This window comes from Mobula hypostoma, unplaced genomic scaffold (genome assembly GCF_963921235.1).
Source record: "Mobula hypostoma unplaced genomic scaffold, sMobHyp1.1 scaffold_69, whole genome shotgun sequence".
Lineage (NCBI taxonomy): Eukaryota > Metazoa > Chordata > Chondrichthyes > Myliobatiformes > Myliobatidae > Mobula > Mobula hypostoma.
In genome coordinates, this window is record NW_026948182.1 from 218627 (window position 1) to 290715 (window position 72089).

Genomic DNA, 72089 nt, shown 5'->3' on the forward strand with positions numbered 1-72089 from the left:
CCACTTTGCAGGAGTCTGCGAGATTAGCAGATGAGTTTGCTTTAACCCACAAGGTTATGTTTACCCTGAGTAAGAGTTTCCAAAAGAGTAGCAGGGATAACCAGGGTACACTAGAAATTAAAGCTGGGACTAGTGATAAGGGTAAGGATGAAGGGAAGCAGTTGAAGGAGAAATATTCTGGTCTCTCTTGTTACTATTGTAAGAAAGCTGGTCATATGATGGCTAATTGTTCTGTCCTGAAGAAGAAAAAGGAAAAGGAGGCAGTCCCAAATACCCCTGATTTGTATGTTCAAGCACCTATAAACCCACATGGTTCTGAACATTCTGTTGCGGCTCAGTTAAGGACTGAGAGGTCTGACCAAGTGAAAAAGGGATTTGATCATTTTATGTCAGATGGGTTTGTATTAGTAATGGAAGGGTCAACCCCAGTACCAGTGAAAATTCTTCGAGATACTGGGGCTTCTCAATGACTTATATTAGACAGCATTCTAAAGTTTGGTGATGAGACTGAGATAGGTGAGGTAAATCTTATTAAAGGCATTGGGGGCAGCATTGTTTCTGTTCCATTGCACAAGGTAACTTTACAGTCAGGGTTGGTTTCGGGACCTGTTAAGATTGGATTATGCTCCAGTTTACAGGTGGAAGATGTTACTTTGCTGTTAGGGAATGACCTGGCAGATGGTAAAGTTGTTCCTGCAGTGCAGTTGACAACTAAGCCAACCACTGATGACCCACAGATGGATTTTAACATTTATCGCAATAACTCGAAGTATGGCTAAAAAGTCTGCCAATGCAGACGGTTCTGTGCAGCGTGATTCTGATACCCAAGATAGCCAAAATCAGGATTCAGGTTATGATGACTTGTCGGGGACTTTTCTGCCTTCATTGTTTCAACAGGATTCAGGTAGTAAGTCTGATGAGAAAGATTTATCCCTGTCTAGGAAGGAGTTTATAGCAGAACAGAACTGAGACCCTGAGATTGAAGCTTTATAAGAAACATCTTTCTCAGATGATGAGATTAAGAAAATGACAGTAGGGTATTATCTCAAGGATGGAGTGTTAATGAGGAAGTGGAGGCCACCTGCTATACCTGTGAGTGAGAAATGGGCAATTGTTCCTAAAGTTTATGGGACTGAAATTTTAACTTTGGCCCACAGTATGCCCGTAGGTGGCCATTTTGGCATGAATAAAACTGTAAACAAGATTATGAAAGAATTTTACTGGCCGAATTTGAGGAAAGATATTGTGACCTTTTGCAGAACCTGTCACACTTGTCAAGCTGTGGGTAAACCTAATCAGGTCAGCCCAGTGGCCCCACTCCAGCCTATACCCGCATTCGGTGAACCCTTTTCCAAATTTATAGTGGATTGTGTTGGCCCATTGCCAAAGACTAAAGCTGTCCATCAGTATTTGCTAACTATTATGTGTACTGCATCCAGATTCCCAGAGGCAATACCTCTCAGAAACATTAAATCTAAAACTGTGGCGGAGGCTCTTAACAAGTTTTTTTTAACTTTATTTGGTTTGCCTAAAGAAAACCAATGTGATCAAGGAAGTAATTTTACATTTGGATTATTCCAGCAGGTAGTTTATGAACTGGGAGCTAAACAAATTACATCGTCTGCGTACCATCCGGAATCACAAGGGGCTTTAGAAAGATTTCATTCTACCCTCAAAACAATGATTGAAACATATTGTGCTGAAAATGGAAACGACTGGGATGAAGGAATACATTTGCTTTTGTTCACTGTAAAGGCTGATTTATACTTGTGCTTTCGGGATACGCCATATCCTACACCGTAGGCCCAATTTAATTTTTGCGTAGCCCTACGCCGTAGCGAGCATGCGTAGTTGTGTCTGCATCGCTCTGCACTTCACCACCAAAACGCAAGTTGGCGGTGGGGTTTCTCTGACACTGTTGAGCTTCTCCGCGAGAGACATGGACGAGGAAATGCATTTCAAATATTTTCCCATGTCGGCAGGTAGATTTGACGATTTGGTTCATTGTCTCCAACAATTTATTTTGCATCAGTGTACAGACATGGCGGAGTAAAGCAACCAGAAATGCGATGCTACCAAGCGGACCAATCACAGTTGTTGCGGTCTGCGTCACCGCGACGCATGAGTTACTTTTTAGAGGAGGTGCACGTCACCCTACGGCGTAGGGTACGTGGTGCCTACGGTGTACACTTGACGCACAAGTATAAATCAGGCTTAAGAGAGTTGGTACAGGAGTCACTGGGCTTTAGTCCATCTGAACTTGTATTTGGTCATAGAGTGAGGGGACCTTTGACCTTGTTAAAGGAGCAGTGGATTGATGGGGATGTACATGTTAACTTGTTAGACTATGTTTTGAAGTTCAAAAATAAACTATACCAAGCCTGTAGTCTAGCCAGACAAATCTTAAAGATTTCTCAAAACAAAATGAAGTGTTGGTATGATAAGCGGACCAAAACAAAAGAAAATACTAGGTGGGGGATAATGTGCTTGCCTATCTCCAATGTTGACAAATCCACTTCAAGCGAAATTCAATGGACCGTATGAAATAGTCTCTCAAATTAATGAGGTAAATTATGGTATTAAAACACACGACTGATGTAAACTAACACGGGTGGTACACATCAATATGATAAAGCCTTATTCTGACAAGCAGGCACCATCGGTGAGCGTTGTCAAACATATCAATCTGGCAACCCTGAGAATGAAACAATTGACTCATCTGAAACTTTTCACAAGCCAAACATGGTCCCAGTTAGGCTAATGAACTCGGTTGTTCTCGAAAACATTGACAACAAGTTGGCTCATCTGCAGCCAAAGCAACAACAACAGCTGAAGGAATTAATTCTGAAGTTTAAAGATTTATTTCCCGATGTTCCCAAGTAAACCACGGTTGCAGTACATGACGTAGATATTGGTCAAGCCAAACCGATTAAACAACACCCATATCACATGAATGTAGAGAAGTGTAAATTGGCCGAGCAAGAAATTGAATATATGCTGAAAATGGTATTATTAGGCCTTCAACATCAGATTGGAGCTCACCTTGCGTCATTGTGCCCAAACCTGATGGTAGTGTTAGATTTTGCACTGATTATAGGAAGGTAAATGCAGTAACAAAAACAGATGCCTATTCTATTCCTAGGGTGGTTGATTGCATCGATAAGGTTGGAAAAGGTAATTTCTTACAAAGATTGATCTGTTGAAAGGGTATTGGTGTGTTCCATTGACGGACTGAGGTAGAGAAATTTCTGCATTTGTTACACCTTCTGGGTTGTATGAATACAATGTTTCACCATTTGGAATGAAATATGCTTCAGGAACATTCCAGAGAATGATTGATTCTGTAATTTGAGGGTTAGGACACACAGATGCCTATAATGATGACTTAGTCACAGGGAGTGACACTTGGGAAGAGCATATCTCTGTAGTAGAAAAGCTGTTTGACAGGCTTTCCAGGGCCAACCTTACAGTTGACTTAGCTAAGAGTGAATTTGGCCATGCCTCTGTGATCTATCTTGGCTGTGTTGTAGGTCAAGGCAAGTTGGCTCCTGTGCAGGCAAAATCCAGGCAATTTCTGAAGTTCCTATTCCGACTGTGTGACGAAGGCCCGTCACTGATTACAGACGTCTCATGGCACACTCGGTAAAACACTCAAAGGGTAATCCACACACATTATTCCCCTCTGTTATTGTGGTGAGTGAACGCATCTCAATAAATCAACAGTCACGATTTTACACTCAACCCCAGCAATAATAGGTATGAAAAAAAGAAACACACTGTCACAGTTTTATTATCTCAGGTCAATTTATTCATATTCATCTTTCCAATAAGTGTTTTGCCGAAATGTCATGATAATCTGACGTCTCTCTCCTCCACAGTCACTGGGTCTGAAACAGAGCTGCTGCATAGAGCTGTCTTATATAGAGGCAGCAGCAACCTGCACAGGTGTGCCGATGGTGGAGGATACCATCTTTACCTGGGACAAGGGATATGTTACCTAATTATTCATCTTGTGGTAAAGTTTTGGGGTTTATACAAGTTATTTAACCAGGAAGTGGTGAATCCTGTGATGAAGTATATGTGTTTATTGTGAGAACTGGCTGTAGAGTTTCAGATTGTGTGAAATGGAAGATAATTGAGTTAATTAGCTTTTGGTTGGTCTAGGGGGATTGGCTTAGCAGTTATAAGCCTCGGGTTACCAAGGCTTTGGGTTGTTTTTTTTTTTGTTTAGTCTGAGGGTGGCTGTTAACCAGACAGGTGACAATTGCAAGCTGAATATATATAAAAAAAATCTTCTTGTTTTGATGTGGACATCCAAGTTTTTGTTTCTCCACTATATTTGTAAATAAAAGCACCTCAATCTATTTACGCCACTCAAGCCATCTTGTTATTTTTCTTAGACAGATGACCCACAGTTTTTGTGACAGACTGGTAAGAAGGCTCTTAGAAGGTTTCTGGGAATGGTTGGATATTATCGTAAGTTCTGTAAGAACTTTGCTGATATCGTTTTTCCTGTGACTAATCTCCTGAAGAAGGGTGAAAAGTTTGTTTGGACCGAGCCTTGTCAGGAAGCATTTGATCGATTGATAGTTATTATTTGGGATGAGGCCAATCAATGTAGTGTCATCAGCAATTTTAATTAACAGATTGGAGCTGTGGGTGGCGACACAGTCATGGGTGCACAGAGAGTAAAGGAGGGGGCCAAGGAGACAACCCTGTGGGGCCTGTGTGCTGAGGGTCAGAGAGACAGAGGTGATGGAGCCCACTCTTACCACCTGCCAGCCTGACAGCAAGTCCAGGATCCAGCTGCACAAGGCACGGTGAAGGCCGAGGTCTCTGAGCTTCTTGTCGATACTTCACGCCTTCGTATGGCTAAAGCTCTGCCCATGACTGCAAGGAACTGCAGAAAACTTTGGTCTCATCTGGAAACATCAAAGAAAGAAGCCTCCCCTCTGTGGACTCTTCCTACACTTCCCCTGCCTCGGGAAAGCAGGCCGTGTACTCAAAGATGCCCACAACTTTGGACATTATTGCCGCAAACCCAATCCCCCATCAGGGAAGAGATACAAAAGCCTTAAACAGCATACCACCAGGCTTATGGACAACTTCCTGTCTGTGGTTGTAAGCCAAATTAATGGTCTCCAGTCCAAGAAAATGGAATCGACCTCACAATGTAACTTGACGTGACCCTGCCCCATATGTCTATCTGCACTGCACTTTCTCTGCAGCCATAATGCTTTGTTACAGTTATTGTTTTGTCGTATATCAGCTCAATGTACTGTTGTAATGTATTGATCTGTGTGGATGGTAGGTCGGGCAAGAATTTCACTGCAGCTCAGTACGTGATAAGAATAAACAAATTCCCCATTTTAATTGTGTGGAAATATTAGACAGACTGAGCTTCTGCTTTGGAACCACAGAGGGCAACTTAACTGTTGTCATTTCTGAGGAATGCAAATAAATAGAAAAGGCTTCAGTCTCGCATTACGATCTGCGGTAACTGGGATCAGGTGACCGGTGGTGGGTCTCCCAGACCAATTATCAGAATCAGGTTTAATAGCACCGGCAGATGTCATGTAATTCGTTGTCTCTGCAGCAGCAATAGAACCTAATTTGTAACAATAGATTTTAACCATTGTGGTTTAAAATAAGAATATACATATTAAATAGTTAAATTATGTAAGTAGTAAAACATAAACATTTTAAAAATGTAAGACTGTAAACTATTTTAATTGTGTGGAGCTATTTGACTGACTGGGTTGTTGCTTTGGAAATTCTGGAGTGAAGCTGAACTAAACCTACACATTTACGAGAAGCTCAGATAAGTAGAAAAGACTAATTCTCACATAAATGGGTCAGACATTCAGAAATATTGGCTGCACTTCAGCTGGTAAAAACATTGGAATGAGGCCCAGTCCCGGGCCTCAGCCCAGTGGTTATGATCTGAGGCCTGGGACGAGGTGAGAGTAAGCATTCGGCACGGACTAGAAGGGCCGAGATGGCCTGTTTCCATGCTGTAATTGTTATGTGGTTATATGGAAACAGGCTGAAAATATTGCAGAAAAAACAGTGTCCACCCACAACGAGAGGACATGACAGATCCGGATCTCAGTGCCTTGTCTGAATGGGCGAACGATGAAGCTACACATACACATAGAGAAGTGACCGGCAGATGCTGCAGATCTGCGGGAAAATGTGAACAGGACATGGGATCGCGTGACGGGCAGAGGGTCTGCCACCTGAACCGGTCACTCTGCTCCTCGACCCTCACACGCTGCCCGACCCATCTGCTGCATTTCCCACATTATTCCATATTTACACCAGATACATTTTTACTTTTTCCCTCCAGATCATCCCTGTCCCTTTCCCTCCACCCCCAGGTCACAGAGTCACAGGCTTGATTCCCATCCCGGTCCAACACACAATTCAGACCCAAAACAGAAATGTGCAGGTTTCATTTAAATCCGTCCATGTGTATAAACACTAATTTCTATTCACATTTCTCCAGCCTCACTGGACAGGAACACTGAAACATCAAGTGAGAAACAGCAGGAGGTGGCCATTCAGCCCCTCTAACCATCAACAAGATGATGGCTGTTCTCCCATCTCAGCCACATGTTTCTGCCCAATCCTCATTTCCTCGATTCCTTCGGTCTCCACACATCTGCCGGCCTCTGTTTTATGTGAGGACGATCACTGAGTCTTCACCGCCCTCTGTGGTGGGGATTTACAGAGAGTCACCACCCTCGGAGTGGAGACATTTCCCCTCATCTCAGTCCCGGACAGTCCACCCCCTTTTTCAGAGACTGGGATCTCTGGTTCAACCGGTAATGATGTTGTGCATTTCAATGTGTTCACCTCTCAGTCCTCGATTCTCCAAATGAAAGGGTTATCGCATTTGATCTTTCTTCATGTGATGACCCCACCACTCCAGGGATCAGTCTGGTGAATCTTCATTGCACTCTCCATAACAAATACTCTCTAACCTCTTTGTTAATCCTCTATGGAATTAATTTCCATCTTCTGCAGCCCCATGTTGCCCCAACCACTCACCTCCCACCCCCGTCACTATTTCCACCTTCCCACCTCCCCCTCACCTGGATCCACCTCTCACTCCCCAGCTCTTGCCCCATCCCCACCCCTCACCTCTTTTCTCTGACTATTTCCCGTCCACTCTCAGTCCAGAGGGAGGGTCTCGGCCCGAAATGTTGACGGTCCATTTCCCTCCACAGATGCTGCCCGACCCACTGAGTTCCTCCGGCAGTTTGTTCTTTGGTCTGTATGACCCGTGTTAGTGTGGGGAGCGGGATTTTACACCATATTCCAGGTACAGTCTCAACAAAACACAAATAATTGTCACTTTGCCCGGACCATTGGCCCCGCTTGCAGGGCAACAGTCTGCCGGTGTTTGCCCCCCAATGTGGTGAATCCCTCTGCTCGCCACCACCGTGGGCTCAGACATTTCCACAGATGAGCCCCTCCTGTCCCCACCGGGACAAACATCCTGTCCGCCCCCTCTCTCACCGTCTTCATCCTTTCAATAAAATCCCCCTCTCCCTCCCCGGGGAACCGGCATCAAACCGACGGGCCGAGCGGTCTCCTCCTACCTCTCAGCGACACATCAGACTCCGGCCGCAGGAGACGCTTCACAAACGTCCCAACTTCCCTCGGAGGGAAATGGAAATAAATCAGAAAGCGGACATTTACTTTGACGGTTGTCCCGCCGTGACGGAAAGTTCGGGAGACGGTGTCAGCGGGGTAACGCCCTCTCGGCTGGTCCGCCTCCGCTATTGGTTGGAAGCAATGATTGACATCGCTGCGCACCAATGGGAGTACCGCAGCTCTTGGATCCTCTGTTGACAGCGGTGGGGTGGGGCTGGTCACGTGATTAGTAGCCCAGCCGTTAAACCGACAAAGCTCGAGCTCTCCAGCGCGTGGGTGACGTAACACACCGCGCACGTGAGGGCAGATCCCGGTGTGTGGGACCCCTGTGTGACGTCAGGCGCGTGGGTGCGCCTGTGTGACGTCACCTGTGGGGGAGCGCTGGTATTTAAAAACACCTGAATGGACGTTTCTGATGATTTCAGTGGGACAACAACATTAATCCCGGGTTTCATCACTGAATCCAGTGTTGTGAGATGTAAAGTCCCCTGTTATGTGTCCGGCTGTGCCGTGTTGTTGGTGGAGTGGGCAGCGTGGTGTTTGTCTCCATTCGGGTCACAACACCAGAATTGCCAGCGGGGTCCACACACAGTGTATTAGTCAACAGAAAACCTCCCGTCCCTGCAGTCTCTGTCTCCTGGTAAACTCAACACCCCGACAATGTGGATCATAGACACCCCTTCCTCTCAGAGTCAGGGAATCACTCAGACAGCTGATCGCTGAGAGGAATTATATTTATTGGTCATTAAAGTTCACCCAGATTCGTGTGGACGGATTTGATGTGGAGTTCGGGGTGTCACAGTGAAAGGGCCGGACGGCCGAACTCTCTCCGTTGTCCAAACATCCTTCCAGGTGAGGCGACACTTCACCTGTGAATCTTCCGGGGTCGCCCGTTGTGTCCGCTGCTCCCGATGCGGCCACCTCGACACTGGTGACACCAGATCCTCCGCAGTTGTGCGGGGTAGGGTTGTTTTTATTTGGGGGGGTCGATGTTATTGTTCCCTTTTGTGCGGGAGGGGTGGGTTTTGGGGGTTGATGATCGGGATGCCGTTCTTTTTGATGCGGGGGGTGGGGTGGGAGTTTGATTTTTCTCTCTGGACGTCTTTCATGTTCTTTCTTTGTTTCGTGACTCTGTGGAGGAGAATTAAAACTCAGTTGTTCATAAATACCTGCTTTGATAGTAAATTAACCTTTGAACTATCCACTCCGAGCGGTACTTCCGGTGTTCAAACATTTTCATTCCGATTCCTATTCCCGTTCCGACGTGTCAACTCATCGCCTCCTCTTGTGCTAAAATGAGGCCACGCTCAGAGTCCAGGATCAGCACCTTGTATTCCGTCCGAGTACCCCCCCCCCCTCCTCCAACCTGATGACATGAATATCGATTTCTCCTTCCGGTGAACAAATCTCCCCCTCACCCCTTCCTCCCACTCCCTCTCTTCCTCTCTGACATTTCACATCCTCTCACTTCAGCATGTCAGGCAGCATCTATGGATGGGAATCAACATTTCGGACCAAGACCCTTCATCGGGACTCTTGATACCCACATATCTGGAATATCAGCAAGCAAAGAAAATAGAAAGTAGTGCGAAATAGGGAAAACCTTTGACAAAATTTAGTTCAAGCCTTAAAAAATCCTGCTAAACAGAGCTCAATAGTTAACAAATACAACAAAACAATACACTTTCGTCAATACTGACATTGACTTTTTATGAATATATCTTTCTTCCATTTCAATCAGTAAAATACACAAAGATAAATAAGAACTGAAATGACAACTTTAGAAAAGTCTATTTACACTCAGACCCACTTAGATTAATACTACTGCGTTGCCCTTAAGGCATTTATTTGACTTTGTTGGAGCTGCGCTTTAAATGATTTGTTTGTAACTATTTTCTAGTTAAAGTTAAAGGTTGATAATGAAGTTACAGTATAACAAAGGTAAATTCATTGTCTATGGTATATCGCGGCGTGTGATGACGTCACCTCCGGTTTCGCCGGGTCGTGTGTAACTTCCGGTCCGGAGGAGGTGTGAAGGTGGGCGCCATGCGTGCAGCGTGATGGTGAACAGCTCCGTGTCCACCCACACAGAAACATTACAGAAGCAACGCCGTAAGTCCCTGTGAAAGTGTTGCAAGTAAAAATATTCACGCCGTTTCTGTCAAGGAAGCGGCGGTTCGGATGGCGCGCGTGTAGGCTTTTCAATTTCAAACGCGGGGTGGGCTCGGTCCCGGCGGCGGTTTGACGCGACCCCCCGTCGCTCCCCGACCCGGGGCGGCCGGAGACCCTCGCTAAAAGGAGAGAGCGCGGGTGGTCTCCAGAATGAAACAGACGCTGTGTATGTTTGTATTTTTTATCATCAGTTTTCACCATCCGACGTTACTGTGGAAGAGTGAACAGTAAATGGTTAACCTTACTACGACTCTGTCTTCATTGGCTCCGGTTTAACTTGGTGTTTAGTCGGAGTTTTAACACACTGCAGGAGAACACTACAGTGAAAAGGCGGAATCATTAGATGTTTCGACAAGTGGTACGATGGCTTCGCGATCAGGCACCGAGTCGCTTGCACTCAGCGCCGAGAGCAGTCGGACGTGGACAAGTGTGGCTGCCCTCGCAGGAGCTGAAGCAGAAGCCGCCAAGGTGCGAGCGTCATACACTAACCAAGAAGCAAAACTGAAAATGGAAAAAGCTGCCGGAGAAGCGGAGAACCAGTTGGAAAAGGCAAGGATAGATACAGAGTTAGAAGTGCGGACGCTACAACGAGAAGCTGATGCGGTGAAATGCACGTTCTAGACGAAGCAGGAAAATCTGTGTCAGAAAGGGCCGAATTGTAAAGCACCAGCGAATATGTCCAATCTCAAATTGACCTGCAGATTCATTCTCCCTCTCCATACTTGCCTGTTGGCGTCCCATCTCGTGTGGAATCACAGGGAAGCTTCGTTGCATTGCGTCCACCTGGGGAAGACAACTCACAGTATGAAAGGGCTGACTACGAATTCTTCCCGACACCAAACTTACCAGATCCACCGAGATCAGAGAGAAAGGCTGAAGTCAGAACATCAAATCCCATCATGAACGTCCACGCTCAGTCATATGTCCCCCAACATATTCCCCCGGCTAGCACACCACCTGCAGCAGGACCCTTGGCACAGTATTTAGCGCGACGAGACCTCGTCAATTCAGGACAGTACCAGTTTGACGATAAGGCTGAAAATTACCGTGCGTGGTACTCCTCATTCACCAGTGCCAGCGGTGGAGTCCAGCTCACAGCAACCCAAGAGTTGGACCTTATGACTAAATGGCTGGGAAAGGAATCAGGTGAACAGGTGAAACGCATACGCTCAGTGTCCGTCAGCAACCCAAAGCTAGCCTTACACAAAGCATGGGAGAGACTGCGGGAGGGCTATGCGGCTCCTGAAAATATTGAGAGGGCGTTATTTCAACGGCTGGACAATTTTGCTAGGGTATCAGCCAAGGACCACACTAAATTACGAGAACTCGGAGATTTACTCGTGGAGATTCAAGGTGCTGAGGAAGACCGGTATTTAACTGGGTGTCGCATCTGGATACCTCACGCGGAGTTGGACCAATTGTGGACAAGCTCCCATTTGGGCTGCAGGAAAGATTGGTGTCTATGAGCTCAGAGTACAAGGAAGAGAACGGTGGTCGATTCCCTCCCTTTCAGTATTTTAGTCGGTTTGTGTGCAGGGAGGCGAAGAGGCGAAACAACCCGAGCTTCATTAATCAAGGCAGCGCCACAACTCATACCAACCCAGTCAAACCCATTTCGAACAATTTTGTCATCAATAAACCCGTCTCAGTGCATAAAACCGAAGTCTCCGCAATCAAGAATGACCCTAGCAAGAATTGTCCATTGCAGAACAAACCCCACCCCCTCAGAAATGGTACATTGTTAATGATCTCTGAAGTGAGTGAAGCTGAGTGGACAGAACAGACCGCTAGATGGCGCTGGAACCACGGCCGCCGCTCTCCCCGGGCAGTACTTTGTTTTCAGTTTCTGACAGCAAATGGCAACAAACCGATCGGAGGTGAAAGTGACGGTGAACCAGACGGAACAGTTCACTACAACGCGGGACAGGACACGGAGAACAGTGCACACAGAGGTGACGTTCAGGAAACAAACGGGAAAATAATGATTATTGAGTTGATACAAAACGACCTCAGTGATAATGACCAGTAGATCCGCCGCTGCCATTCCCACCGGGTACCGTGTGGTGCAGAAGGAGAGACCGCACTTTCCCCGGGTCAGGATGACAATCGCCACTAAATTCACTGGAGAAAGAGAACGGAATAACATAAAAATTATGATTCGCAATCAGGCACCCCCAACTTAATCGCCCTCCACTATACATCAAGGCTACGGTTGAGTTACTGTTAACCTCAGATTCACAGCTGTCGGAATCCAATGATTCACCAATCACGAGCATTAAAGAATTTCGTCTGATATCCGTCGTGAGCAGTGTATTTATTCTTCTGAAATTTTGCCTCATCGGCCTCGACTGCACGGTGCAGGATACATATTCCCTGCACCCAGACAGTCAATCATGGAGTCCTAGAAATCTACAGCGCATTACAGAACCTTCGGCCCGCAATGTTGTTCCGACCATGTAAATTCAGATGGAGATTATCTGCAATATTTGCAAATCTTTTATCTTGCTCAGTGTGAATGAATGCACAGCTCATTGTTTGAATGGAGCAGCTTGGTGACAGAGCGTTCAGTCGACTTAATCCAATCCCCGTCACAGTCAGAAGCCAAGATGGTGAACATTCCTCTATTGCGAGTAGGCATTTCTTAAGCAAGGAGCGCAAGTTGCACGTGATACAGCAATTTTTGCCTCATAACGTCGTGCGAAGTTGGAGTAGCAAAACATTACTTTGACAGTGGGATAAATGTTACTTGCTAAGAATATCAACTGACCATCTCTGACTTTAACGGTTGCCCAATTTACACCTGAACAGTGAACAGTGTTCCAGATGACCTGAGAATTGGCACACGAGGAATTTCCAATATATTATGCAAATCGCTATTTTGGTAGCACTTCGTTTTTAGTTTTCCCCATGCACTGCATTTATCCACGTTATTTTTTTAATTGCCATGAATTTTCGCACACATCGCGATTCACTAAATTGCACTGGATCATCCTGGCGTCCTCATAATATCCAAATCGCCCAATTTCACCTCGCCTGGAACGTCAGAAAAAAACGTCCACGTAATTCCCCACATCGCCCAATTTCACCTCACCGGGAACGCCAGAAAAAAATAATCGACATAATCGATACAGTCTGTATCATGACAGACGGGTTTCCATTCTGTGCGGCACCACACATCTACCCTAAAAAAGGAATAATTTATTGCCAATATCTGTATTTTTTGTCTGACAACGATTGCTCAACGCAAACTCGCACATCTCTGTCTGTTCCACGGGGGAATTTATCGGAGATAATACTTATTATTTCATACTTTATAGGGGATTGGATAATCTTTCCTGTTATTGCTGGTGGACTAGACAGTTCATTTTGCCCTTGACAGTTTCTTTAAGTACGCTGTGTTCACCAGCACTTGATATATTTGAAATGTTTTGCTAATTAAAACTTCTGAGACTTTGCGAAGATGACAAACATCTCGTACAACGTCCACACGACAGCATTGCCCACTCAAGGTACATTTTATCCAGCTCCCGGCGGTGTAACTGTTTTCACTTTACCTGCTTCAGCATTTTAATTAATGTACTTTCCCCATTTATTCCTGGTTTTCTTCGGCACCTTCATTCCAGATCATTACTGGTAATTTGTTGCGTTCTCTTTCTTTAAATCGGAACCAGAAGTACTTGCGTTGCTGTTGTTTAATTATTCTGTCTTTTATTTGTTGCCATTACAAATTCAGACAAAGTTTCACACAACTGGAAGTGCTGCGCTCACTCACCAGAAACTCCAGTGACGGCGATGATCACGTACAATATCCTCTCCACACCGAAACACACTGTCCACATCTTCCACCAGGAGTGAACTTTCCCCTAATGATGCGAGCAGCCTCTCGGAATAAACTGCGGAGTCAACGCATTCCATTTGTTTTATAGCCAGTACGATCCCCATAGCAATACAATGGTTTATTCACAGTTAAAAACAGAGAAGGAAAAATAGGAATAAACAGCCAAGGAAATTACTCCCTGGGACCCATTAAGTTCATGGCGAAACTACAAAGAACAGAACAGCTGATTCGCCTGCTGGGTGAACATGGAGAAATGCGTTCTACTGGATATTGTATTAGACTTAACACTGCATCAGATATTGTTTTGTAATTTCTGATACTCTTCAACCTGACGTGTTCAATAGTTAAACTCCGAACTACAGAGGACCATTTAAGGCAATATATGGGGACAGGCACTGCGCCATGGTTCTCTCAAGAATGAGAAAGGTAAAATCATAAATATATGAACAAGACGTTAGAATCAGAAGAGCAGCCGGAACGCTGCCATCTAATGGCCGAAGGAAGAACTGCATGTAACCTTCTGTGCCTTTGAACAGTCCCGATTCCTCTACAAGCAGTACGAACTTTCCCCAGAATTGCATAATGAAACATTAAGAGGTAAATTTGACGCAAGTTAACGATTAAATGAAGCTGTGACGTCGGACAACATCAATCTGGAGTCCACACCACGACTGTAGGAGGAAGACCGTGCATACAGACCCTAGTGGATATAGTCAAAGACAAAGGCAAAGTCAATGCATCATCAAAGTACCAATGTCACCACACACTAACTTGAGATTGATTTTCATGCAGGCATTTACAGGAAAGTAAAGCAATAAGTCTGAATTGATGAAAGCTATATGTACGCACAGTCAGGGTAACACCCAATATGCAAAAAGAGACTAGCGGTGAAAATTAAACAATAAGAATAAGAATATGAATATGTTGTGGAACCTAAATCTCCTGTACCTCCTGTCTGATTGAGGTGGCGAGAAGAGTGCGTGGATTGTACGGTGGGGGTCCTTGATGAATATTTATTTCCTGTGGCAGCACTCCGTGTAAATGTTCTCAGTGGAGGTGTGAGATTTCCCGCTGATTCTCCGGGCTGCATCCACCACAGTCTATAGACTTCTCCCTTCCTTGGCATTGGTTTTCCGTATCAGGTCGTAATGTGGAAATCATCCCGCTCGGAGACTCGGCCTGTCCCGTGACAGACAGACAGACAGACAGACACACACACACACACACATACACACACACACACACACACACACAAACACACACACGGACACACACACACACACACACACACACAGTCGAAACTCCCTCCTCTTCCAGCTTCCACCTCCCCGCACTCGCCTCCGAGCTCATGGAGACTGCTAGGGATTTCCAGCCGCGGCTGGAATCACACCGGGGTCGAGATCGCGAGTCGGGAGCGTGAAAACCAACAGATAAGTGACGGGATTTTTCCCCGGACACTCAAGGGCACAGGGTGTGACAGCGAGTTTGCGTGAGAACCGGAGAGAACGTTCTCCACGGTACATCTGTCGAAGAATTGCCGGAGTTTTCGGTGTCATGTCCAGTCTCCTCAATCTCCTCAGGAGATATATAGCCGCTGTCGTGCGTTTGATGTTGTGGGCACAGGGTAGATCTTCAGAGCTGTCGGCGGTCATGTCCCTTAATCTTCCCTCCTCTCCCTTCCCTCCACCCCTCACCCATTTTCTGACCACCAGCTCCCCTCTCACTGTCCTCCTCACCCTCCCCATTCCCTCACCTCATCTCACTCAAATCCCACCTCCTCCCTCTTCCCTCCACTTCTTACTCATTTCTCACTCTACCCTCCCTCTCTCTCAACCCCCTCATCCTCCCTATCCCTCTCACCCCATCTCCCTCAAATCCCGCCTCCTCCCTCTTCCCTCCACCTCTTACTCATTTCTCACTCTCCCCTCTCTCTCTCCGAACCCCTTTTCCTCCCTATCTTCGTCACTCTGTTGAAGTAAAGCGTGAGGAATTTCAGAATTAAATAAAATTAACAGTACAAAAAAAAACGTGAGGCTCAGTTCATGGGTTCAGTGTCCATTCAGAAATCGGATGGCGGAAGGGAAGCAGCTGCTCCTGAATCGTTAAGTGTGTGCCATCAGGCTGCTGTACCTCCTTCCCGATGGTAGTAATGAGAAGAGGGCATGTCCTGGGTGATGGGGTCCTTAATGATGGTCGCTGCCTTTTTAAGGCATTGCCTTTTGAAGATGTCCCGGACGCTGCGGATGCTGGTGCCGCCTGGTGGAGCGGGATGGGATTGCAACCTACTGCAGCTTTTTCTGATCTTGTACAGTGGCCCCACTCTCCGGACGAGAAGGCGGTGCGACCGATCAGAACGCTCTCCACGGGAGATCTGTAGAAATTTACTTGGCTTATGGAATGCTTGTTTTTATTAGACGAGGCTTTCAGTTCAAAAGTCAGGACGTTATGTTGCAACTTTATCAAACTCTGGTCGGGCCACATCTGGATATCTGCGTGCAGTTCTGGTCGCCCCGCTACAGGAAGGGTGTTGGGCTTCGGAGCGGGTGCAGAAGGGGTTCACCAGGATGTCACCTGGTTTAGAGGCCATGCGCTCCAGCGAGAGGCTGAATAAACTTGGGTTGTTTTCTGCGGAGCGCCGGAGGCTGAGGGGAGATCTAATAGAGGCTTACAAGATTATGAGAGGCAAAGATAGAGTGGTCAGAGAGTATCTGTTTCCCAGTGTTGAAATATATAATTCCAGAGTACAGGCATTGAAGGTGCGAGGGTATAGGTTCAAGGGGGATGTGAGGGGTAAGTTTTTTACTCAGAGTGTGGTGGATACCTGGACAGCGCTGCATGGTCTGCTGGTGGAGGCAAATATATTAGAGGTTTTTTAGAGACGTTTGAATAGACACATGGATGTGAGGAAGTTGCAGGGATTGGCGTTTGGGCGTCCGATGTTCTTTGGTGGTGTCCCTGGGTTCCTCAAAATATAAATCTAATGGCTGCTGGGATTTAGAAACATAGAAAATCTACAGCACATACAGGCTGTTCGGCCCGCAATACCGTGCCAAACATGGACTTACTTTAGAGATTACCTCGGGTTACCCGTAACCCTCTATTTTTCTCAGCTCCATGTACCTATCCAGGAGTCTCTTAAAAGACCTTCTTTGTAACTGCATCGGCATGTCAGGGCCCAGGATAGGTCCTCGGAGATGTTGACACCCCAGGAAAATGAAACTGCTCACCCTTTCCACTGCTGATCGATCAATGAGGAATCTCGATGGATCAGCATCAATCACCATTCAGCCCATCGAGTCCCGGATCCCACTCAACCCATGCACCCGCCTTCTCACCATATCCTTTGATGCCCTGACCGATCAGGAGACAGTCCACTCCCGCCGTAAATATACCCACGGACTCGGCCTGCACCGCAGTCTGTGGCAGAACATTCACGGGTTTGCTACTCTCTGGCTGCTCCCTCCTGTTCCCTCCACTGTTCTCATTCCTGAAGCGAGATGGACAGATTAGGGAACAGGACAAAGATGTCGCAGATGCGCGATAGTGTGAGGAATTGTCTGGTCTGGTAGACGGATTAAAGGCACAGACTGTTTTCATGCCGCCGCCCAGTCCCGTGAAATATACGTCTCAGTGGCGACCCCACCTGGACGAGGCTGGGACTGCCGTCAGTGTTCACATGCTCCCTCTGTCAGAATCAGAATCGGGTTTAATATCACCAGCATGTGTCGTGAAATTTGTTAACAGCAGCAGAAGTTCAATTAGAAGAAAAGAAAATAATAATAATAATAATAAATAAGCAATTCAATTACAGTATACGAATATCGAATAGATTAAAATCGTGCAAAAAGAACAGTAATACTATATATTTTTTTAAAAGTGAGGTAGTGGCCAAGGGTTCAATGTCCATTTAGGAATCGGATGTCAGAGGGGACGAATCTGTTCCTGAATCGCTGAGTGTGTGCCTTCAGGCTTCTGTACCTCCTACCTGATGGTAACAGTGAGAAAAGGTCATGCCCTGGGTGCTGGGGGCATTTAATAATGGACGCTGCCTTTCTGAGCCACCGCTCCCTGAAGATTTCTTGGGTAATTTTTAGTGTAGTACCCAAGATGGAGCCGACTAAATTCACAACCCTTTGAGCTTCTTTCGGTCCTGTGCAGAAGCTCTTCCCCCCAATACCAGACAGTGATGCAGGTGTCAGGATGCAGCCCCGTCACTCGCCCCTCTCCCATTCCAGTTTCTTTCTCCATCTGTCCCACTCGCTGTCTCTCCTCCTTCTCCCTCTCCGCCTCTCTCTCTCACCTCTTGCCCTGTCTCTCCTTCTCACTGCTTGCCCCTCTCTGACTCCCTCTCTCCCTTTCCATTTTCTCCCTCTCTCTCACTCACCCACTGTCTCTCTGCCTCTCACCCTCTCCGTTTCCTCTCTGTCTCTCTGCCCTCGCTCTATTCTCCTCTTCCTTTCCTCTCTCATTTTCCCTCGTATCTTCTCTCCATCCCTCCTCCCTCTCACTTCCCACTTTCACTCACCTCCCTCTCCATTTCCACCTTCCTCCTCCCCTCTCCCATTCCACTTCCCCACACCCTCCCTAACCCCTCTCCCTTCTGACTTTCACACTCTCTCCATCACTTTCTCTGTCTCTCCCCGTCTCTCAACTCTCTCTCTCTCTCTCTCTCTCTCTCATATGCACACCTTTCTCAATCACCTTCATCTCCCCCCATAGTTCTCCCTCTCTCTATCCCTCCTCACTCTCTCTTTCTACCTTCTGTCTCTCTCTGTCTCCCTCCCCTTTCCCCTTCCACTCTCTGTCTTGCTCTCTGCCCTTACACCCTCTCCCTTTCGACCACTCTCTCTCTCTCGCTGCTCTTCCTTTCCACTTCCTCTCTCTCTCCACCCCAGCCCCCTCTCTCCCCCTCTCTGTCTCTCCCCCTCCCGCTTTCTCCCAATCTTTCCTTCTCTCTGCTCTCGCTCGCCGCTCTCCCTTTCCACAATTCTCTCTGTCTCTCCTCCACTCCTCTTCTACGTTCTTTCTCCCTCCTCTCTCCCTCCCCTCTCCCTCCCTCTTTCACACCCTTCTCCCACCCATCTCTCTCTCCCTGCTACTCTCTCCCGCCCCTCCCCCCTCACTCTCCCTTCTCCCGCTCCTTCCACTTAACCCCCTCCCATCTCTAGCTCTCCCCCTTTCTTCCCCCCTCCCTTTCCACATTCTCTGTCACCCCTCTCCACTTTCACCCCTCTCTCTGTCTCCGCCCTATCACTGTCTCCCCATCCCCCTCTCTTCCTCCATCCTGTCTGTTTCTTACCCCCCCCTCTTCTCCCCCTCTTCCCTCTCACTCTCTCTCTCTGTCTCTTGCCTTATCCCTTTTCAACTTCTCTCCCTCTCTGTCCACACACACTCTCTCTTTCTCGCCCCTGTCTCAGTGCTTTCCCTTTCCGCTTTGTCTGTCCACTCTCACTTCCATTTCAAAATTATCTGTCTTTCTTGATGAGGCTAAACTCAGGCTGGAGGAGCAACACCTCATATACCGTCTCGGTAGTCTCCAGCCCCTTGGTATGAACATAGAATTCTCCAACCTCCGGTAATTCCCTCCCCCTCCCTTCCCCTATCCCTATGTCACTCTGCCCCCTACCCCAGCTGCCTATCACCTCCCTCATGATTCCGCCTCCGTCTACTACCCATTGTGTTTTCCCCTATTCCTTCTTCACCTTTCCGCCTATCACCTCCCTGCTTCCTGTCCCCCACCCCTTTATCTTTCCCCTTACTGGTTTTTCACCTGAACCTACCAGCCTTCTCCTTCCGCCCCCCCCCCCCTTCGTTATAGGGCCTCTGCCCCTTCCCTCTACAGTCCTGACGAAGGGTTCCGGCCCGAAACGTCGACTCATGGTTTCCACGGATGCTGCCCGACCCGCTGAGTTCCTCCAGCGTGTTCTGAGTGTTGCTTTGACCGTAGCATCTGCAGATTATTATTTTGTGTTATCTATCTATCTTTCTATCTTCCCCTCTCTTCGTCTCACCCTTTCTACTCTGTCTCACCTCCCCCTTCTCCCTGTCTCTTTGCCATTTCTCTCTCTCTCTCTCTCTCTCTCTCTCTCTCACTCACTCTCTCTCTCCCCCCCCTCTCTCTCTCTCTATCCCCCTTTCTCCACGGCAGACCATCGCCTGTCTGGTTGCGAATGTGATCTGCGCTCTCGCCCGCACTCCCGCCGTCATCCTGTACTCGCTGAATGTCCGCCCGCATCTTCCCCTGCCAGCCCTCATGCCCCCAACTACAGATATCTCCACCCGGCCTTCGCCCTGTACCGCGCCGCTTTCTCCCCTGGTGGTAGCCCTCCCTCTCTCCTTGCCTCTATCTCTCCTGCTGAACTCCCTCCGAACCATCCCTCCCCTCTGTTATAGCGTCTCCTCTCCACTCTCCCTCCCTCGACCGCTTCCTCCGGCAGCTCGTTCCACAAACGGACCACCCTCTGGGTGAAAAGTTTCCCCTCAAGTCCCCTGTGAAATCTCCTTTCTCCTCTCACCTTAAACTTCTGCCCGCTGGATCTTGATTCCCCGACCTCGGGGAAACAGTCCGTGTTCATTCACCCTATCTGTGCCCCTCGTGGTTTTATACACCTCTCCAAGGTCACCCCGACGCTCCAGGGAATAAATTCCCAACCTGCCCGACCTCTCTCTGTAACTCAGACCCTCCAGTCCCGCGACATCCTCGTAAATCTCCCTCTGCCCTCTTTCCAGCTCAGTGGCATCTTTCCGAAAGGACGGCGGCCAAACCCGGGCGCAGGTTCTCCAAGTGCGGCGGCCTCGCCGACGACATGTACAATCGCGGCCTGAGATCCCGTCTCCTGTAGCCGGTGCCCTGTCCGACGATGGCGGGCATGTCAAACGCCGCCTTCACCGCCCCGTCTACCTGTGACTCCACTTCCAGCAAACCAAATACCAAAACCTGGGGCGTTCCGTTAAACGGAATGTAAAATTCTAGGAAAGAGTTAACTCAGATTTATCTCCACAGTCTCTCCACCTCCCCACTTCCAAGCACATCTCCTTCTCCCACACATCTCCCTGTCCCACACATCTCCCTCTTTCACACACAACCCTCTTCCACACCCACTCCTCACCCACACTCACCCGTCTCCCACACCCACCCCTCTCCCACACTCACCCCTCACCCACATATCTCCCTCTCCCATAATCACCCCTCTCCCACACATCTCCCTCTCCCACACTCACCCCTCTCCCACACCCACCCCTCTCCCACACTCACCCGTCTCCCACACTCACCCCTCTCCCACACTGACCCCTCTCCCACACTCACCCCTCTCCCACACTCACCCTTTTCCCAGACTCACCCCTTTCATACACATCTCCCTCTCCCTCACTCACCCCTCTCATACACATCTCCCTCTCCCACACCCACCCCTCTCCCAAACTCACCCTCTCCCAAACTCACCCTCCCACACTCTCCCCTCTCCCATACTCACCCCTCTCCCATACTCACCCCTCTCCCACACCCAGCCATCTCCCACACTAACCACTCTCCTAAACTCACCACTCTCCCACACTCACCCCTCTCCCACATTCAGCCCTCTCCCACACTCATCCATCTCCCATACTGACCCCTCTCCCACACTCACACCTGTCCTACACTCACCCCTCTCCCACACTGACCCCTCTCCCACACTCACCCCTCTCCCACACATCTCCCTCTCCCATAATCACCCCTCTCCCACACATCTCCCTCTCCCACACTCATCCCTCCCCCACACCCATCCCTCCCCCACACTCATCCCTTCCCCACACTCACCCCTCTTCCACACTCACCCTTCTCCCAGACTCACCCCTCTCATACACATCTCCCTCTCCCTCACTCACCCCTCTCATACACATCTCCCTCTCCCACACCCACCCCTCTCCCAAACTCACCCTCTCCCAAACTCACCCTCCCACACTCTCCCCCTCCCATACTCACCCCTCTCCCATACTCACCCCTCTCCCACACCCAGCCATCTCCCACACTAACCACTCTCCTAAACCCACCACTCTCCCACACTCACCCCTCTCCCACATTCACCCCCTCCCACACTCACCCCTCTCCCACTCCCACCCCTCTCGCACACTAACTCTTCTCCCACAAACACGCTCTCCCCCACCCATCCCTCTCCCACACTCACCCATCTCCCATACTGACCCCTCTCCCACACTCACACCTATCCTACACTCACCCCTCTCCAACACTCACCCCTCTCCCACACCCACCCCTCTGCCACACTCATCCTCTCCCAAACTCACCCTCCTACACTCTCCCCTCTCCTATACTCACCCCTCTCCCACACCCAGCCCTCTCCCACACACACCCCTATCCCACACTCAGCTCTCCCCCAGACTCAGCCTACTCCCACACCAACCCCTCTCCCACACTCATCCCTCTCCCACACTCAGCCCACTCCCACACCAACCCCTCTCCCACACTCACCCCTCTCCCACACAGACCCCTCTCCCACACTCACACCTATCCTACACTCACCCCTCTCCCACACTCACCCCTCTCCCACTCCCACCCCTCTCCCACACTCACACCTATCCTACACTCACCCCTCTCCAACACTCACCCCTCTCCCACACTCACCCCTCTCCCACTCCCACCCCTCTCGCACACTAACTCTTCTCCCACAAACACGCTCTCCCCCACCCATCCCTCTCCCACACCCACCCCTCTCCCACACTCACCCGTTTCCCACACCCACCCCTCTCCCACACATCTCCCACTCCCACACTCACCCCTCTCCCACACTCAACCCTCTCCCACACTCACCCTTGCCCCCACACACACCCCTCTCCCACACCAACCCCTCTCCAACACTCTCCCCTCTCCCACACTCACCCCTCTCCCACACTCACCCGCTCCCACACTCACCCCTCTCCCACACCCAGCCCTCTACCACACACACCCCTATCCCACACTCACCCTTTCCCCCACTCACCCCTCACCCACACTCAGCCCACTCCCACACCAACCCCTCTCCCACACTCACCCCTCTCCCACACTCACCTCCCCCACACTCACCCATCTCCCACACTCATCCCTCTCCCACATTTACCCCTCTCCCCCTTACGCTGCCTTTCCGTATCCACGGTGTGTACTCACACCTTTTAAACCTATACCCCAAACGCTCCCCTTCCCCTTACTTACCGGCCATCTCTCCCTCTTCCTCTTCCCCTCTCACTATCTCTTCTGATTTCCACCTTCCTCTCTTACCCTCTCTTTCTCTCCCTGGGAACTCCCCCCTCTTACACTCTCTCTCCCTCGCTCAGTCTCTCACCCCTCACAACCGCACCGCCTCTCACTCCTCTCTCTCCCTCTGTCCCTCACCTCTCCCTCTCCTCCCTCTTTCTCTCTCTCCCCCTCTCCGTCTCTCGCCCCTCTGTCTCCCACATCTCTCCTGCCTCTGTTTCTCACCTCTCTCTCCCCCATTTTCCACCTTTCTCTCCGACGTCTCTCATCTCCTGCCTCTCATGTTTCTCCCCACCCCACACCTCACTCTATCCTCTGTCTTCCACTACTACCTCTCTTCCATCTTTGTCTCACCTCTCTCATCCTCTCTCTCTCTCTCTCTCTATCTCACGAATCTCCCCTCTATCTCCCCGCCTCTCTACGGTCATCTCTCTCCACCGTTCCAGCTCCCTTGTTACGAGTCGTTCTCTCTCACCCTCGTTATCCGGTCACTCCTGAAACACTCCGCTCTCTGTCCCCTCGCTCTCCCCTCTATCACCGCCCATCTCACCCTGGCTGGCGCCATTTTGTGATGGTACCATGGGTCACCGCTCTCCCAGCATCGCTGAATGAGTCGCATCCTTTTGCTCACAGTCCATCTACTGTTTATTCAATCTCAACCTCCCATCCCTCCTCTCCTTTCCCTCGCTACCCGCTCTCACAATTCTCCTGTTAACCGTCTGCCGACAGCCATTTTGTAACAGGGTGTGACACTCGCTCCCACTTCCTCCACCACTGAGCGTGTCGCTCCCTCACACTCACCATCTTGTCATCCTCCTTCCCATCCCATCACTCGCAAACCCCTTTCCTCCCTCCCTTCGCTTTCCTCTCCCCGCCACCTCGATGTTGTTCAGCTTAGCTGGTTGGCTGCCAGTTTCCAAGATCCCATTCCTATGGAAATGGACTGGAAGGGGACCCATTGGAGGCAGATGGTGGGAGTGAATGGGTGGGGCTGGGTCCCATTGGGAATGAACGGGAAGGGGTGGGGTTTCGTTTTTGCAAAATTATCCTCATCTTCCATTTCATCCTGGGCTACTTCTGCACCAGAGAAGTCAAATGTGATTGTCAACCGCGACCGTTCAAATATCCACCTGTATTGCCCTGCCGGTTTGTGCCCCCTCCCACCCTCTCCAGCTCCGTGCACCCTGTATTACTCCCCGTCTCTCTGACCTCCTTGACATAGATTCAACCCCTGTGTGTGGGATGGAGGAATGTCCCTGTGCTACAGTTCCAACCTGGCATCAGCTGATAGATGCTCTCAGACTGCTAAATAGCTGCTCTACCTGACTCTGTTTTGGACACTTATAACTTGACTTTAATTGACATGTGGCTGTTGTGTTTTACTAGTTATTGTTATGTTTATTATTTAGTGTTGCGTTTCTTATGTTATGATTGCACTGCCCCTGGGAAACGCTGTCTCATTCTGTCCTGCAGAGCTGATGTAATGACAATAAAGTTTTTTGAATCTTGAATCTTGAATCTCATCTTACGCCACAGAGACAGTTTCTCCGTGGCTGGGCAGGAGAGAGCGAAACTGGACAGCGCGGAGGAAGCTTCACTCTGTGTCTGACCCCGGGAGTGTGTGATGGGATGGTGCGGAGGGAGATTCACTCTGTGTCTGACCCCGGGAGTGTGCGATGGGAAGGTGTGGAGGGAGATTCACTCTGTGTCTGACCCTGGGTGTGTGTGCGATGGGACTGTGCGGAGGGAGATTCACTCTGTGTCTCACCCCGGGAGTGTGTGATGGGACGGTGTGGAGCAGTTTCACTCTGTGTCTGACCCCGGGGGTGTGTGATGGGACGGTGTGGAGGGAGGTTCACTCTGTGTCTGACCCCGGGAGTGTGTGATGGGACGGTGCGGCGGGAGATTCACAACAATTGTGCATCCCAGTTTGGCAAAAGAATAAATCAAGGAAGGTAGTGCAACCGTGGCTGACAAGTGAAATTAAGGATAGTATCAATTCCAAAGAAGAAGCATACAGATTAGCCAGAAAAAGTGGCTCACCTGAGTACTGGGAGAAATTCAGAGTTCAGCAGAGGAGGACAAGGGGCTTAATTAGGAAAGGGAAAAAAGATTATGAGAGAAAACTGGCAGGGAACATAAAAACTGATTGTAAAAGCTTTCATAGATATATGAAAAGAAAAAGATTGTTTAAGACAAATGTAGGTCCCCTACAGACAGAAACAGGTGAATTGATTATGGGGAGCAAGGACATGGCAGACCAATTGAATAATTATTTTGGTTCTGTCTTCACTAAGGAGGGCATAAACAATCTTCCGGAAATAGTAGGGGACGGAGGGTCCAGTGAGATGGAGGAACTGAGGGAAATACATGTTAGTAGGGAAGGGGTGTTAGGTAAATTGAAGGGATTAAAATCAGATAAATCCCCAGGGCCAGATGGTCTGCATCCCAGAGTGCTTAAGGAAGTAGCCCAAGAAATAGTGGATGTATTAGTGATAATTTTTCAAAACTCTTTAGATTCTGGACTAGTTCCTCAGGATTGGAGGGTGGCTAATGTAACCCCACTTTTTAAAAAAGAATGGAGAGAGAAACCAGGGAATTATAGACCGGTTAGCCTGACATCGGTGGTGGGGAAAATGCTAGAGTCAGCTATCAAAGATGTGATAACTGCACATTTGGAAAGCAGTGAAATCATCGGACAAAGTCCGCATAGATTTGTGAAAGAAAAATCATGTCTGACGAATCTCATAGAATTTTTGAGGATGTAACTAGTAGAGTGGATAGGGGAGAACCAGTGGATGTGGTATATTTGGATTTTCAAAAGGCTTTTGACAAGGTCCCACACAGGAGATTAGTGTGCAAACTTAAAGCACATGGTATTGGGGGTAAGGTATTGATGTGGATAGAGAATTGGTTGGCAGACAGGAAGCAAAGAGTGGGAATAAACGGGACCTTTTCAGAATGGCAGGCAGTGACTAGTGGGGTACCGCAAGGCTCAGTGCTGGGACCCCAGTTGTTTACAATATATATTAATGACTTGGATGAGGGAATTAAATGCAGCATCTCCAAGTTTGCGGATGACACGAAGCTGGGTGGCAGTGTTAGCAGTGAGGAGGATGCTGAGAGGATGCAGGGTGACTTGGATAGGTTGGGTGAGTGGGCAAATTCATGGCAGATGCAATTTAATGTGGATAAATGTGAAGTTATCCACTTTGGTGGCAAAAATAGGAAAACAGATTATTATCTGAATGGTGGCCGATTAGGAAAAGGGGAGGTGCAACGAGACCTGGGTGTCATTATACACCAGTCATTGAAAGTGGGCATGCAGGTACAGCAGGCGGTGAAAAAGGCGAATGGTATGCTGGCATTTATAGCGAGAGGATTCGAGTACAGGAGCAGTGAGGTACTATTGCAGTTGTACAAGGCCTTGGTGAGACCACGCCTGGAGTATTGTGTGCAGTTTTGGTCCCCTAATCTGAGGAAAGACATCTTTGCCATAGAGGGAGTACAAAGAAGGTTCACCAGATTGATTCCTGGGATGGCGGGACTTTCATATGAAGAAAGACTGGATGAATTGGGCTTGTACTCGTTGGAATTTAGAAGATTGAGGGGGGATCTGATTGAAACGTATAAAATCCTAAAGGGATTGGACAGGCTAGATGCAGGAAGATTGTTCCCGATGTTGGGGAAGTCCAGAACGAGGGGTCACAGTTTGAGGATAGAGGGGAAGCCTTTTAGGACCGAGATTAGGAAAAACTTCTTCACACAGAGAGTGGTGAATCTGTGGAATTCTCTACCACAGGAAACTGTTGAGGCCAGTTCATTGGCTATATTTAAGAGGGAGTTAGATATGGCCCTTGTGGCTACGGGGATCAGAGGGTATGGAGGGAAGGCTGGGGCGGGGTTCTGAGTTGGATGATCAGCCATGATCATAATAAATGGCGGTGCAGGCTCGAAGGGCCGAATGGCCTACTCCTGCACCTATTTTCTATGTTTCTATGTTTCTACTTCACGGCTCCATATAATGATTTGATCTGTACACAGAATCCCAGTACATGTGACAATATTAAACCGATTCCAATTCCATCCAGCTAGGAAACAAATCTGAATCAGTCTTCCCACCACGGGGGAGTCACAGTCCGTGGACAGATCGGGCCGCTCACATGGAGTTGCCTGGTCCGGATCACAGTGAGAAGTGAGCGGCGACTTGCATATCAGGGGTTCGCAAGTTCACAGAGTACGTCACGGCGGCACGTCATTTCCGGGTAAGGTACTCTCTCTGACTAGAACTGGATGGCGATAATTTTATGTCTCTTCTATCCACATGTTCACCCAGATCCTTCTGATCTGCTGTCAGACTCTCTGCCTCCGCCGGGCGCTCACGCAATTGGTTTCTGATCTGTAGCAACTCACCCGGTGAGGAACAAAGCGATCCGATACTCTCTGTGTTCGCTGCACTTCAGAACCATCTATGGTGCCTGGGTGCTGACGCCTCCTTGCGTGGGATGTATTGCAAACTGGTTATCGTCTGCCGATAATCGCGATCCTCTCAGTCTCAGGGTGTTTCGCTACAGCGGTCACAAACCGATCCAGTTTATCGGTTTCGTGCTGTTTTAGGATTATTCCTCTCACGTGTACCGAGATACAGTGGAACTGTGTCTGGCGTTTTGTTCCATGAAACTCCAATGATTACACAATATATTGAGTAGAACAACGTAAAGAAATATCTCTGTCCTTGTCCTTGTCACTGTTCCTGTGCACCGTGTCTCGTGTAATTAAAGGAAGCATGCATTTCAGTGTAGATGGAAATGTTGGGCTGGGGATTCATCGTTCAGTAGTCCCGGGAATCGTTTGCATCCAGGAAGCCGTCCTGTTCTCACCCTGGTCCGGGCAAAGAAACGCGGGGAAATACAGCGCGCATACTTTGGTGTTTTACCTATCGGGATCTATAGACTGAAAACACTGGAACGGCTTGTTCCTTCAGACTTATCACAGGCCTAATGTTACTGGCGTGTGTTCTAAACTTATCAGACTTCCCCAAAATCTGTTAAAGTCACTTCGAGTCTTTGGAGCAGCCGGTAAAATAGGCTGAGAATTGGTAGGTGGAATTTCATGCAGGTATCTGTGAGCTGTCACATTCTGGGAGGACATACACGTTGAATGTTCGGTCACGGATGAGTGCGGTGGAACAGAGGGATCCGAGAATAGAGATCCATAATCTCTCGAAAGCGGCATCACCGGTCGACAGTGTCGTAAAGAGATTTTTTTTTTTGTACATTGACCTTCATAAGTCAAGGTATTGATTATCGGAGATGAGATGTTATGTTGGAGTTGAATAAGACGCTTGTGAGGCCGGATTAGGGGAGTATTGTGCGCAGGTATGGTCGCTGTCCGAAGGAAAGATATCAATAAGACCGAATGAGTTCATAGAGATTTTACAAGAATGTTTCCGGGACTTGAGGACAGAGTTATGATAACAACAGGAATTCTGCAGATGCTGGAAATTCAAGCAACACACATCAAAGTTACTGGTGAATGCAGCAGGCCAGGCAGCATCTATAGGAAGAGGCGCAGTCGACGTTTCAGGCCGAGACCCTTCGTCAGGACTAGAGTTATGATAGCTTGAATAGGATACCACTTTATTCCCTGGATCGTAGGAGAATGACGGGAGATTTGATATAGGTGTTCAACATTTTGTGGGGTTGTATAAGGTAAGTGTGTTGGCGCATGGCCAAGTGGTTAAGGCCTTATCTAGTGATCTGAAGGTCTCTAGTTCGAGCCTTGGATGAGGCAGCGTGTTGTGTCCTTGAGCAAGGCACTTAACCGCACATCGCTCTGCGACGACACCGGTGCCAAGCTGTAAGGGTCCTAATGCCCTTCCCTTGGACAACATCGGTGGCGTGGAGAGGGGAGACTTGCATCATGGGGAACTGCCGGTCTTCCATACAGTCTTGCCCAGGCCTGCGCACTGGGAAACGTCCAAGGCTCAAATTCATGGTCTCACGAAACTAACGGATGCCTATATAAAATAGGGTAAATGCGAGCAGGCTCTTTCCTGGTGAGGTTGGGTGCGATAATGGTCGCAGGTTAAGGGTGCAAGGTGAAATGATTAAAGGGAACGTGAGGGTGGTGAGAGTGGAACGTTTGGAAGTAACGAGAGCAGGATCGATTACAATATATTGTGGCGACCCACTTTCTACCACACACGAACCGGCTCACAACAGCGCCCGCAGGCAGGCGGCCGGCAGCAAAAAGGGCGCCAGGCCATCTTCACCAACAGGGGGAAAATCCCGCGCGCAGAAAGGGTCTGGGAATATGCATTCCCCACAGCAGTCCCGCCCCAGGGAGGGCGGGAACGGGAAGGCTTTAAAGCGGGCCGCGAAGTTTGAATAAATCTCTTTCATCGCAACTCTAACTCACCGACTCCATGTGTTTATTCTAGCGCTGTGTGTAGCACATCGCTACAATTGGTGACCCCGACGGCCCAAACGATATTTGGACCAGAGATGACCGACGCTGCATCTGTTCACGCAGTTTCGTTAAAACTGCCAAGCTTCTGGACGCTGCGACACCAATTATGGTTCGAACAAGCAGAAGCACAATTCCACATTCGGCAGATAACCTCGGAGTCCACTCGCTACTACTACGTGCTGAGCTCCCTCGACCAGGAGACTGCTGCACAAGTTGAGGAGTTTATACAGTCGCCCCCGGAGGACGGCAAATACACAGCATTCAAAGCCCTGCTCATAAGGACTTCCGGACTCTCACGGCGCGAACGAGCACGCCGCTTAATGCACCTGGATGGTTTGGGAGACAGGCTGCCGTCAGCATTAATGAACGAGATGCTGGCCCTGGCTGAAGGGCACAAACCCTGCCTCATGTTTGAGTAGGCGTTCCTAGAGCAACTGCCCGAGGACATACGCCTGCTGCTGTCCGACGCAGATTTCAGCGACCGCCGGGAGGTGGCGGCCCGAGCAGATGTGCTGTGGAATGCCAGGAAAGAGAGAGGGGCATCCGTCGCACAGATCACCAAGCTGCGTGCCCAACGACAGACCAGACCAGGCCCGGCAGCAGAGCCTACAAAACCCGGCGACGGGAGTGAGGAGCCCAACGAACAATGGTGTTTCTACCACCAGCGGTGGGGCACAGAGGCCCGCCGCTGCAGACCGCCCTGCAAATTCCCGGGAAACGCCAGGGCCAGCCGCCGCTGATGGCTACGGCGGCTGGCCATCAGGACAGCCTCCTGTACGTCTGGGACAAGCAGTCGGGACGCTGCTTTTTGGTCGACACCGGCGCGGAGATCAGCGTCTTACCTCCAACGAGTTACGACACCCGCAACAGAGAACCGGGACCCACCCTGAGGGCCGCTAATGGCAGCACAATACGAACCTACGGCACCCGCACGGTGCGGCTACAGTTCAGCTCCAGCCGGTTCACGTGGGACTTCACACTGGCCGCCGTGGCCCAACCACTGCTGGGGGCAGATATTCTACGAGCCCACAGCCTGCTGGTCGACTTGCAAGGGAAGCGATTAGTCCACGCCAAGACTTTTCAAACGTTCTCCCTGGGTGAAGCACAGTTGCCAGCCCCACACCTGGACTCCATCACGCTGTCCGACGATGAATTCACCAGGGTCCTGGCGGATTTCCCATCAGTACTGACACCGCAGTTCACGGCAGCCATGCCCAGACGCGGAGTACAGCACCACATCCCGACCCAGGCACCACCCCTCCACGCCCGTGCTCGAAGGCTTCCCCCGGACAAGCTCCAACTGGCGAAGGAGGAGTTCAAGAAGATGGAGGAATTAGGGATCATACGACGGTCCGACAGCCCATGGGCCTCCCCCCTTCACATGGTGCCCAAGGCAACGGGGGGGCTGGAGACCATGCGGTGACTACCGCAGACTGAATGAGGCTACAACGCCAGACCGCTACCCTGTGCCGCACATTCAAGACTTCGCAGCAAACCTACACGGTGCAAGGATCTTTTCCAAGGCAGACCTCGTCCGGGGATACCATCAAATCCCTGTACATCCGGACGACATCCCCAAAACAGCACTTATCACCCCGTTCGGACTTTTCGAATTCCTCCGAATGCCGTTTGGTCTAAAGAATGCCGCACAGACTTTCCAGCGGCTAATGGACGCGGTGGGACGCGACCTGGACTTTGCATTCATCTATTTGGACGACATCCTCATAGCCAGCAGTAGTCGGCAGGAGCATCTGTCACACCTCCACCAGCTCTACTCCCGCCTGAGTGAATTCGGCCTTACAATCAACCCAGCCAAATGCCAGTTCGGACTCGACACCATCGACTTCCTGGGCCACAGGATTACTAAAGACGGGGCAACCCTGCTGCCCGCCAAGGTAGACACGGTCCGCCACTTCCCCCGACCCAACACAATCAAAGGCTTGCAGGAATTCGTAGGTATGGTGAATTTTTACCACCGTTTCCTCCCCTCAGCAGCCCGAACCATGCGCCCCCTGTTCACCCTGATGTCGGGTAAGGGCAAGGACATTACCTGGGACGAAGAGGCCGCAACCGCTTTCATTAAAACCAAAGAAGCCTTGGCAAACGCCGCGATGCTAGTGCACCCCAGAACGGACGTTCCTACTGCCCTCACGGTGGACGCATCCAACACAGCGGTTGGTGGAGTGCTGGAACAACTCATCAAGGGTCGCTGGCAACCCCTGACGTTCTTCAGCAAACACCTACGACCACCCGAACTCAAATACAGTGCTTTCGACCGGGAGCTATTGGCACTATACCTGGCAATCCGGAATTTCAGGTACTTCTTAGAAGGTAGGCCCTTCACCGCGTTCACAGGCCACAAACCGCTTACCTTTGCGTTCACTAAGGTGTCCGACCCCTGTTCGTCCCGCCAGCAGCGACATCTGTCCTACATCTCCGAGTACACGATGGACATCCGGCATGTCTCAGGAAAGGACAACGTCGTGGCAGACGCAATATCCAGACCTACCATACAGGCCCTGTCCCAGGGGGTGGACTATGCAGCGCTGGCAGAGGCACAGCAGGCAGACACTGAGATCCCCAGTTACAGGACAGCAGTCTCCGGTTTGCAGCTCCAAGACCTTCCCGTAGGCCCAGGTGACAGGACCCTCCTGTGTGACGTAGCTACCGGCCAACCCCGCCCCGTCGTCCCAGCAGCCTGGCACCGGCGGGTTTTCGAGTCCATTCACAACTTAGCGCACCCCTCCATCAGGACAACTGTCCGGCTGGTCGCCAACAGGTCCGTGTGGCATGGACTTCGTAAACAGGTCAGTGAATGGGCCAAAACGTGTATGCAGTGCCAAACGGCCAAGGTGCAGCGGCACACCAAGGCTCCGCCGCAGCGGTTCGAACCCACCCGCCGGAGGTTCGACCACATCCATGTGGATATCGTGGGGCCCCTGCCAGCGTCACGAGGAGCGCGGAACCTCCTAACTATGATAGACCGGTTCACCAGATGGCCAGAGGCAGTCCCGCTCACCCACACCACCCCCGAATCCTGCGCCCGAGCACTGATCGCAACCTGGGTAGCCCACTTCGGGGTACCAGCCCACATTACCTCCGACAGGGGCGCCCAGTTCACCTCCAGCCTGTGGTCGGCCATGGCCAGCCTTTTAGGAACACAGCTACACCACACAACTGCCTACCACCCACAGTCGAACGGACTAGTGGAGCGCTTCCACCGTCACCTGAAATCGGCTCTCATGGCCCGCCTGGAAGGGCCTAACTGGGTGGACGAACTTCCCTGGGTCCTGCTCGGAATCCGCACGGCGCCCAAAGAGGATCTACACACCTCGTCGGCCGAGTTGGTGTACGGCGCGCCCCTGGTCGTCCCAGGAGAGTTCATACCAGCCGCAAGTGGGCAAGAGGAAGAACCCACAGCAGTCCTGGACAGACTACGGGAGAGGCTCGGTAACCTGGCCCCTATACCCACTTCACAGCACGGACAGAGCCCGACCTGCGTACCCAAAGGCCTGCAGAACTGTAAGTTTCTTTTTGTACGACGGGGCGGACACCGGGCCCTGCTACAGCGGCCCTACAAGGGGCCATTTAAGGTGATCAGGAACAACGGGTCCACGTTCGTGCTGGACATTGGGGGGAGAGAGGAGGTTTTCACGGTGGACCGACTCAAACCGGCCCATGTGGACTTGGCGCAACCGGTCCAGGCTCAGGCACCGCGGCGCAAGGGCAGACCTCCCAAACAGAGGCCGATCCAGACTGTGGACACTGGGGGATGTATCGCCGGTTCTGGGGGGGGGGGGGCGGTGGGGGGTTATGTGGCGACCCACTTTCTAGCACCCACGAACCGGCTGACGAAACAGCGCGCGCAGGCAGAGGGCCGGCAGCAAAAAGGGTGCCAGGCCATCTTCACCAGCAGGGGGAAAATCCCGCTCGCAGAAAGGGTCTGGGAATATTCATTCCCCACAGTCGTCCCGCCCAGGGAGGGCGGGAACGGGAAGGCTTTAAAGCGGGCCGCGAAGTTTGAATAAATCTCTTTCATCGCAACTCTAACTCACCGACTCCGTGTGGTTTATCTAACGCTGTGTGTAGCACATCGCTACAGTATCAAATTATAAGCTCATGTGTACAAAGTCGCAAGGAGTAGTGGGAGACTGGAATTGGGAAAACTTTAAAAAGCAACAAAGAAGAACTAAACAAGAAACAAGCAAAAGGGGAGATAGAGTATGAAAGTATAAAAACAGATAAAAGTTTTTATAAATATATAAAGCGGAAGAGGGTGGCTAAAATCAACGTAGGTCCCTTGAAAGATGAGAAGAGGAAATTGATATTGGATGGGAATTAAATGGCTGAGGGATTGAACGACTATTGTGTGTCGGTCTTCACGGTGGAGGACACGTGCCAAAGAACGATCTTTGTAGTCTCTTTTTAATTGTACGATTTTTTAATTTCAAAATATACTTTATTCAAAAATAAAATTATATACAATAAACCATTCAATGACTCTCAATCCTTCACAGATGTTTCCATTCCAGGGTTTACATTTCCACAGTTTTAGCCACCCACGTGGCTCTCTGTTGTTTACTCTTTCCACACCATTGTTGAGGGGTGTACTCCCCGCCCCCCGACCCCTCCCACTCCGGCGGGAGAAGACCCTTAAACAGTGGTCCTTCCCCACCGGGCCCTTGCGGAGGCTGCACCGAGTTTCAGTGCGTCCCTCAGCACGTACTCCTGCAGCCGAGAATGTGCCAGTCGGCAGCCTTCTCCCACGGACATCTCCATGTGCTGGTAGATCATCAAGTTTCGGGCCAACCGAAGAGCGTCTTTCACCGAGTTGATAATTTGCCAGCAGCACCGGGACGTTGGTAGCCGTGTGCGTCCCCGGGAACAGCCCGTGGGTCGGAGAGTCCACTGTCACGGAGCTGCCGGGGATGAAACGTGACACTAGCCCGTCCATCCTCCTCCTCACCCTCTCTGCGAACTGACAGTATTGTTACATGTTCAAGGAGATCTGTGTTTCTTTGTGAGAATGATGTAGTGGTCTTTTGGAGGTCACCTGATGTGATTTTCCCGCCGCTGTGAGGTCACGTGATGACATGTGCCCCCCCCCCCCCCGTGGGTATATAAGGGTCGACCCCAGATGACGCAGTTAGTTTTTAGTTTTTAGATTTCCAGGTAGAACGTGCTGTGTCTCCGTTTCCGTTGCGTCTTTGTTTTTGGACGCAGTTTCATTTTTACAACGGAAGGTGCGTTCTGTTGCAAGATACAATATTATTGGACTGGAAAGTTTTGCTAGATGTGCTGATTTACCCTATTCCAGCAGTAGTAGGGGGAGTGAAGACTTTATCGAAGTACAGGACCGAAGGATCGAGAGGAGTCGGCATCGTTTGGCAGTTTAACAAAGATTCGACCTTATTAAGTCTTCGTTGAAGGGGTAGCGACCTGCATCAGGGGTAACTCTTGCCAAAGGACAAATAAGTTCATGCAAATATTTGCTCTCTAGAATTTAAAGTCAGTTGGTTTAAACGGTGTATTTACTGCTGTTTGAATCCTGTGGACAGAACCAGCAGGAACGTTGCGTCAGTGAAGAAATCCTTCTCCAGCGAAGTCTCTCCCAATTGAACGTACAAATCTGTTGGACTTTCAAATTTACCATTTTAAGAACTGTATCTGACTGTATCGCTTTAAGAACTGTTTTCGCATTTAACGCTTCAAGAACCAGTGCCGAGTGACGATTTGTTGAACGGCTGCATAACACTTCCGATTAAAGTTTTAGTTTGTTTTTTTTTCCTTATCGTTTATCCGTGTTTAATAAATATTTGGTTGTTTTTATATAACCTGTCTCGATTGATATTCATTGTTGCCGGTTACGTAACAGTGTGCAAAGAGGTGGGTCACAGACTCCTCCTCACTGTAGTCCTCCCGTGGGCAGTGGGGTGTGGAGACGATGTCCCAGGTGTACAGGAGGGATCTGACTGGGAGGGCCTCTCTCACTGCCAGCCAGGCGAGCTCTTGGTGCCTGTTGGTGAGGTCTGGCGATGTGGCATTTTGCCAGATGACCTGGACAGTTTGCTCAGGGAACCACTTGTCCATCACGTCCTTCTCCAGCAGCGTCAGCAGGACATTATGTGCCGACCACTGCCTGATGGCCCTGTGGTCAAAGGCGTTGACCTGGAAGAACTTTTCTGCGAAGGACAGGTATGGCGGCAACGACCAGCTGACTGGGGTGTTGTGCGGGAAAGGGGCCAGACCCATCCTTCGTAGCCAGGGCGACAGGTAGAACCTGGGCACATAGTGGTACTTAGTGCCCATGTATCTGGGATCCACACACAACCTGATGCAGTCACACACAAAGCTGGCCATCAGGGTGAGGGTGATATTGGGAACGTTTTTCCTCCATTGTCCAGGGACTTGTGCATGACGGTCCGTCTCACCCGCTCCATCCTCGATCCCCAGACGAATCTGAAGACAGCCCGGGTGATTTCCAAGCTGCAGGCTCGAGGGACGGGCCACACCTGCGCCAAGTACAGCAGCCCTGAGAGCACCTCACACCTGATGACCAGGTTCTTGCCCGTTATCGACAGGGAGCGCCCTCCCCACAGTCCCAGTGTCTGTTTCACCTCGGCAGTCCGCTCCTGCCAGTTCTTGTTGCACGCCTCCGCCCCTCCGAACCAGATCCCCAACACCTTCACGTGGTCAGACCTGATGTTGAAGGGGACGCTGGATCGGTCGGGCCAGTTGCCGAAGAGCATGGCTTCGCTCTTCGTGCGGTTGACCCTGGCCCCCGACGCTAGCTCGAACTGTTCGCAGGTGTCAATCAACCTGCGAACTGACCTCGGATCAGAGCAGAAGACGGTGACGTCGTCCATGTACAGGGAGGTTTTCACTTGGGTCCCTCCACTGCCTGGCAGCGTCACCCCTCTCATGTACTCATCCCTCCTGATGGCTTCGGCAAAGGGCTCTATGCAGCAGACAAACAAGACAGGGGAGAGGGGACAGCCCTGCCTGACTCCAGACCTGATGGGGAAGCTGTCTGTTTCCCACCCGTTGACCTGGACTGGCCTACGGATGTCTGTGTAGAGCGGTCTGATTCAATTCCGGATTCCCTCCCCAAATCTCATTATGAAGAGCACGTCCGCCATGTACGAGTGCGATATCCTGTCGAAGGCTTTCTCCTGGTCCAAGCTGACCAGGCAGGCGTCCACCCCGCTGTCCTGCACGTAGGTGATGGTATCCCTCAGCACCGCGAGGCTGTCTGAGATCTTCCTGCCCGGTACAGCACAGGTTTGGTCCGGGTGGATCACCTGTCCCAGAGCAGACTTCACCCTGTTGGCGATAGTGTTGGACACGATCTTGTAGTCCACATTCAGGAGAGAAATGGGCCTCCAATTCCTAATGTTCTCCCTTTCCTCCTTCTGCTTGTAGATGAGGGTGATGATGCCCTTCCTCATGGACTCTGACATGCTGACGGCCAGAAGCAGAGCGTTGTACACTTCCAGTGGGTCAGGGCCCATCCAGTTCCACAGAGCCGAATACAACTCAGCCGGTAGGCCGTCGCCTCAGGGAGTCTTACTCGACCCAAAGGAACGGATGGAGCCTGTCATCTCGTCCAGGGTCAGAGGCTGATCCAGAGTCTCCCGCTTGCCGTCGTCTAAGACCTGCGTGATAGACGCCAGGAAGCTGCGGGAGGCCGTGGAGTCTGTGGCCTTTCTGTCGTACAGACCGGCATAGAAGGACTTGCAGATCCTCAGTGTGTCGGTCCGCGAGGACGCGACTGAGCCGTCCTCTTCCTTAAGGTTGTGGATCACAGAGCTCCCCCTGTGCACCTTTTGGAAGAAGAAGCGTGAGCACGTCTCGTCCTGCTCCACGGTTCGGATCCTTGATCGGAAGATGATCTTGGAGGATTCGGCGGCGAGGTTATGGGCTTGCCGGCCCTTCACCTCTCGCAATTCCTCCCTGACATCCACCCCCTTCGACTGCTGAAGGAGAAATTGCTGCAAACGTAATAACAGGACTTCTGCAGATGCTGGAAATTCAAGCAACACACATCAAAGTTGCTGGTGAACGCAGCAGGCCAGGCAGCATCTCTAGGAAGAGCTGCAGTCGACGTTTCAGGCCGAGACCCTTCGTCAGGACTAGAAGGACTAGAACAGGAGTTGCTGCAACTCTGTCTGGAGTTTACGCAGTTCCCTCTGCTCCTGCCTTGCTTTCTGAATACTCTTGCGGATGAAGAACCTCTTGATGTTCTCCTTGGTGGCTTCTCACCAGTGAACAGGGGAATCAAAGAAGGCTTTCAAGGTTCTGCAACCTGCGTGCTCCCTCTCTAGTTCCTCGATGTCCTCTGGGGTCAGCAGCTTTACGTTTAGCTTCCACGCAGAGTGAGGAATGATCCGACAGAAAGCAGCTCAGGAACTGATCGAGTCACATGAAACTATGAGAGACGCCTCAGTACTCCAACGTCATTGAGCGATGGTGGTATAGTGGTGAGCATAGCTGCCTTCCAAGCAGTTCACCCGGTTCGATTCCCGGCCATCGCAGTTTGTACAATTTTAGAGGACATGACAAATAAACCTCTGACATAGACAGAACTACGCAGAACTCCAAGGGCCAAGTGATCGACTCACGCTAATTCACGCTGTGAGAGTAAGATTGATTCATCAATTATCATTCACTGTGCCGTGAATTCGAAATGGAATTAACGTACCTCAGGAGTTTCCCGTTAAATCCTTTTCTGAATCTATTGCATATTCTACAAGAAAGGACATTTCACAGGAAGGATCGGCAGGATTTGTAAAGGGTTGCTGGCCGGGTTGTTGCCTGATTAAAGTGTTTGAGCTGGTTTGGCTTCATTGGAATGTCAGAGCCTGAGAGGAAATTGACCTAATTATGAAGTATAAAACTATGAGAGACATAGATTGGGCAGATAGTCAGGATTGGTTTCCCAGGGTAGGGATTTGAAATTCTAGCGGGGACGAAATTTAATGTTGAAGTGGGAGAGAGTTTAAAGAACTAAGAACATAAGAAATAGGAGCAGGAGTAGGCCATTCGGCCTATCGAGCCTGCCCCGCCATTCAATAAGATCACAGCTGTTCTGTCCTTAAACTGAGCTCCATCTACCTGCCTTTTCCCATAAACCTTAATTCCATAGCAATGTAAAAACCTATCTAACTGTATCTTAAATATATTTAGTGAAGAAGCTTCAACTGTTTCCCTGGGCAGAGAATTCCACAGATTCTCCACTCTCTGGGGAAAATAAAACAGTTTCTCCTCATCTCCGTCCTAATTCTTCTCCCCTGAATCTTGAGGCAATATCCCCTAGTTCTAGTCTCACCTACCAATGGAAACAACTTTCCTACCTTCATCTTATCTATCCCTTTTGTCATGTGTGAAACCAAGCAGAGCTGTAGAATGGATGCTGTTAATGACAGGAGATAACAAGAGACAAAGGAGAGCCATTCAAAATGCTAATAAGAGAGAAGAGAGAGATAACGAGAGCGAGAGAAAGAGAGAGAGAGAGAGAGAGAGAGAGAGAGAGAGAGAGACAGAGAGAGAGACAGAGAGAGACAGAGACATAATTCAGTATGTTGGCGTCTGCCACAGACAGTTTGCTCTAAAACCTGAACCGTTCATTAACAATCCCGCTGAGTCAAAAGGAAGTGTGAAGTCTGATAGACAGGTGATACCCCATCGGCGGGGGGGGGGGGGGGATAAAATAGCGGGTTTGCTAAGGCACAGGACACACGCCACGAAACCCTGGAAAGAGCATTGTGCCCCACAAATTGGTGGGAGTTTGGGGGACCGATTCGCGGGAATCGGTCAGAGGCTCACAGGGTGTGAAAGTACGACCGGTGGGGACCTGTTGTGTGTCCGCCCTTGCCTGGGTGCCGGGTTCACCACGGAAGAACGATCGCATCCGGAACGGAGGAGTCACAGTCGGTGACTACAACGGGATCAAAAGGTATCGAAAGGTTTGCCTGAAACTTCAACTGTATCTCTGTCTCACTCTCTCTCTCTCTCTCCAACGGTACAACAGCGATTACTTCGATCTACACTAGACTGAACTGAACTCTGCTTCACCTTAAGACTGATCATTTTGTGTGAATTTCCAACATCTGCAGAATTCCTCGTGTTTACGCTACAAAGTTCTCTGTGAAGTTTCCAGATATCTGCTATCTTGCCTCATTCAATCAATAGCCAGGGATATATCCCATCCAGCCCTGCTGAGAGTCCCGACGCTCCCGCAGCTTGCCAACGTGCGCTGGAATAGCAGAGTATCCTTTCTGAGAATTCTTTACTGCATCGTTTTCTGTTTGAGGAATACTGACGTGAAATATACATTTCGTGCTTTCCCCTCTTCCCCTGGCTCCCGGCACACGTTCTCTCCTCTGCCCCTGAGTTGTTCTACTTTCCGGCCTTCTCTGTGATGTCCCTCTTGTTTTTAGTGGATGTGCGAAGTGCATTGGTATTTCCCCAGTCTTGCTCTGCTAAATCATTCCCACTCCCCCAGCATCATTCAGCACTACTGATTCTCTGTTTAATTTGCATATTGTTATATATTTATCAAGGACATTGTCCAATATCTACTTCCTAAACTTTCCTAAAGATTCCTTTTCTTCTTTGACTGAATTTTCGACATTGCTGAACCACTCGACTTTAAAAGAATTCCACAGGTCAGATTTGAGTTTACCCAATCTCAGCAGCTCACAGTCTCTACTCTCCCCGTTTCCTGACAAACACAGTTCTCATCAGCTTGCCCTCAGATTAGTAAATACCCCAAGGTTGTGTCTTTATGTGGCGAGGACGGTTGTCAAAGTAGTTTCCCGCAGATAATCATCAGTTGCAAGGCTCATGCCGCAGTGCAAGGTCTCTGAAATGTGTCGCATATATCTGCTTCTAACACTACCCCAGCTGCGAATTCCATTCATTTTCTGTGTGTAAAAAAAATAATCTAAAGCATTTCCCACTGCTTTAAATTCCTCTATCACCTTGAAATTATCTAAACTCGGTTTTTGCCACTTCCGCTCCAGGACAAATACTCTGACTGTCTACTCGATATTTGCCTTCTAGCATCTTTTAAGTCACCTCTCATCCTGCTTCTCCCCAAAGAGAAAACTGTTCCCATCCTCAACACGTCCTCACAACACATCCTCTGTGAAGTTCAAAGTTCAACTTAAATTTACTATCAAAATTTACACAATTTTACATACTACCCTAAGATTCATCTTCTTGTGGTCGTTCATAGCGAATACCTGTGGTTCCATGGTGTAATGGTGAGCACTCTGGACTTTGAATCCAACTTGTCCATTTGTGAACACACGCCCTGCATTGTACATGAAAATTTTGATCACTCCGCGTCGGGGGAAAGGTCGAAAGGCCGGTTTGGCCGAAGGTCGGCAGGTCGGGTCTCGGTGGAGGGAGGCCCCGCGGAAGGACTGAGTTTGAGCTGTCGTTCTCCTTGACGCTGACAGAGGATGCTTTCGAAATTCTGAGGCATATGTGTTGGTGTGGACGGTAGTTTATATTGGTCTCTTTCAGTTGTTTATTTTTGTGTGTTTTATTTTTTGTTACCGATCCTGCTTCCCTCCAAAGATAAAAGCTCTTGTCATACTCGATCTCTCCTCACGAAACTTGCTCCAGGAAGTGCAATGTTTAAAGTAAATTTATTGCCAAAGTTCACACGTGTAACTGCACGCTACCTTGCGATTCAATTTCTTACGATCGTTCATAGCAAATACCTGTGGTTCCATGGTGTAATGGTGAGCACCCTGGACTCTGAATCCAGCGATCCGAGTTCGAGTCTCGGTGGAACCTGCTTCTTTCTTTAGAGGTCTCCGTTTGTGAATACATGTACATGCACTGGATTGTATGTGACAATTTTGGTCACTCCCCGTGGGAGGGCGCGTCGGCCAGGAGGTCAGAAGGCAGCCTGAAGCGAAGATCAAAAAGCCGCGTCTTCGTGTATGCAGGTCCCACGGAAGGACTGAGTGCGAGCTGTCGCTCTCCGAGATGTCCTCGCTAATTTTCGAAGTTCGAATACATACACGGTAATTGGTGCCGTCGGTAATTTATATTGGTCTCCTTAAGCTTTTTTCTCTCTCTGTTTACGTTCTTGTTGGCGATATGTTTCTTTTTGGGTGGGGGGTGGTGTTGGGTCTTGGAGGCTAATCTTTTCGTTGGCGTTTCTTTTTCCTGTGTTAGCTGTGTAAGATCTGTCAGATTTTTATGTGCGAGGGAGGGGTTAGGTGTTTGATGTTGTTGACGCTGTTTTTTTTGTATAGGAGGATCTTGGGGATTAGAGGTTTGATATTTTAGAGGCTGTGTCCGGGTGGGTGATCAGTTAGATTTGTGCGAGGGTGGCGTTGGGATTTTGGGGTTTGCGAGTTCTATTTCTTACTTTTTCATGCGGGCGAGAGGTGATGACTTTTCATTTAATGACATTCATGTTGTTTTTTTCCTGTATTTCATGGTTATCTGGAGAAGACGACTCTTAGAGTTGAATTGTGAGCTCATTCTCAGGGTGAGTAAAATTATCCCCTCTATTTTAAAAGCCTGAACGTTGAAGAGTAATAGCTGTTCCTGAACCTGGTACTATCGAACATGAGGGCTTGCATAACTCTTCATGGCAGCATCGAGAAACGAACATCGCCTGGATGATGGGGTCCTTGATGATGAATGCTGCTTTCCTTCGGCAATGCTCCGCACAGATGTGCTCACAGTGGGGAGGGCTTCACCCATGATGGACTGGCTGCATCCACAACTTTTCACGGTTCACGTCACCCAGCGGCATTGGTGTTTCCATGCAGATCATGAAGCAACCAGTCAGGGTATTCTCCTCTGTACATCTACACAAGTTTGGCAAAGTTCAAAACGGCGTTTGCACAAATTTGCATAGTATTGGCTGTAAATGCTGGTAAACCGTTCCAGGGTGCGAACAAATTCTGTTCCTCTAAGCCTCTACGCTAACAACTCCAGTCAACATTGTGGAAACTACAGTCACACACTATCTGTTGCTTTTACAACATTCTATAACCTTCCTACCTTTCTGTTCCTTTTTCTCCTGCTGGAACTTCAAAAACCTTTCCAAAGTGCAGCACACAATATCTGCAGTTTTCTCTTCATCAACTCTCTCTTTCATCCTGAAAGAATCCCAGTTGGAGGGAGGTGATTGTATTGCTCTCCGTTATCAGGGTAGTTAAAGTCTCAGTGCTTGAAGCGCTGGGGTTGTACGAGTCTTCAACAGTGGAGTACAATGCAAGGTGGGTTCAGGTCTGTGTTCACTCATACAGCGCTGACAGTTTTATAGGTCTAAGCCTCGTAGCGAAGGTCTACATATTGCAAGTTTCATTGCCCTGTGTGTTTCCAGTGTTGCAAGTGGCTGGTGTACAGTGTGCAGAGTTGGTCTGTGTTCGGCAGTGTCTTCACTCTCATGTCTGTCTTTATCTGTACAGCAAATGGATGCTACTGGAAAACTGTAGCCCCACAGAGTTGTGTTGGGGTTACTGGGGTCTGTGCCCCTGTCATAGAGTGCAGAACAAAGTGGGGTTAATTGTTGTTAAATTTAAGATCCTTACAGGAATGTTACAATTCTCTGATTACACAGTGCAAAGCCAGTTAAGTGTCTACGTATAATAAAAAAAAATCTGTGTCATTTCAGCACCGTGAAAGTCTTTGTATCAACTATTATCAAGGTCTGCCTCTTAATAATATGCTGCCAACAGTTGTAGAGGTTTGTGCCCTTACAGTACGGTGTGGGCTGTTGTAAAGATTTATCTTACAGTGCAGTGCCTCGTGTTGTAAAGGCTTTTGCCCTTACAGTAAGATGCTGATGATGTTTACAGGTCAGAGGTAGAGTGCTGTACTTTTGTCATCGGTGTCGCGTTTTGATAAATCTTTGTCCTTGTATCACAGACTTGTGCTGGTCTGTGCCTTTACTGACCTGTACTGCCCTCCGGCAGCTCAGTGTGCTTGGAAGGTCGTGGCAGAGTATTTACAGAAGTGTATCCTTATTACACGAACTGACCATGTACACTTGGGTAGATTAGAAGTCTCCTGGAGACTACACTGAGTATTTCAGACTATCAGTGGGCAGAAGATCACTGTGGAATGGGGTAGACCAGTAAACCAATTAATTATATACAAGCTTCTGGTATCACATTCCTACTGTCCCGTTCCCAGTCTCTTCCTACAGCTGGGAAACTTGCGAACTTTGTAAATAGAAGGGTCTGGTTATTCCTCGTATCCAAACACACAGACACCGGGAACAACAGCCGGACACTCGGCCCCTCTATCACGTCCTGTCATTCAATCAGACCCGGTCCCCAACACCGCTCCCGTCCCCACTTTACCCGGACCATTGGCCCCGCTTGCAGGGCAACAGTCTGCCGGTGTTTGCCCCCCAATGTGGTGAATCCCTCTGCTCGCCACCACCGTGGGCTCAGACATTTCCACAGATGAGCCCCTCCTGTCCCCACCGGGACAAACATCCTGTCCGCCCCCTCTCTCACCGTCTTCATCCTTTCAATAAAATCCCCCTCTCCCTCCCCGGGGAACCGGCATCAAACCGACGGGCCGAGCGGTCTCCTCCTACCTCTCAGCGACACATCAGACTCCGGCCGCAGGAGACGCTTCACAAACGCCCCAACTTCCCTCGGAGGGAAATGGAAATAAATCAGAAAGCGGACATTTACTTTGACGGTTGTCCCGCCGTGACGGAAAGTTCGGGAGACGGTGTCAGCGCGGGTAACGCCCTCTCGGTTGGTCCGCCTCCGCTATTGGTTGTAATCAGTGATTGACATCGCCTCGCACCAATGGGAATAGCGCAGCTCCTGACTCCTCTGTTGACAACGGTGGGGAGGGGCCGGTCACGTGATTAGTAGCCCAGCCGTTAAACCGGCCAAGCTCGAGCTCTCCAGCTCGTGGGTGACGTAAGACCCCGCGCACGTGAGGGCAGACCCCGGTGTGGGGAACCCATGTGTGACGTCAAGCGCGTACTGCGCCTGTGTGACGTCACCTGTGGGGGAGCGCTCGTATTTAAAAACACCTGAATGGACGTTTCTGATGATTTCAGTGGGACAACAACATTAATCCCGGGTTTCATCACTGAATCCAGTGTTGTGAGATGTAAAGTCCCCTGTTATGTGTCCGGCTGTGCCGTGTTGTTGGTGGAGTGGGCAGCGTGGTGTTTGTCTCCATTCGGGTCACAACACCAGAATTGCCAGCGGGGTCCACACACAGTGTATTAGTCAACAGAAAACCTCTCGTCCCTGCAGTCTCTGTCTCCTGGTAAACTCAACACCCTGACAATGTGGACCATAGACACCCCTTCCTCTCAGAGTCAGGGAATCACTCAGACAGCTGATCGCTGAGAGGAATTATATTTATTGGTCATTAAAGTTCACCCAGATTCGTGTGGACGGATTTGATGTGGAGTTCGGGGTGTCACAGTGAAAGGGCCGGACGGCCGAACTCTCTCCGTTGTCCAAACATCCTTCCAGGTGAGGCGACACTTCATCTGTGAATCTTCCGGGGTCGCCCGTTGTGTCCGCTGCTCCCGATGCGGCCGCCTCGACACTGGTGACACCAGATCCTCCGCAGTTGTGCGGGGTCGGGTTGTTTTTATTTGGGGGAGGGGGTCCGATGTTATTGTTCCCTTTTGTGCGGGAGGGGTGGGTTTTGGGGGTTGATGATCGGGATTCCGTTTTTTTTTATACGGGGGTGGGCTGGGAGTTTGATTTTTCTCTCTGGACGTCTTTCATGTTCTTTCTTTGTTTCGTGACTCTGTGGGAGAGAACAGAAACTCAGTTGTTCATAAATACCTGTTTTGATAGTAAATTAACCTTTAAACTATCCGCTTCGAGCGGTACTTCCGGTATCCAAACATTTTCATTCTGATTCCCATTCCCGTTCCGACGTGTCAACCCATCGCCTCCTCTTGTGCTAAAATGAGGCCACCCTCAGGGTCCAGGATCAGCACCTTATATCACCCCCCCCCCAACCTGATGGCATGAATATCGATTTCTCCTTCCGGTGAACAAATTTCCCCCTCACCCCTCCCTCCCACTCCCTCTCTTCCTCTCTGACATTTCACATCCTCTCACCTCAGCATGTCAGTAAGCATCTATGGATGGGAATCAACATCTCGGGCCAAGACCGTTCATCAGGAATCTTGATATCCACGTATCTGGAATATCAACAAGCAAAGAAAATAGAAAATAGTGCGAAATACGGAAAACCTTTGACAAAATTTAGTTCAAGCCTTAAAAAATCCTGCTAAACAGAGCTCAATAGTTAACAAATACAACAAAACAATACACTTTCATCAATACTGACATTGACTTTTTATGAATATATCTTTCTTCCATTTCAATCAGTAAAATACACAAAGATAAATAAGAACTGAAATGACAACTTTAGAAAAGTCTATTTACACTCAGACCCACTTAGATTAACACTACTGCGTTGCCCTTAAGGCATTTATTTGACTTTGGTGGAGCTGCGCTTTAAATGATTTGTTTGTAACTATTTTCTAGTTAAAGTTGAAGGTTGATAATGAAGTTACAGTATAACAAAGGTAAATTCATTGTCTGTGGTATATCGCGGCGTGTGATGACGTCACCTCCGGTTTCTCCGGGTCGTGTGTAACTTCCGGTCCGGAGGAGGTGTGAAGGTGGGCGCCATGCGTGCAGCGTGATGGTGAACAGCTCCGTGTCCACCCACACAGAAACATTACAGAAGCAACGCCGTAAGTCCCTGTGAAAGTGTTTGACGTTCATGTGGAAGAGTGAACAGTAAATGGTTAACCTTACTACGACTCTGTCTTCATTGGCTCCGGTTTAACTTGGTGTTTAGTCGGAGTTTCAACACACTGCAGGAGAACACTACAGTGCAAAGGCGGAATCATTAGATGTTTCGACAAGTGGTACGATGGCTTCGCGATCAGGCACCGAGTCGCTTGCACTCAGCGCCGAGAGCAGTCGGACGTGGACAAGTGTGGCTGCCCTCGCAGGAGCTGAAGCAGAAGCCGCCAAGGTGCGAGCGTCATACACTAACCAAGAAGCAAAACTGAAAATGGAAAAAGCTGCCGGAGAAGCGGGAAACCAGAAGGAAAAGGCAAGGATAGATACAGAGTTAGAAGTGCTGACTCTACAACGAGAAGCTGATGCGGTGAAATGTACGTTCTAGACGAAGCAGGAAAATCTGTGTCAGAAAGGGCCAAATTGGAACGCACCAGCGAATATGTCCAATCTCAAATTGACCTGCAGATTCATTCTCCATCTCCATACTTGCCTGTGGCGTCCCATCTCGTGTGGAATCACAGGGAAGCTTCGTTTCATCGAGTCCACCTGGGGAAGACAACTCACAGTATGAAAGGGCTGACTACGAATACTTCCCGACACCAAACTTACCAGATCCGGCGGGATCAGAGACAAAGGCTGAAGTCAGAACATCAAATCCCATCATGAACGTACACTCTCAGTCATATGTCCCCCAGCATATTCCCCCAGCTAGCACGCCACCTGCAGCAGAACCCTTGGCACAGTATTTAGCGCGACGAGACCTCGTCAATTCAGGACTGTACCAGTTTGACGATAAGCCTGAAAATTACCGTGCGTGGTACTCCTCATTCACCAGTGCCAGCGGCGGAGTCCAGCTCACGGCAACCCAAGAGTTGGACCTTATGACTAAATGGCTGGGAAAGGAATCAAGTGAACAGGTGAAACGCATACGCTCAGTGTCCGTCAGCAACCCCAAACTAGCCTTACACAAAGCATGGGAGAGACTGCGGGAGTGCTATGCGGCTCCCGAAATTATTGAGAGGGCGCTATTTCAACGGCTGGACAATTTTCCTAGGGTATCAGCCAAGGACCACACTAAATTACAAGAACTCGGAGATTTACTCATGGAGATTCAAGGTGCTAAGAAAGACGGGTATTTAACTGGCTTGTCGTATCTGGGTACCTCACACGGAGTTGGACCAATTGTGGACAAGCTTCCATTTGGGCTACAGGAAAGATTGGTGTCTGTGAGCTCAGAGTACAAGGAAGAGAACGGTGGTCGATTCCCTCCCTTTGAGAATTTTAGTCGGTTTGTGTGCAGGGAGGCGAAGAAGCGAAACGACCCGAGCTTCATGAATCAAGGCAGCCCCACAACTCACACCAACCCAGTCAAACCCATTTCGAACAATTTTGTCATCAATAAACCCGTTTCAGTGCATAAAACCGAAGTCTCCGCAATCAAGAATAACTCTAGCAAGAATTGCCCATTGCAGAACAAACCCCACCCCCTCAGAAATGGTACATTGTTAATGATCTCTGGGCCCGTGAGTGAAGTGGAGTGGACAGAACTGACCGCTAGATGGCGCTGGAACCACGGCCGCCGCTCTCCCCGGGCAGTATTTTGTTTTCAGTTTCTGACAGCAAATGGCAACAAACCGATCGGAGGTGAAAGTGACGGTGAACCAGACGGAACAGTTCACGGCAACGCGGGACAGGACACGGAGAACAGTGCACACAGAGGCGACGTTCAGGAAACAAACGGCAAAATAATGATCATTACCACCATTCAGGGCCCCAAACAGTCCTTCCAGGTGAGGCATCACTTCACCTGTGAGTCGACTGGGGTGATATACTGTGTCCGGTGCTCCCGATGTGGCCTTTTATATATTGGCGAGACCCGATGCAGACTGGGAGACCGCTTTGCTGAACTCCTACGCTCTGTCCGCCAGAGAATGCGGGATCTCCCAGTGGCCACACATTTTAATTCCACATCCCATTCCCATTTTGACATGTCTATCCACGGCCTCCTCTACTGTAAAGATGAAGCCACACTCAGGTTGGAGGAACAACCCCTTATATTCCGTCTGGGTAGCCTCCAACCTGATGGCATGAACATCGACTTCTCTAACTTCCGCTAAGGCCCCACCTCCCCCTCGTACCCCATCTGTTACTCATTTTTATGCACACATTCTTTCTTTCACTCTCCTTTTTCTCCCTCTGTCCCTCTGAATATACCTCTTGCCCATCCTCTGGGTCACACCCCCCCCCCCGCCCTTGTCTTTCTTCCCGGACCTCCTGTCCCATGATCCTCTCGTATCCCCTTTTGCCTATCACCTGTCCAGTTCTCGGCTCTATCCCTCCCCCTCCTGTCTTCTCCTAGCATTTTGGATCTCCCCCTCCCCCTCCAGCTTTCAAATCCCTTACTCACTCTTCCTTCAGTTAGTCCTGACGAAGAGTCTCGGCCTGAAACGTCGACTGCGCCTCTTCCTATAGATGCTGCTTGGCCTGCTGCGTTCACCAGCAACTTTGATGTATGTGGCAAAATAATGATTATTGAGCTGATACAAAACGACCTCAGTGATAATGACCAGTAGATCCGCCGCTGCCATGGCCACCAGGTACCGTGTGGTGCAGAAGGAGAGGCCGCACTTTCCCCGGGAGAGGATGACAATCGCCACTAAATTCACTGGAGAAAGTGAACGGAATGACATAAACATTATGAATCGCTATCAGGCACCCCCAACTTAACTGCCCTCCACTATCCATCAAGGGAAAGATCGAGTTACTGTTAACCTCAGATTCACAGCTATCGGAATCCAATGATTCACCAATCACGAGCATTAAGGAGTTTCGACTGATATCCGTCGTGAGCAGTGTATTTATTCTTTTTATTCTTCTAAAATTTTGCCTCATCGGCCTCGACTGCACGGTGCAGGATCCATATTCCCTGCACCCAGACTGTCAGTCATAGAATCATAGAAATCTACAACGCATTACAGGCCCTTCGGCCCACAAAGCTGTGCCGACCATTTAAACTGAGGTGGAGATTAGCTGCAATACTTGCAAATCATTCATCTTGCTCAGTGTGAATGAATGCACAGCTCATTGTTTGAATGGAGCAGCTTGGTGACAGAGCGTCCAGTCCACTTATTCCAATCCCCGTCACAGTCCCGCCACGTCAGAGGCCAAGATGGTGAATATTCCTGCATTGAGAGCAGGTGTTTCTTAAGCAAGGAGCACAAGTTGCACACGATACACCAATTTTTGCCTCATAATGTCGAGACGAAGTTGGAGTAGGAAGACATTACTCTGACAGTGGGATAAAAGTTACTTGCTGAGAATATCTACTGACCATCTCTGAATCTGTTTGCCCTATTTACACGTGAGCAGTGAACAGTGTTCCGGGTGAGCTGGGAATTGGCACACGAGGAATTTCCAATATATTATGCAAGTCGCTATTTTGGTAGCATTTCGCTTTTAATTTTCCCCATTCATTACATTTATCCACGTTATTTTATTTTTATTGCCATGGATATTCGCACACATCGCGATTCACTAAATTGCACTGAATCATCCTGGAGTCCTCGTAATTCTCCACATCGCACAATTTCACCTCGCCGGGAACGCCAGAAAGAAAAAAAAAACTGCCCCGTTCCGACCTACACACATCAAAGTTGCTGGTGAACGCAGCAGGCCAGGCAGCATCTGTAGGAAGAGGTACAGTCGACGTTTCAGGCCGAGACCCTTCGTCAGGACTAACTGAAGGAAGAGTTAGTAAGAGATTTGAAAGTTGGAGGGGGAGGGGGAGATCCGAAATGATAGGAGAAGACAGGAGGGGGAGGGATAGAGCCAAGAGCTGGACAGGTGATTGGCAAAAGGGATATGAGAGGATCATGGGACAGGAGGCCCAGGGAGAAGGAAAAGGGGGAGGGGGAAACCCAGAGGATGGGCAAAGGGTATAGTCAGAGAGACAGAGGGAGAAAAAGGAGAGTGAGAAAAAGAATGTGTGTATAAAAATAAATAACGGATGGGGTATGAGGGGGAGGTGGGGCATTAGCGGAAGTTTGAGAAGTCGATGTTCATGCCATCAGGTTGGAGGCTACCCAGACGGAATATAAGGTGTTGTTCCTCCAACCTGAGTGTGGCTTCATCTTTACAGTTACCGTTCATCAGTCACCTTTACCGTTCCGACCTAATCGACATAATCGATGCAGTCTGTATCATGACAGACGGGGTTACATTCTGTGCGGCACCACACATATACCCTAAAAAAGGAATATATTCTCTTAATTTTCCTGATGTGCTGTCTCGACGTACTTATATATTGAATGGTCCAAACTGAATGGCAGGTAAGAAGAGCTTTCACTGAATCCAGATACAGGTTGCAGCGATAAACCAGTGGGTTGTCGGTTATGGGATTACATTCAATAGGTGGACAGTGAAGAGCAGACAGGGGTCAATTTTGAGGAACGTGGTGACTACCTTCCATGGAAGAGTTGGGCTGGGATATTTACAGCGAGTGACGGGCTTCTCCAGACAGCTGATGTTGAGACGGAGAAGGAACCGAAAGTTCAACATCAGTGCAGGTGGGGATGCGGATTCATAATGTTGTTTTCTACACAGTCCACCTTTACTGACGGAAAAAGTCATGACACAGTAATAGTTCATATTCGTCTGAATCAGAGCCTCTTAACTTTCCTGCCACCTATAGGGATAGACCGTGATCAGATTGGAACCGATTCCGAGGGGTTCAATGAAGAAGCTGTCGAAGATAGAACATTTCAGATACCCGCAGCCAATCTGCCCTGAGGCGGAGGAGAGAGAGTTGCTTCACCCAGAAATTTTAAAAATATTAGCTGCATACATGTGTTCAGTATTGAAACCATTAATTTCGCCAGACCAGGAGAGAAGGGACAGAAAAGGGAGAGAGGGAGAGGGAGAGGAAGAGGGAGAGGGAGAGAGAGAGAGGGAGAGGGAGAGGGAGAGGGAGAGGGAGAGGGAGACGGGGAGAGAGAGAGAGCGAGAGAGAGAGAGAGAGAGAGAGAGAGAGAGAGAGAGAGAGAGAGAGAGAGAGAAGAGAAAAATAAAGAAAATCGGAAAGTAGGAAAGGTAGCGCCGGTAAAAGGAGCCAGATGTCCCTTTCCGAATTGCGGTCTACCATTTCTACGGTGGTTGTTCTCCACAGAGTTGTCACTGCCAGTACACCGGACATCTTCGATTCCAATCCTTTCGCCTGTCAGATCAGTCTGTTATGTTTTGATTCCAATGACGGAATCTAATCTGACTGACCTATGTCAGCTTCTCACTGGATCTGACCCGAGGCTACAAACAGCATTGCCGTACGTCTCTTTCCCCCATACTTGAGTTATTGTTTTGCTTTCCAACTCAGGCTGGTTCAGACCAGACTGGAAGCTGGACAGACACCTGATCCAGGTGACCAGACGACATGATTCTCCTTCTATTACCCTGCCGTACAACAGTAACTGCAGCCGTTTATCGGAATAAGGTCTCAGGTTTAGAAGGGTTGTCTGTATAATGGGATCCAACGAGAGAAGAGCTCCACAAGATCATGAGGCTACTATGTCTCTTGACCTCAAGGTCCCAGTAACGTTCATCCTGCCAGTGAGACTATAATTACTCGGAAGTTGACAATGTTTGATTGGAACCCGAATAACAACCCGATCTGCAGACGCGAACGAAACAACCTTGAGTGAAAAACGTTTTTTTTTGAATTTTTGAAGAAAATGGAATGCAATTGGGAATCACGGAGTATGGTACATCAACATGACACACGGGCAATACCGACATTAAATCTGATGATTTCGTGAAACTATTGTCTCATTTCCACACGCACGCTGCGACTCCCTGTCTCCATCTGCAATAACATTGAATATTAATATTAAATCATTCTCTCTCTCTCTCACACTCTGTCTGTCTGTCTCTGAATTTTCTAGTTTATCATCTTGAATGTGTTGGTCTTTTATACGTATGTTTGATTTCTGTGTGCGTGTGTGTTAACCACTTGGTCCTGCATTGCCACAAGAAAACCTTTGTTTCTGGTAAGTCTCCAACTTTTACCCAGGCGTTCGAGGGTTCCCTGTGGAAATCTTGTCTGCTCAGATCGTGGGTTATTCTCTTCCATTAGGTAACTTTTCCTTTAATGGTCATAATTACTTCTTTTCTTCTGAATTCTGCTTTCATTTCAGTTCAGTGGTTTGTACCTCTTATCAGAATTGCCTGTGATCGCGTCGAATGCTGAATACTGTTTTCGCTGATGAAAATATATTGTCAGAAGTTTTCTCTGACTGTAGATGCATCACCAGTAAATGTTTAATGTTTGTTATTCCTCGTCCCCCTTCCCTACTAAATAGTGTTAATCTAATCAAATTCGAATGTACATTTTCTCACTAAAATTTGCCATTTTAATTTTTACTTTTCTTTTTAAACTTCCAGATCGGTTGTATTGTATCCCGCTGCTGTGTCTTGTATTCTATTTGTCACAATGGGGCGTTGATGGCGGACCCAAGATACAAGACACAGACACTGATGTACCTGGAACAGGACTAGGACTAGAGTTAAGCAAGCAGGGGAAGTGGAGAGGAAAGGACGCTGGACATGTCACAGGCCCTGGATATGCAGCGTCACATCCATAGGGAAGAGTGGATGGAGCCTCACGTCCACCAGCAACAATTGATGAAGGGTCAAATCCTCCAAGAGCAATGGATGTAGGGACACACAACCGGGAGAGAAGGGTGGTTAGTCACCCCGCCGTGTTCAATGGATGGAGGGGTAACTTCCTTCGGGAACAGTAGGTGCTGGTAACCCCATCCACTCCACGGAGATCAATGACGCTGGGTCATCCCACCGGGTACGTTGGACTGATGGTCAGCCCGGCGAGATCAATGGATCGTGGGTCATTCACACAAGGAACATTGGATAGAAGTTCATCACCACACGGATCAATGGCTGAGGCTTCACTACCACCGGGAACAATGAACGGAGGTTCTGCACCACTGGGATGGACGGGTTATGGTCCCCACTACAATAGATGGAGTGTCAACCACCTGGTACAAGGGTTGGTTGGTCATACTTAACGGGAAGAAGGGATGCAGGGCCACCACGATCAGACATTATAGATATTAGAGAGGTGCTGTAATTTGTAACCCTGCTTTGTAATATACTTTACCTTATTAGGAGTTTGAAGAGATTTGGCATGTCAACAAATACACTCAAAAACTTCTATAGTTGTACCGTGGATAGCATTCTGTCAGGCTGCATCACTGGTATGGAGGGGCTACTGCACAGGACCGAATGAAGCTGCAGAAGGTTGCAAATGTAGTCAACTCCGTCTTAGGCACTAGCCAACAAAGCACCCAGGACATCTTCAGGGAGCAATGTCTCAAAAAGGCAGCTTCAATTATTAAGGACCTCCAGCACCCAGGGAATGCCCTATTCTCACTGTTACCATCATGTAGGAGATACAGAAACCTAAAGGCACACACTCAGCGATTCAGGATCAGCTTCTTCCCCTCTGCCATCCGATTCCTAAATGGACATTGAAGTTTTGACTCTACCTCGCTTTTTTAAATATACAGTATTTCTGCTTTTGCACACTTAAAAAAATATGCTCCACACGTAATTGATATACTGGTTAATTTACTGTTTTTTCATGCCTTAATATTTTCTCTATCTCTGGTAGATTATGTATTGCATTGAACTTCTGCTGGTAAGTTAACAAATTTCACGTCACATGCCAGTGATAATAAACCTGATTCTGATTCTGATTCTATTGTTTTCAATTGTGGACGTAGTGTCTCTGTATCTGGGGACTGAGGAGAAAGAGAAACCACTTCATTGTCACTGAGAGTTCAGAGTCTCCGACAGAGGGCAGTGTGGGGGGACGGTCACTGAGAGTACGGGGTCTCCGACAGAGGGCAGTGTGTGGGGAGGGTCACTGAGAGGACGGAGTCTCCGACAGAGGGCAGTGTGGGGGGAGAATCACTGAGAGGACGGAATCTCCGACAGAGGGCAGTGTGGGGGGAGAATCACTGAGAGGACGGAGTCTCCGACAGAGGGCAGTGTGGGGAGAGAGTCACTGAGAGGACGGAGTCTACGACAGAGGGCAGTGTGGGGGGAGAATCACTGAGAGGACGGGGTCTCCGACAGAGGGCAGTGTGGGGGGAGAGTCACTGAGAGGACGGGGTCTCCGACAGAGGGCAGTGTGGGGGGAGAGTCACTGAGAGGACGGGGTCTCCGACAGAGGGCAGTGTGGGGGGAGAATCACTGAGAGGACGGAGTCTCCGACAGAGGGCAGTGTGGGGGGAGAATCACTGAGAGGACGGGGTCTCCGACAGAGGGCAGTGTGCGGGGAGGGTCACTGAGAGGATGGAGTGTCCGACAGAGGGCAGTTTGGAGGGAGAGTCACTGAGAGGACGGGGTCTCCGACAGAGGGCAGTGTGGGGGGAGAATCACTGAGAGGACGGAGTCTCCGACAGAGGGCAGTGTGTGGGGAGGGTCACTGAGAGGACGGAGTCTCCGACAGAGGGCAGTGTGCGGGGAGGGTCACTGAGAGGATAGAGTCTCCGACAGAGGGCAGTGTGGAGGGAGAGTCACTGAGAGGACGGGGTCTCCGACAGAGGGCAGTGTGGGGGGAGAATCACTGAGAGGACGGGGTCTCCGACAGAGGGCAGTGTGGGGGGAGAATCACTGAGAGGACGGGGTCTCCGACAGAGGGCAGTGTGCGGGGAGGGTCACTGAGAGGACGGAGTCTCCGACAGAGGGCAGTGTGGGGGGAGAGTCACTGAGAGGACGGAGTCTCCGACAGAGGGCAGTGTGGGGGGAGAGTCACTGAGAGGACGGAGTCTCCGACAGAGGGCAGTGTGGGGGGAGAATCACTGAGAGGACGGAGTCTCCGACAGAGGGCAGTGTGGGGGGAGGATCACTGAGAGTTCAGAGTCTCCGGCAGAGGGCAGTGTGGGGGGAGAGTCACTGAGAGGACGGAGTCTCCGACAGAGGGCAGTGTGTGGGGAGAGTCACTGTTCCCGGAGACTGCAGGATGATGTCATTCACCTGACACATTGACCTGGGGAATGCGAACTCGGTCACCGATGGAAGCTGGATATATATCGTCACGGGTCTGACTGTGAGCAGGTTTGTGATTCCTTAGGAGGTTGCTCTGTTAATGAACCGGAGTACTGAAATGAACGGATATTTCACCGCGCTTTTCACCCGCTCCCGGAATCTGGACTGAGTGGCGGCGTAAATGAATGTGTTCGTGCAGCAGCTGAAATTCCTTAACAAATATCCGGCATAGGCGAAGATAATTTCCGAGTCATTCCCCTGTGTTCCTATCCCGGTGATGTGATAACAGATAAATTCTGCAACATTCGTCAGCCACAGGAGGATGAAGCTGTCGGAGAGGGTGAAGAGCAAAACCACAGACCTCTTCCCGCTCTCCATCTCCGGGTCACTGCTGTTTCCCCCCTTGCTCTGACCCCTCAGCCCCCTACGGACCCGACCGGCCACTAAAATGTGCCTGACGGTCAGAGCGTAGAGCAGCAGAATCACACCGAATGGGAGGAACGGAGTTAAAATGATGTCAAGCCAGTCATACGCCACCCACGCCGGTTCAGTGAAGTAACTTGGTTTCGGATAGCAGAACCATGTGTGAGGGGATCCAGGAGGGCCCCTATTAACTGTTTAAAGAGAGAGGGAGAGGGTGATTTATCACCGATGATTTGTTTTGGAAAGAGAGAGAGAAACGAAGATTAACGGTTGGAATGTCACGTTAGGGCACGGGAGGTAACTTTGGAGATAATACCGAGCAACTCGAAGGTTGCAATGGTGACTGATAACACATTATTGATGTTGCTTACAAGGACAGGTCTACTTGCTGGCATTTCTTTACAGACAAAGCAAGGAGGGGCTCTTTGAATGACAGGTGATGCCCAGCACGGTGAGATAAATAGGAGGTCAGATGATACAGACCTCAGACACATGATCTGGACACTGAATGAGCAGTGTTGTGCCCGCAGAGAAGGTGGGTTTTGGAGGATCGATCAGGCGGATCGATCCATTTGCACTTCCAGTGAAGGAGAAGGGGTTGACTGGTGGGGAGTTGTCTGTGTGTCCACCGTTGCCGGGGTGATAGCTCCACCACAGGAAAACAGGTCCCCCTGTTTAAAGTCACAGTCGGTGACTTGTGAAGGATTTCGGAGGACGACGAGAGGATCGACGGTATCAGCTCACCTGAAGACTCAACTCACTCTCTCTCTCTCTCCATCGCTACTCAATTAAACACCACGAACTGAACTGAACTGAACTTTACTCAACATCTGTATCTTTTTACCCCTAGACGTAAAGAAGCTTGGTTTTTCATATACGTATATTTCCACACTTCCTGATATACTTACTTAAGAGTTACAAAATACACAGGGACTAAGATGTTAACTGTCCTGTGCTATCCCCGGTGGGATGATCAGTTGATCTGCCACCTGTCTTCAGGAGTTTCGGCCCGCTTATGATCAAGACTCCCTCGAGGTGGTGGGCCAGCAGTGCTAAAGCACCTCCTCCCACTGGTGAGCTTAAAAACTTGGCATCTGCCTCTATCAGAGTTGTTGGTCACTTCCATCCAACAGATAGTCTGCTCTTCAGGTGTCTATGGAACTACTGAAGGGTTTGCAAGATATGTGATTATATATATAATCACTGCTAACCTGTTTGATTTATTTACATTTGTATTACTGTATTGCGTAGTCACTATTAAATATTATTAGTTTATAGCAATACTAGACTCCAAAGTGTTTTCCGTCTCTGCTGGATCTTTATTTCCGTCACAGGGTACGTGACACATGGTACATTGCTAACGAAGTGGAGTGGACAGAACTGACCGCTAGATGGCGCTGGAACCACGGCCGCCGCTCTCCCCGGGCAGTACTTTGTTTTCAGTTTCTGACAGCAAATGGCCACAAACCGATCGGAGGTGAAAGTGACGGTGAACCAGACGGAACAGTTCACGGCAACGCGGGACAGGACACGGAGAACAGTGCACACAGAGGTGACGTTCAGGAAACAAACGGGAAAATAATGATTATTAGAATAGAATAGAGTATCTTTATTGTCATTGTTGTGGAACAATGAAACACGGTTTCGCAGCTCAACGTTTTGCAGCATGACAAAGAATATACACATAAAATAAACGCTAAAACCTCAGGAGTGCGGTCCAAAATTAATAATATATGGATGGGGGGGTAGGACTATTGCACACCTGCCATTCCTGGAAGTGTAATGCATTTAGCTGCCGCCGTCTTAGGAGGGGGGCAGGAGAAGGGAGGGAGGTGTTATTCATTTCACTGCTTGTGGGTAGAAGCTGTTAAGGAGTCTCTTTGTTTTCGTCCTTAATGCTCTGTATCTCTTCCCAGAAGGTAGAGGGGAAAACAGGTGATGTCCAGGATGAGTGGGATCCTTTGAAATACAAGTAGCCTTCTTTTGAAGTCTGCCAGTATAAATGTCTCTGAGGGAGGGTAATGTTGTGCCAATAACCCGCTCTGCTACCCTCACCACCCGCTGCAAGTCCTTCCTGTTCTGTTCCGTGCAGCTGGCAAACCACACTGCACAGCAATACGTCAGGAGGCTCTCTATAGTAGTCCGATAGAAGTTGATCAGCAGGTGATGAGGGAGGAGAGCGTGCTTTAGCTTCCTTAGGAAGTAGAGCCTCTGTTGGGCCTTCCCCACCTGATAAGAGATATGGGCAGTCCAGGTGAAGTCAGCTGAGATGTGGACGCCGAGGGACTTGAAACTCTCTACTCTCTCCACCTCTTTCCTGTATACGTGCAGAGCATAGTGCTCGACGCGCTTTGATTTCCTGAAGTCTACTATCAGCTCCTTGGTTTTTGTGATGTTCAAGTCCAGGTTATTATGACAACACCATTCTGTCAAATGCTGTACCTCCTCGCTATAGGCTGTCTCATCACAGTCTGATACGATACCTATTAGGGTGGTATCGTCAGCAAATTTGACAATGGTGTTGGTGGAGTGAATAGTAGAGCAGTCATTGGTGAATAGAGAATAGAGGATGGGGCTGAGAACACACCCCTGTGGTGTACCGGTGTTCAGGATGAGAGTAGATGATGTCTGTTCTCCCATCCTGACACTTTGGGGTCTGTTACTCAGAAAATCCAGTATCCGTGAGCACAGTGAGCTGCCAAGGCCCAGGCTGCCCAATTTCTGCACCAGTTTGTAGGGGATGACTGTATTAAAAGCTGAGCTGTATCCACAAACAGCATTCTTACATAGGTGTTATCCTGATCCAGGTTTGTAAGGGCTGTGATGACCGCATCCTCTGTCGATCTGTTTGCACGATACGCAAACTGGTATTTATCAAGGTCAGCAGGTATGGCAGACTTAATATAAGACAGTATGAGTCTCTCAAAACATTTCATGATGATAGGAGTTAGAGCAACTGGGCGATAGTCATTAAGGCAGTTCGCTGTACTTTTCTTTGGTATGGGTATTATTGTGGCTGACTTAATGCAGGTGGGGACTACAGACTGTAGTAGCGGGAGGTTGAAGATGGTAGTAAATACTCCCGCTAGTTGATCTGCGCAGTCCTTAAGAATCCTTCCGGTGACTCCATCTGGGCCAGCTGCTTTCCTCGCATTGACTCCACACAGGCGGATCTGACCTGGTGTTGGTGTAATTGGTCATCCTTCTCTGTTAGTGCTGACTGGATGCCAACTTCTCCATTCTGGCTGTCAAAGCGAGAAAAGAACTGGTTCAGAGTGTCTGGCAGTGTCCTATCTGAGGAGTTTGTGACTGTATAGCTGTCCTTGTAGCCAGTAAGAGTCTTTATCCCCTGCCACATACATCTGGAGTTGTTATTGGTAAAGTGCTCCTCTATGCGCTGTTTATATCTGCGCTTGGCCTCTCTGATGCCGCTTTTCAGGGTTCTTCTTGCCTGCCCATGGGCCTGTAGATCCCCAGCATCCCGTGTTCTTAGCAAGATCCTCACCATGCTATTGAACCAAGGTTTTTGGTTGGGGAACACCTTAACAGACTTTGTATCCATGATGTATTATTACATGTATTATATAAATATATGAATTATACCTAATTTGTGTACCTGCTCATTGCATGAATGGGGCAAGGAAGTTGCCCAGTACATGAAATGAACCGGGACACAAATTGGGTATGAGTTATGAGGAGTGATTGATAAGTTCGTGGCCTAAGGCAGAAGGAGTCAGTTTTAGAAAACCTGTCAATTTTCAATTATCTGAAACAGAAATACACAAAAGTTATTAACTTCAAACTTTCTGCATGATCACTCACAGAGTGAAACTACACGTGCATGTAATGAGAGCTGTAAACTTCAGGCCTTCTAACTTAGGCCACGGACTTATCAACCACCCCTCGTTCAACTCCAGCACCTAAAAGATTGTCACTGCACCCCTGCTCCAGCCGTCAGACAGAGCCCGGGCCCGGGACTTTCCCGATCCATCGGCCCCGATTCACACAAACCCGAGATTTGTTTCCACTCACCGCCGCCCGAACCGGAGACCCGCCAACGGCAGCGGCATTCGGCACCGCGCATGCGTTTAGCAGGGGGTTAGCGGCAGCGCCACCGGTGGCCGGAGGTCCATGCAGCGCCAAAAGTGGCCGGAGGTTCGCGGCAGCGCCACCAGTGGCCGGAGGGGTCCGTGCAGCGCCGCCAGTGGCCGGAGGTCCGTGCAGCGCCACCAGTGGCCGGAGGTCCATGCAGCGCCGCCAGTGCCCGGAGGCCGGAGCGACAACGGAGAGCTAAATCACAAACACGCCAAAGTCTGCAGACGCTGGAAATCCAAAGCAACACAAACAAAATGCTGGCGGAACTCAGCAGTCCGGGCAGCATCTATCGAAAAGAGTCAACAGTCGACGTTTCCAGTTGAACCCACCTTCAGGACTGAGATGAAATGGGGGAAATATTTGAATAAAATCGGGGCGGGCGAGGTAATGTCTCGCTGGAAGGTGATAGGTGAAGTCAGGTAGGTGCGAAAGCTCTAGAGCAGAAGAAAATAGAATCTAATAGGAGAGGAGAGTGGAGAATAGGAGAAAGGGATGGAGCAGTGGACCCAGAGAGAAGTGATCAGCAGGTGAGAGGACGTGAAAAATCAGAGAGGAAGAAAGGGAGTGGGAGGGAGAGGTGAGGGGGAGATTTGTTCACTGGAAGGAGAAATCGATATTCATGCCATCAGGTTGGGGAGGGGTTATTCAGACGGAATGCAAGGTGCTGATCCTGGACCCTGAGGGTGGCCTCATCTTGGCACAAGAGGAGGCGATGGGTTGACACGTCGGAATGGGAATGAAAATGTTTGGACACCAGAATTACTGCTCAGAGCGGATAGTTCAAAGGTTAATTTACTATCAAGGCAGGTATTTATGAACGACAGAGATTTTGTTCTCCTCCAGAGAGCCACGAAACAAAGAAAGAACATGAAAGTCGTTCAGAGAGAAAAATCAAACTCCCACCCCACCCCCGCATCAAAAAGAACGGCATACCGATCATCAACCCCCAAAACCCACCCCTCCCGCACAAAAGGTAGCAATAACATCGACTCCCTCCCCCCAATAAAAACAAAGCTAACCCGCACAACTGCGGAGGATCTGCTGTCACCAGTGTCGAGGCGGCCGCATCGGGAGCAGCGGACACAACGGGCGACCCCGGAAGATTCACAGGTGAAGTGTCGCCTCACCTGGAAGGATGTTTGGACAACGGAGAGAGTTCGGCCGTCCGGCCCTTTCACTGTGACACCCCGAACTCCACATCAAATCCGTCCACACGAATCTGGGTGAACTTTAATGACCAATAAATATAATTCCTCTCAGCGATCAGCTGTCTGAGTGATCCCCTGACTCTGAGAGGAAGGGGTGTCTCTGGTCCACATTGTCAGGGTGTTGAGTTTACCAGGAGACAGAGACTGCAGGGACGGTAGGTTTTCTGTTGACTAATACACTGTGTGTGGACCCCGCTGGCAATTCTGGTGTTGTGACCCGAATGGAGACAAACACAACGCTGCCCACTCCACCAACAACACGGCACAGCCGGACACATAACAGGGGACTTTACATCTCACAACACTGGATTCAGTGATGAAACCCGGGATTAATGTTGTTGTCCCACTGAAATCATCAGAAACGTCCATTCAGGTGTTTTTAAATACGAGCGCTCCCCCACAGGTGACGTCACACAGATCCTCGCCACGCGCCTGACGTGACACGTAGGTCCCCCCACACCGGGATCTGCCCTCACGTGCGCGGTGTCTTACGTCACCCACGCGCTGGAGAGCTCGAGCTTTGCGGTTAAACGGCTGAGCTACTAATCACGTGACCAGCCCCTCCCCCACCGCCGTCAATGGAGGAGTCAGAAGCTGCGCAAATCCCATTGGTGCGAAGCGATGTCAATCACTGGTAACAACCAATAGCGGAGGCGGACCAACCGAGAGGGCGTTTCCCCCGCTGACAGCGTCTCCCGAACTTTCCGTCACGGCGGGACAACCGTCAAAGTAAATGTCCGCTTTCTGAATTATTTCCATTTCCCTCCGAGGGAAGTTGGGGCGTTTGTGAAGCGTCTCCTGCGGCCGGAGTCTGATGTGTCGCTGAGAGGTAGGAGGAGACCATTTCTCTGCTCCTCACCCGAGCTCCCTTCTCTATCTCCCCGACTGTCTCCCCCCTCTCCCCCTCTCCGTCCCTCCCCACCGTCTCTACCCAAACCTTTCACCTCCATATCCCCAAACGGTACCCCTCCTCTTTCTGTCCCTCTCCCCCTCTCCGTCCCTCCCCACCGTCTCTACCCAAACCTTTCACCTCCATATCCCCAAACGGTACCCCTCCTCTTTCTGTCCCTCTCCCCCTCTCCGTCCCTCCCCACCGTCTCTACCCAAACCTTTCACCGCCATATCCCCAAACGGTACCCCTCCTCTTTCTGTCCCCACCACCTACCACCCCCCTCTCCCCCTCTCTGTCCCTCCCCACCGTCTCTACCCAAACCTTTCACCTCCATATCCCCAAACGGTACCCCTCCTCTTTCTGCCCCTCTCCCCCTCTCCGTCCCTCCCCACCATCTCTACCCAAACCTTTCACCGGCATATCCCCAAACGGTACCCCTCCTCTTTCTGTCCCTCTCCCCCTCTCCATCCCTCCCCACCGTCTCTACCCAAACCTTTCACCGGCATATCCCCAAACGGTACCCCTCCTCTTTCTGTCCCTCTCCCCCTCTCCGTCCCTCCCCACCGTCTCTACCCAAACCTTTCACCTCCATATCCCCAAACGGTACCCCTCCTCTTTCTGTCCCTCTCCCCCTCTCCGTCCCTCCCCACCATCTCTACCCAAACCTTTCACCTCCATATCCCCAAACGGTACCCCTCCTCTTTCTGTCCCTCTCCCCCTCTCCGTCCCTCCCCACCATCTCTACCCAAACCTTTCACCTCCATATCCCCAAACGGTACTCCTCCTCTTTCTGTCCCTCTCCCCCTCTCGGTCAACGCGAGGGGAAAAGTAATTGAGCTCATCAGGGAGGGAAGCAGAACTGGAAGGGGGTTTGAAGTCTGTAATGACCTGTATGGTTCTGAGGAGTTGAAACGTTCCTCGATCCTCTGTTTAGCCTGAGAGATTCCCCTCCTCAGGTTGGCCCTGGTTTCCAGACCTGAAGGCTGAATCTCTGGCTTTGAGCAGGAGGTGAACTTCTCTGTTCATCCATCCAGTCCCATCACTCCCCTCCCTCCTCGTCCCATCACTTTCCCTCCTTCCCCGTCCCATCACTCCCCTCCTTCCCTGTCCCATTACTCCCCCTCCTTCCCCGTCCCATCACTCCCCTCCTTCCCCGTCCCATCACTCCCCCTCCCTCCACATCCCATCACTCCTCTTCCCATCCGTCCCATCACTTCCCTTCCCTCCCTGTCCCATCACTCCGCCTCCCTCCACATCCCATCACCCCCCCTCCCCGCCCAATCACTCCCCCTCCCATCCGTCCCATCACTTCACTTCCCTCCCCGTCCCGTCACTCCCTCACTCCCCTTCCCATCACTCCCCCTCCTTCCCCGTCACATCACTCCCCTCCTTCCCCGTCCCATCACTCCCCTCCTTCCCCGTCCCATCACTCCCCCTCCCTCCCCGTCCCATCACGCCCCCTGCCTCCGCATCCCATCACTCCTCTTTCCATCCGTCCCATTACTTCACTTCCCTCCCCGTCCCGTCACTCCCCCTCACTCCCCGTCCCATCACTCCCCCTCCTTCCCCGTCCCATCACTCCCCTCCTTCCCCGTCCCATCACTCACATCCCATCACTCCTCTTCCCATCCGTCCCATCACTTCCCTTCCCTCCCTGTCCCATCACTCCGCCTCCCTCCACATCCCATCACTCCCACTCCTTCCCCGTCCAATCACTCCCCCTCCCATCCGTCCAATCACTTCACTTCCCTCCCCGTCCCGTCACTCCCCCTCACTCCCCTTCCCATCACTCCCCCTCCTTCCCCGTCACATCACTCCCCTCCTTCCCCGTCCCATCACTCCCCTCCTTCCCCGTCCCATCACTCCCACTCCCTCCCCGTCCAATCACTCCCCCTCCCATCCGTCCCATCACTTCACTTCCCTCCCCGTCCCGTCACTCCCCCTCCCTCCCCGTCCCGTCACTCCACTCCCTCCCGTCCCATCACTTCCCCTCCCTCCCCATCACATAAACCCCCCTCCCTCCACGTCCCATGACTTTCGCTCCCTCCCCGTCTCATCACTCCCCTTTCCTCCCCGTCCCATCACTCCCCCTCCCTCCACGTACCACTTTCCCTCCCTCCCCGTCTCATCACTCCCCCTCCCTCACCGTCCCATCACTTTCCCTCCTTGCCGTCCCATCACTTCCCCTCCCTACACGTCCCGTCACTCCCCCTCCCTCCCCGTCCCGTCACTTTCCCTCCCTCCCCGTCCCATCACTTTCTCTCCCTCCCCGTCTCATCACTCCCCCTCCCTCCCCGTCCCGTCACTCTCCCTCCCTCCCCGTCCCATCACTCCCCCTCCCTCCACGTCCCATCACTTTCTCTCCCTCCCGTCTCATCACTCCCCCTCCGTCCCCGTCCCGTCACTCCCCTCCCTCCCGTCCCATCACTTCCCCTCCCTCCCCATCCCATAACTCCCCTCCCTCCACGTCCCATCACTTTCCCTCCCTCCCCGTCTCATCATTCCCTCTCCCTCCCCGTCCCGTCACTCCCTCTCCCTCCCCGTCCCATCACTCCCGCTCCCTTCCTGTCGTTTCACTCCTCCTCACCCCGTCTCTAACTTATCCATGTCGGCCACCAGTTTGTGACAGGAACTTTCTCCCCTTTTCGTCCCCTGTTGAGTCAGTGACTTCGCCACGGTCACGGTCTCATCAGTCCACTCCTCATCCCGTCACTCCTCTTCCTCCCAAACCCCTCACCCCTCCTCCCCACAACCCACATGTTTATGTGTATGTGTGAATATCTGAGATATATACACTAGTTTATTCAATGACAACATTATTAGAATTAAAACATACATACAATGCCCAAAACTACATAAAACGCAAATTAAAATACTGTTATTACAATCAATAACACACTCGATCCCGAGATTGTATCCACGGGCACCTCATGTTCCTTCGCCATAGATTCTGTGAGCGACAGTAGCCATTGTAAGTCAGTGTCTCACTCCATCCCCGGCGGCCACATTAACCAAGGATTCGCCCATTTTAAATCAGCGCGGCCCTCCCTCTCTTGTGCTCACTTCTACCAAAGCCGTCACTCCCTCCCCAGCAGACATTTCCAGTGAAGCGTCGGTCATTTGAAGTCAACGTGTCCTTCACTCCTTCTCTGCCGCTCACTTTAACCAAGGCGTCACTCCCTCCTTGGTCCCGTTTCAACCTGGCCGAACGGGGTCTCCTTCACTCACCACATCACCCCCTTTTTCTCAACAACATTAACGATGGTGACGGCCGTTTCCAATCGGCGTCTCACCCCCTCCCTTCCCGGCGCTCACTTTAAACAAGGTATCACTGACCCTAAACTGCCCCGTCAGACAGTTTAAGCGAAGCAGCGACCATTTTATGTCAGATCGTCACTCTCTCCCAGTGGATCATTTTACATCGACCCATTACCCCCTCTCTCTTCTCAATGTGTCACTGTCTCCATTTCGGCCCTTTTACCCGGTGCGTCTCTCCCTCCCTGTTGGCCATCTGAAGTCTGTCCATCACTCTCTCCCTGTCGGCCATTGTAACACAGAAATCAGGACTATTTCAGGTCGGGCCGCTACTCCCTCTGACTGGTCAGTGTGTTACTCCCTTCCTGGCGTCCATTTTCTCTCAGAGCATCCCTCCCTCCCTGGTGACCATTTTCAATGTGCGGGTCACTCCCTCTCTGGTGACAATTTTCAATGTGCGGGTCACTCCCTCCCTGGTGACAATGTTATGTCGGCCCGTCACTCTCTCCCTGGTGATAATATTATATTCTGGCTTTAATCCAGAATCCTATTTTTAATCAGCACATAACTCCTCCCTAGTGATAATTTTCAATCAGAGCGTCATCCCCACCCTGTGGGTCATTTTAACTCTGCCTGTCACTCCCACTCTCTTGTCAGCGTATCACTCCCTCCCTGCCAGCCATGAGAAACAAGGTGACCACGAACATCTTAATTCCGCCCATCGCCCCCTCCCTGGGGCCCATTGTCACTCAGTCCATCACTATCTCCCCGGAGACCATTTTAAGTCAACCTTTCACTCCCTCCCCAGTGACCATTCTGAATCCTTCTGTCGTTCCCTCCCTGGTCACCATTTTTAATCAGGAGCCCCTCTCAGGACAGACACTTTCGATCACCCTCCACTCGATTGCACAGAATGTTTATCACAAATAATATATATCGCAAACAATAGAGACCGGCCCGACATCCTCATCTTCGGATCCCGTGCGTTATTACTGCGAGCATCGTGGAGAGAGGAAGACACAGACACCAGGAAACGTGTGCGGTAATATTCCCGGTGTCCATACAGGGACCTGGCGTGTCCTTGTAACAAATAATCCCATCGGCATTCTCGTCAAATTTCGTAAACCCCGCTCCGAGTTCTGTTGAGTACAGAATTCAGGCGTCCCCGCAAATTTCCAAAATCCCATCCGCGTTGGAAATGTACTGGAAGGGGGTCCCATTGGGAGGCAGATGGTTGGAGTGAATGTGAAGGGCTGGGTCCCATTGGGAGTGAATGGGAAGTGGTGGGATCCCGTTGGAATGTTCGGACGATGGGAGCGAATGGGTAAGGGTGCGTCCCGTTAGGAATGCGGAAGCGTGAAGTGAATGGGAGCGGTGGGGTCCACTGGGAATGCGGACGGTGGGAGTGAATGGGAAGGGGTGAGGTCTATTGGGAGTGCGAACAGTGGGAGTGAATGGGAAGGAGTGGGGTCTATCGGGAATGCGGATGGTGGGAGTGAATGGGAAGGGGTGAGGTCGATTGGGATTTGTGGACGATGGCAGTGAATGGGAAGGGGTGGGGTCTATCGGGAATGCGGATGGTGGAAGTGAATGGGAAGGGGTGGGGTCTATCGGGATTTGTGGACGATGGCAGTGAATGGGAAGGGGTGGGGTCTATTGGGAGAGAGGACGGTGGGAGTGAATGGGAAGGGGTGAGGACTATTAGGAGTGAATGGGAAGGGGTGAGGTCTATTGGGAGTGCAGACGGGAGTGAATGAGAAGTGGTGGGGTCTATTAGTAGTTCGGAAGGGTAGAGTTAATAGGAAGGATGGGGGTCTATTGGGAGTGCGGACGGTCGGATGAATTGGGAGGGTTGGGGTCTATTGAGAGTGCGGACGGTGAGAGTGAACATTCGGTGGTGTCCCTTTGGAATGTTCGCACGTTGGAAGCGAATGGGTAGGGGTGCGTCCAGTTATGAATGTGGATGCGTGGAGAAAATGGGATGGGGTGGGGGTTATTGGGAGTGCGGACGGTATCATGCTCTGGTCCCGGAAGTCCGCATTCTGGTTCACGATCCGGTCTATCGATCCTCATTCCAGGTTTTCTGGTTTCCCTTGTTCTGTTGGGGTGCCTCTGTTGTGGCACATGATTCTCATTTTGTGCTTCTACATAAACAGCTCCTGGGTTCAACTTGGGTTGCACGACTGTTCCCTTCCCCTTCCTTCTGTAGTGCTTGGCTGAAGCCTTGCTTGCTACCTTTCACCTGAAGCCTCGTCTGCGTCCTCGCCTTTTCTCGCCGTCAAGTTCTACCGCCGGAGCAAGACCGGAGCCTTGCTCTGTCCAGATAAGGAACTGTCTTTCGTTGTTTGGAACTGACTCTTTGTGTCCTCACCTTCGTTAGGTAGGTCGGACTGTTTGCCGCTATCTAGAGTTTTAACTGTCTTTGTGTCCTCGCCTCCGCTAGGTACGTCCGGCCGTTTACCGCTACCTTGTGCTAGATACCGTCCCGACGTGTTCAGCATTCTGTGTATGAATGCCGGCCCTACGTCCTGTTCCCAAGGAGGCATCCGGCTCTGTGTCTCATGTTCCTGTCTTTCAAGAACAAGGCTCTGTATTGTGCGTTCCTGTCTCCATCGACCAAGTTTCTGTGTTCTTGCCTCCCTCGACCAAGTCAAGGCTTCATGTTCTCGTCCTGTCCTTGTGCCTCGCCCAGCACAAGAGTACCTTGCCCAGCCCGGTGCTAAAGATTCCTCGTCCTGGGCCGGAGTTCCTTCGTCCTGTCCAGGAGTCTCTCGTCCCGTCCAGGAGTCTTTCGTCCCGTCCTGTAGCCATGTCTTGTCCTCGCCAGGATCCGGGTTCCGAGCCCGAGTCAAGACCCAGGTTCCGTGTCCCTGTCCAGTCTCTGGCTCAGTGGCCTAGCCCAGGCTCCTCTTTCCTAGTTCCTCGTCCAGGTCCCGTGTCTCTCAGTCCAAGTCCTAGCCCAGCCCCTGAATCCCTCTCCGGTCCAGGGCCTGTGTCATTGTCTAGCGTTATTTCTTCCCCCCTCCCCTCGCTTTCTTGACAAACCTGATCCTGTTCCATGTACTTCAGTGTCTGTGTCTTGCATTTGGGTCCACATCCCAGCGTCCCCGCTTTGACAGACAGTGGGAGTGAATAGGAAGTGCTGGGGTCTATTGCGAGTGAATGGGAAGGGGTGGGGTCCATTGGGAGTGCGGACGGTGGGATGAATTGGAAGGGGTGGGGTCTATTTGGAGTGTGGACGGTGGGTGTGAATGTGAAGGGGTGGGGTTTATTGGGAGTGCGGACGGTGGGATGAATTGGAAGGGGTGGGGTTTATTGGGAATCCGGACGGTGCGAGTGAATGGGAAGAGGTGGGGTCTATTGGGAGTGTGGACAGTGGGAGAGAATGGGAAGGGGTGAGGTCTATTGGGAGTGCGGATGGAGGGAGTGAATGGCTAGGGGTTTGGTCTATTGGAAGTGTGGACAGTGGGAGAGAATGGGAAGGGGTGGGGTCTATTGGGAGTGCGGACGGAGGGAATGAATGGCTAGGGTTTTGGTCTACTGGGAGTGCGGACGGAGGGAGTGAATGGCTAGGGTTTTGGTCTATTGGGAGTGCGGATGGGAAAGTGAATGGGAAGGGGTGGAGTTTAATAGGAGTGCGGATGATCAGAATGAATGGTAAGAGGTGGTCTTTGATTCAGAGCGAGGCCTGTGTGAGTGGACAGGAAGGGACGGCGTCCCGTTAGGAGTGCGGACGGTGATAGAGGACGGCGAGTGGTGGGGTCTCGTTTTTGCAAAATTATCCTCATCTTCGATTTCATCCTGGGCTACTTCTCCACTGCAGAAGTCAAATGTGATTGTCAACCGCTAGCGTTCTAATATCCACCTGTATTCCCCTGCCCATTTGTGCCTCGTCCCACCCTCTCCAGCTCCGTGCATCCTCCCCGACATAAGTTCGACTCGTGCGTGGGATGGGGGATATCCATGTGCTATAGTTCCACTCCGAAATGAGCTGATAGATCTCATGCCACAGAGACCGTTTCTCCCTGGCTGGGCACGAGAGAGCCGGATTGGACAGTATGGAGGGAGATTCACTCTGTGTCTGACCCCGGGAGTGTGTGATGGGACGGTGTGGAGGGAGATTCACTCTCTGTCTGACCCCGGGAGTGTGTGATGGGACAGTGCGGAGGGAGATTCACTCTGTGTCTGACCCTGGGAGTGTGAGATGGGACGGTGCGGAGGGAGATTCACTCTGTGTCTGACCCCGGGAGTGTATGATGGGATGGTGTGGAGGGAGATTCACTCTGTGTCTGACCCTGGGAGTGTGCGATGGGACAGTGCGGAGGGAGATTCACTCTGTGTCTGGTGTCTGACCCCGGGAGTGTATGATGGGATGGTGTGGAGGGAGATTCACTCTCTGTCTGACCCCAGGGGTCTGTGATGGGACGGTGTGGAGGGAGATTCACTCTCTGTCTGACCCCGGGAGTGTGTGATGGGACAGTGCGGAGGGAGATTCACTCTGTGTCTGACCCTGGGAGTGTGCGATGGGACGGTGCGGAGGGAGATTCACTCTGTGTCTGACCCTGGGAGTGTGTGATGGGACGGTGCGGAGGGAGCTTTACTCCGTGTTTAACGCCGATGTTCCATCCCCCATCCCTCTAGTACTCGGGACCTCAGTAGACTCACGTCTGATATTAACCGTTAGCGGCATGGAATCACGTCGATTTTAACTGTCTGGCGGGGGTGTGGGTAGGGGGCCGGGATGCGGGTTGGGTGGAGATGAGATCCTGGGCACCCAGACTCTGCCAGTCCGACCTCCCTCAGCCTGGAGCTGAGACGCTACCGTGTCAGTGTGAGGAGCTCCGACCCACTGTTGCGGTGCACAGGGTGCGGGGGGCAGCAGAAACCTTAAATAAAACTCAAGTCCGACACCAAGAGAAGAAGTTACAGCGGTTTATTGATTTCATCATGACAAATGTAAATTACACAATGTGTGAGCTGCTGACGTGCGGGAATAAATAAGCTGCTCCCAATTCACTCACAGACACACACAATTAACTGACCGGCGACAACGAGTGACCGGTTGAACAATCCGTCCCGTTTCTCAATCCGGCCCCCGGGTTCTTCCGTCTGTGTAACTTCCCGGGTCTCACGTGGGAGGGGTCTCGAACCCGCACATTCGGCGGAAACAGCGCCGCTGGACAGGAGGCGGAATTACGTCACTATGGGAGCACAATTAACGACATACAGCGTGAGACTGGAGCCAATTCCGTTAAAACCGTTGGGAATTAAACCTGGCGCGCGGCCATTAAAGGTAAGGGGAAGGTGAGGGGGGGCGGTTAAAGGGGAGGGTGGGAATCGGCCAAAATGTATGCATCTCGCGGGCAGGGATGTTCACACATTCTGATGTTCACATGATCACTCTCACTCCTGGTCTGGGTTCCTGCAGAGATCTCAGTTCCTTCCTCCCGGTCTCACTGAACTGATTCTCCCGCAGCCTGAAACAGATGGGAGAATAAAGATGAAATAAACAGATTACACAACAGTGTCAGTAACAGGGGACTGGGGTTAATGTTTCGACAACACTCACAGACAAATATCACCAGAAAACCCGCGGATCCGCTGATATTTTATCACATTGAACATTAACACAAACACTCACCCGATCCACTCCAGACTCGGGAGGGTCAGTATGAGGCGGCAGAGAGCGGGGACAGATCGGTCTGTCAGCGAGTTGTATCCCAGGATCAGCAGCGTCAGTGATGGGTTTGTACTGAGAGCGGAGACGAGATCCTCGACACCAGAATCTGTGAGATCGACATTGTCCAGCCTGGAGATGAGAGAGAGAGAGGGTGAAGGACACAGAGAGACAGGAGACGGTACAAATCCCCAGTGTTTATCAGTAACACAATTACTGATCACATTAATGTTCAGTGTCAGACACCCAGTGACTGTAAACACAATCTCCCACAGTCTGGTACTTACCGCAGTTTCTGTATTTTACACTCCGGGTTCCTCAGAGCCGCAGACACCAGTTTCACTCCTGAATCTCCCAGTTCATTATCACTAAGGCTAAACACAAACAGACAAATTGATGAACAAAGTGATTCAAACCGTGGGTCTGAGGGAATTGCTCTCACTCGTATATTTCAGGAAACATTGAACCCTTCAGTAAATCTCTGATCGGAGTTCCCATCACTGTCAATGTCCCTCACAGCCCAGCTCCAGGGTATTCACCGAATGTCAGTAATTTAGTCTGTCGGTGTGACCCTGTAAACTCCACATATTCTGTCCCATTCCCTGACGGTTAGAAAAGTGTTACTGATGTGAGAGGGTCGAGAGGGGCAGGGATGAAGGGGGAATGGGGATGGGGTAGAGAGATCGCACAGGAGGAAGGAGGATGGCATTTGTCACAATTCTTCGCAATTTGATTTATCACAGTTTTACCCAAATCCTTTTACATTGAAACAACACAATGGGACAGTTTCACACTTCATAGTGAGAGATAAATCAAGTTACCTCAACTCCTGGCACTTGTGCAGCCCGGGTCCCAGCCGCTGGATTCCTTCACACTGAATGTGGCAGTTCACCAGGTCGAGGTGTTTTATTGTATCACAGAGTCCGATGACATGAGACAGGACCGCGCAGTCAATCGGGGTCAGTGTCATTCCGCTGAATGAAAGTCTTTCCACAGATCCCAGTGTGGCCTGAGCCAGTCCACGATTCTGAGACTCAAACAGGTAGTGCAATGTGTTCAGGAGGCTCCTTTTACCAGCTTCACTCCTCGTGTTTCCACTCTGGTGTTTAACCTCCTCCTTCACCCAGTCAATCACCCGGCAGGTTGTTTGATGAGGAAATGGACCCAGAAACTCCTCCAGGCCCCGAGCTGTCATTGGGTTGGAGAGACCAGCAACAAAATGGAGAAACACCTCAAATCGCCCATCTGTTGTGCTGTGGGACTCAGTGAGGAATTTCAGGATATCCCCGGGATGTGGATTCAGGAATTGTGCGACTGCAG

General features: G+C 50.3%; 1 protein-coding gene, 1 long non-coding RNA gene and 1 other non-coding gene across 3 annotated transcripts in view; 1 reads left to right on the top strand and 2 right to left on the bottom strand.

Annotated features, from left to right (window-relative positions):
* Nucleotides 1-8378: 8378 nt before the first annotated feature.
* Nucleotides 8379-44102, bottom strand: LOC134341479 (uncharacterized). The gene is made up of 2 exons (XR_010016771.1): nucleotides 43951-44102; nucleotides 8379-8539 (listed from the first exon to the last, which is right to left on the bottom strand). It is a non-coding gene; the product is annotated as an uncharacterized LOC134341479 (long non-coding RNA).
* trnaq-cug (transfer RNA glutamine (anticodon CUG)) lies at nucleotides 41103-41174 on the top strand. Its single transcript has one exon. It is a non-coding gene; the product is annotated as a tRNA-Gln (tRNA).
* Nucleotides 44103-70024: 25922 nt separating the features above from the next.
* LOC134341486 (NACHT, LRR and PYD domains-containing protein 3-like) overlaps nucleotides 70025-72089 on the bottom strand; it is a 21383-nt gene continuing 19318 nt past the window's right edge. Inside the window, exons 7-10 of the mRNA XM_063039356.1 lie at nucleotides 71591-72089; nucleotides 71057-71143; nucleotides 70734-70901; nucleotides 70025-70569 (exon numbers count right to left, since the gene is read on the bottom strand). The exon at nucleotides 71591-72089 is cut by the window's right edge and continues 1239 nt beyond it. Of these exons, the coding sequence (XP_062895426.1) occupies nucleotides 70482-70569; nucleotides 70734-70901; nucleotides 71057-71143; nucleotides 71591-72089 (842 nt within the window). The 3' untranslated portion in view covers nucleotides 70025-70481. The remainder of the gene's footprint in view (nucleotides 70570-70733; nucleotides 70902-71056; nucleotides 71144-71590) is intronic.